Source organism: Lissotriton helveticus, chromosome 5_1 (assembly GCF_964261635.1).
Source record: "Lissotriton helveticus chromosome 5_1, aLisHel1.1, whole genome shotgun sequence".
Classification (NCBI taxonomy): domain Eukaryota; kingdom Metazoa; phylum Chordata; class Amphibia; order Caudata; family Salamandridae; genus Lissotriton; species Lissotriton helveticus.
This window is the reverse complement of record NC_136065.1, coordinates 1,160,343,699-1,160,415,787: the sequence shown is the minus strand read 5'-3', so window position 1 is coordinate 1,160,415,787 and position 72,089 is coordinate 1,160,343,699.

Sequence of the window (72,089 nt, the reverse complement as noted above, 5' to 3'; positions counted from 1 at the left end):
GTGCAACTAACTATAAATGGAATTTCAATGGTTTTGTGTGAGTAAAATAAGGTTTTTTAAATGCTAATTCCTAACTATATATGGTCTATAACCTATGGTTTTTTCAGTGAATATATATATAGATATATATATATTAATATATATTTTGCGTGAAGGGGCCTTACCAGTGAGATTTTGGCCATCTGAATTACAGACTCTACCGTAGAGATGACCGTGCAAGCAAGCGTAAGTTTGGGCATTATTATGTGCTCAAGTCTTTTGGCAGCTGACTGTGAGACGTACTGTGTTGCACAAAGAAGGGGCACTGTAACTTTAAAAGACTGGTGTGTCATAGACATGCTCCAATGAGAGCCAACATCTATACAATTAAAGGACCCCCAAGTGATGAACCCGCTAAGTGAAACCGGCTCTGAGGGAAGCAATTAGCCAAAACGCGTCTACCTAAGCGTTTCATGAACTGCATACAGATATCGCTGTTCTTACATCCTCGGTGGAACAATACATTTCACAGGCTGTGCACCTGGGCTGTGTCAGAGCCCATTCTTGAATTAGAGTGGGGTTTTTGGGAGTAATATATAAATATACATACATACATATATATATGTGTGTGTGTGTGTGTATATATATATATATTCACAAAAAAAACATAGGTTTTAGGCCTTATATAGTTAGGAATTAGCATTTAAAAAAACCATTGAAATTGCTCCTATATAGTTAGTTGTACTAACTATATTTCGCGCACCCGCAATCCACTGCTGATGATGTCACATATTACATCATTCATGACATGGTCAGTGATATCACTGATGACATCTAAAATGACATCAATGATGACATCACTGATGACATCATCCAGTGAATGTGGTTTGCTTCGATATTTAAATATGCTTTATATATATAGCAATTTGCATTGAAGTATGAGTGGATATATAAAAATAAATATTTGGATGGAGGACTTTAACAATTTATAGTGTCTCAATAAATATAGTGGATAGTGACTAAACTGTGTGAATATCTGTATCACTTTGTCAGTTGTTGTGTAAACTGGTTCTCCAGTTGGTTACTAGCTATGTGAAAGTCTATGTTAGTTATTGATTAGTTAACTGAGTATTTGTATGGGAGAGTGAATGTGTGTGTGATTCGGTAGAGGGTGTGTGACTGCCCAAAGATGTGTGAATAGTTGATTCAGTAGATATATGAAGTTAAAACTACATGTTCTAACAGTTGTTCGGGTGAGTGAATATCTTTATGGGTGTGGTGATGAGCAAATATATTTCTCAATGGTACATGTCCAAAAAACTAGAAAAATAAAAGGCAGTGTATGTGTCTGTTGTTGTATATAAATAAGTATACATAAGACTCAATGATTGTGTGAGTGACTGTATGGATAACTGTATACTTGTAATAATGATTTTATAATATATTAAATATGACTTACTATCTAAATGAATAGATGAAGTGTTGTTTGTATAAGTGTGTAGCTAAGTGAGTATGTAAGTATGATCCATTGTTTGCATAAGTGAGTAGGATAACTTCATATGTGAATAGGTTGTGTGCTGGTGTGTAATGTCGGTATAGGTGTATAAGTATTTTTGATAGTGTTCTATTGTTCATTGACAGCATGTATGAGTGAATCTACAGGTAAGTGATTAGATGTGTGTATACATCTAGGAATCAATGAGTGGGTTTTTAAATACTTCTATTCCTGTGTCAATGGATTCAAATATGATACTCTGTATTTTACAAACAGTGATGAAAGATTTTACTAGTGTATGAAAAGGTGTATGTGATTGTCACGTGGATGATGTCATCAGTGATGTCATCATTGATGTCATTTGAGATGTCATCAGTGATGTCACTGACCATGTCATGAATAATGTAATATGTGACATCATCAGCAGTGGATTGCGGGTGCGCGAAATATAGTTAGTACAACTAACTATATAGGAGCAATTTCAATGTTTTTTTAAAATGCTAATTCCTAACTATATAAGGCCTGAAACCTATGTTTTTTTCAGTGAATTTCAAAGGTTTTTTATATGCTAATTCAATCTGTTATCATATTAACGCAGTTAGTGGTTTACCTAGCACTAAGAGAATAGATCACAAAGTCGTGAAGAGAACTGAAGGACTCCTGAATGCATGTGTCGATAAAGATAATGGGAAACTAGTGCATGCTGTGGCAAATACGGAAAAGGTAGCTGTACCAATTATCAAAGGCAATGTTAATCTCCCACAACCAAAGACACTGGCACAACGAAATTTGGTAAGGGTTGTTTTTTGGAACATTTGTGGACTGGAGAATAAGGTTACCAATACAGTTTGGAGGGACTTTATATACAAATTTGATGTCCTGTGTTTCCAGGAAACATGGCTCATAGGGGAAAACATCTGGATGGTTATAAAACATTTCATACCCCGGCCGTACATTCCACTTATGGTAGGCACAAGGGGGGAATATGTGTTTATGTATCCAACTTGTTAAGTGTGCGGAGGATAAAAATGCTGAAGAGTTCCCCCTATTACCAAATGGTCTCTATCCATTTTACATCGGGATTAGTCTTGCTGGTGGTGAACTTTTATAATAACATAAAAGCAGGGTTTGAAGAAGTGTTGAATAATCTGATTGATGACTTAAATCACCTGTACCTTGCAAATGATAATGATACAATTGTTGTATGGGGAGGGGATTTTAATATTAGCATCTGTAACTCGAATGTATGTACCTCTAGAGAAGATGAGTGGGTAGGAAGCTACAGTGCGAACCATTTTAGACATTCAGGGAAAGGGGATAAATTAAATGACATTATGGCTACCCTTGACCTGGAGTTTGCAAATATGATGAGCTCCCCACTGGTGGAATTCAGCCCAACCTTTATATCAAAGGGCCTAGAATCAGTCATTGACTTTATATTAGTACCCAATAAGTACCATAACTGGGTGGAGAAGTTTGAGATACACTCAAATGGCCTCAGTGACCATCTGCCTATTAGCATTCATTTATCCCTACCTGCTTCCTCTAAATCCTCTACAGTATAGGCTCTGGCGTGGGTACAGAATATAACATTGGCTCGACAAAATGGCTTTAGTCTAAAATGGAGTGCGTTAGATTCTGGGGAAACAAATAAGGGGATTGTTACCAAAGCACTGCCATATATCCAGATTTGTCTAGATGAAAAGGCTTCAGATAAAGAGATACTGGATGCCTTTGGAAGCATCACAGCGATAATCCAGGATATCCTTAGAAGAACTGTTAAAAGGCGCCTAAAAGCTATAGGGTGGTTTGATACCCAATGCACTAAAGCATACACTAAATTAAAAGCCACGCTTAGCGCTGTACCCAGAAATGCTGAATTAATAAGAACTTGTAGAAGGGCATACAATCAAGCAAGGTTACAACGGAGAAGGGATTTAAAGGAACAAGCATGGCAAAACCTACTCCAAGCCTCTGAAAGTAGAAACCCAAAGTTGTTCTGGCAGGCAGTCAAAGCGCCCTACTTTACCAAGAAGGACATGGCAACAATTGAGGTGGCCATTGATGAACAGACATGGATTGACTTTTTCTCTAATGTCTATAAAAGGGATGGGGAAAGTCTGTGCCCTATTATGGATAAGGATGAACTAAACTTGGCCCACTCACTAATAGGCCTAGAAATTGACCTCGATGAAGTTTTGAACTTGGTCTGAATCGGTAATAATACCGATACACAAAAAGGGGGATAGAGAGAGCCCATCTAATTATAGGCCAATATCTTTATTGGACTCCCTCATGAAGCTAGCAGGAAGGGTGGTCTTAAACAAACTACATACCTGGACAACTAACAATAATATTTTGAGTCCTGTGCAATATGGCTTTAGAGAGGCAATGGGTACTGTGGAGCAGGTCCTCAATTTCGTAATAATTCAGGGAAAATACACTCGGGCAAAGAAAGAACGCTTATATGCCATCTTCGTTGATCTCACAGCCGCTTTTGACTGTGTGGATCATGCGAAGTTATGGCAGACCCTTGAAGAAATAGGAGTGGAACCAGCCATAGTCTCATTCCTTCGCCAGCTGTACTCTGGGGCAACAGCTAGGGTAAGGCACGGGACTAAGGGAGAATGCACTGGGCCCTTTCCCATAGAGAAGGGTGTCAGACAGGGATGTGTGCTGGCCCCATTCCTATTTTCGATTTATACGAATGCCCTGGAAAAGGAATTGGAGGCAAGCAACATTGATTGCCCGAGATTCGGTAAGAAACAGGTTGTATCACTCCTCTATGCGGATGACGCAGTGCTCATGGCCCGCACAAAGATAGGTGCCAAGAGGGCTTTAGATAAATACAATCAGTTTATGGCGTCAAGAGGGCTAAAAATTAATGCCAAAAAATCGTTCATGATGGTGTGTGGAAAGGGGCGGACCGAAGTAAAGGAATTAAGGGTGGACGGCCTTACAATTGAATGCACAAAAATGTTTCCTTATTTAGGGGTATTGCTTGATGGTTCAGGGCAGTGGGGGGCTGCAATAATGTCCAGGACTTTGCTATTCAAATGCTCTATAGCGGTACTCATGAATTTCTCGAAACAGCTGGGCAAAAGACCCCCGGAAATCCTTTTGAAAATATATAAGGCAAAATGTAGAAGTATCGCCCTATATGGGGCTGGTATCTGGGGAATTCAGAATGCTCCGACCATTCAGTTAGTCGAGAACCACTTTTTAAGATATCTACTGGCGCTGCCACATGGTGTAGCGACATTTAGCTGCCATGAGAAACTAGGTCTAGAGTATATTTCTGACCTTATAAAACTCCAGCCAATGTTACTCTGGCATAAGGTATGGACAGGGGAATCATTGGAGTTAAATCGGGATATTATAAAGGATGCAATGGCCCTTGATAATGTAAAATGTATCCCGTGGTTAACGTATGTTAAAAATATCTTCTCAGATTTGCAAAGATCAGAACTATACAGTAACCCTGAAAACATGACTGTGATATCAAGGAAAGACTTGAAACTATTATGCATGAGCCACTTTGGAATGTTAAGAAGTGCAAGTGAACTTCCAAAACGCACAGTCTTACAGCATCAAATGACCCTGCTATGCCAGTCGATTTAACCATATCTATCTATTTGCAGTGTGGGTTTTGACCGTTTTCTTTTAACGCGGTTCAGATTTGACCTATTCTTTCGGATGGTAACATTTCCGTCAAGAAATGATTGGTCAAGGGATTTGGCACCCTGTACTTGTGATGGTCTGTCAAAGCAATCTACATTCCATCTGATTTTATTTTGTAAATATTATGACAGCGAACGTAGAAGTTGGATTAGAGAGTATCTGAGACAGGGTCATTGGTGACAATGTAGACCAGCGTATTTAAGCCTTCTGCAATTAGGTAGCGAGAAATGTATTATGGTTATGATTTGTTTTTTTAAAGAGTATTTTAAAAAAACGTAAATTAATGATGGTAATTGATTGATTGATGAGTTTTGGCAACAATTAATGTTAAAAGGAACGGCTTTATATCGAAAATTTACTAATTCAATGTCCTTCTTAAAACTGTTTTTTATAGGAGGGTGATTGAGTGTGTAATGAAATATGTATTTTTATTGTGACGCTTTTATGATTTTATACTTTGAAAAATCGAATAAAGCATTTTCTGATTCTGATTGGCGAGTCCACACAAGTAAACAACCAGTCTCAATCTGCTGCTTCACAGGTAGCTTCTTTAATACAGATTTGAACAACGGGGGTTTACAAAAATTCAGACAATAGATCACTAGACGGTTACACATTGGTACACATTATTTATAAAAACATGAGGTCACCTGCGACCCTAGATTTTAAACTAATTTACTACACATCCTTTATTGCACTTCTAACAATGCTTAACAAACTAAGGGCCTATTACCATAGCGGTGAGACCACCACCGACAGCCAATTGGTGGTGGTCTCACCGCCATCCATAGATGCGGGCCAACCACCAGATTATGATCCGGCAGTCAGAGGCATCAGTCGTAGGGACAGACCACTGCTTTTCCGATGGGCTCAAAAAGCTCATTGGAACAGCAGCTGGACAGTAACCCCTACAATAGGGGTGGTGCCTGCTCAGGCACCGCCGTAGGGTGTACGATGTCTGTTTCCCTCGGCCTTTACATGGCGGTCCGGCCGCCATGTACAGGCAGATGGAAAGGGACTTTGGAGACCCCTAGCAGGGCCCCCATCCCCCACTGGCCTCCACTATAGGGCTTGGGGAAACATGTGGGGCCCACCAAACAACCACAGACCCTGTGCCAGGCACCTCACGGTGCCTGACGCACAGTGCATAGATGTTTGAAACATGCCTATTTATATTATGGCTTATGCTGCAGCCCTTATCTGGGCCACTGCACAAGTCACAATAGAAATAGGCATGTTTCCAACCGCCTGCATAGTGGTAGGATCGCAAGTTGCCGGGTGGAACCGACTGACTACATGTCAACTGGTATCCATCCCGGAATTATGGCGGTCGGATCTTCATCCGACCCCCATCTTAGAAAGTCCTTAAGTATTCTTGTTCTTTTGAATGCATGTGTGTGCCCATAAGACCTCTTATCAGATTCTGTGTGTTCTTGGCTAATTCGATCTCCTACTCCCAAAGTCTAATCAGTTTCCGATCTATTTGAAAACATAGAATACATGCTGTTAGGCCTGTATGCTAAAACCATAAGTTCCTTTAGACTTTTTAAACACAAGTTTTCCTTTAAATATGACCTTACTGATGGAAGAACGTACGGTGTAGGGGGAGCTATAGGGGGTCTGGAATGATGGTCACGGTTGCAGAGGTTCCTAATGATGGGCTCGAGGGTCCCCAAAGACTGTCCCCATATAATACAGCAAGTGGCTGAAGCCTGGTAATAGGCAGTCATGCTAGCTCTCCGTAAGGCACCCTACTCTAGTGCACTCCCACTCTCTGGCTACCAGGATTCCAGAGTAGTCAAACAAAATGGCATGAGGGAGGGTGTAAGTTGACAGGGGATCTATACCAGAATGGAACCTTTCTTTCTGTACGGGGCTGGTTTCAGATACCAGTAGGACATTTTCTGCAGTATGCATAAATCTTGCATACAGTCCGTGAAATATATACCACATTCCCGGGGGAACCTCGGGAGTCGCGCACATTGACAACGCTGCTGGATCTAGGCTCTAGCAGAGGCCTCATTTCACACATATATAAAGCACTGAAAGAGGACCGTATGGCAGGTTTATCGGCAGTCAGGAGGAAATGGGACGAGAACTTACCTATCCCATTGATGGATGGGGAATGGAAAAGAGCTTTTGTACAGGTGACTGAGGCAACAAGTAATGCTAGGTTCAAGCTCATCCAATTCCATTATTTGCATCACACATATTTGACTCCACAGCGACGAGCGTGGTTTACCCCGAGGATGTTCCTGTCCTGCTCTTGCTGTGGCACAGACCTTGCCACATTCCTACATATGACTTGGAGTTGCGTGCATCTGCAGGCGTACTGGAATCAGATGATGCAGACTCTTCGCTCCGCAACAGCGGTGCGAATAGAACCCTCCATGAAGCAGTGCCTGTTGGACGTACTACGGACAGCGAATACAACATAAATTTGCAATCTTAGGCTTGGTTCTGGCAGAAAGAAAGATTGCAATCCATTGGATTCTCTCTGCATCCCCTATGCTGGACAAATGGAGAGATGATCTGCGTGAATGGGGTGTGGCAGAAGAGTGTCGCCTCAGGGCTGTAAGAGTTGATGAGAATGCAAAAAAAGATCTGATAGAATGGGGACAAATGTGACAGAAGTGTCCTTGACGGCAGCTCAGAGTAATGCCAAGACTGCACCTACACAATTGCCAACCTGCAACTCACAGATACCTAGCACAGGGGGCGAAACTGGCCCTCTCACACAAACGTTAAACTAGTCATGCCAGACTGCCTGCGAGACTGTACATCAAGTGATATTGCTGCCTGTTGCTACCAGAGGGGGAGGGGGAGGTTTAATTCTTCGTATTCAGTTCTACGGTCATTATACATTTTTTTAATGTGTTGCAGTATATAGTAATCCACTAGGTGAGTGGAGCTGATTATACATTAATATGTGAATAAGAATCAAGAAAAAGTGTTGGATACAATGTAATATGTATATGAAAATGTTATGCTGTGACATGATGCAACGGTACCAATAAAAACAGGTTTTAAAAAAAAACTATGACCTTACAGGTCATTACTCTGTTCTAAAGAAAACTCTCACCTTTTCCTCATCAGCACAAGTTTTTGACCGGCCCTGTTGTTTTACCACGTATGACTGTGTGACACTCTCTACTATGTCTGCTGTTGCGCCATGTTTTCCCATTTCTCATATCATTCCCTCCTCTAGTGGATATTTCACTAAGGTATCTAAATCTTGGTCTACACATGTCACTAAGTGATGTGTACTGCCCTGAAAATCTACTACTTGTGTTGGTGTCCTAACTGGGAACATCTATCCCGCCTATATACCTATCTTTCTACAACATACCAAAATTGACTGGACAGCACAATAAATTAATATTAGGACCACAATAGTTAGCAACAAGACTCCTAACAGTCCAGACATCCAGAATTGCAGTATTGACAACCACCCACTAATCCAATTATCTGGGGCACCTCCTTTATCTACCATTTTCTTCCGTAACTCATATAAAGTCTGTATGGCCTCTGACAAAGCTCCAATAGCGCATGCTTTGTTGGGATAAAAGTATAACAGACAGTTCCAATCCTGGCACATACCCCTCCTTACATGGCCGCCATAAGGTCAAGAAAGTAACACTGCTGCATTATCATCATTCTTATAGCACGCAGCTCTTCCTTTATGGGATTAAATCCATCCTTTGTAGCATTGATGCACTTGACCAAATTCCATCGAGTTATCTACAGCCATTGAGCAGTTGCTTTAGCCTGAACAAGCGGCAGAATGCTTCTTAAGAATAACTGTGCATCATTGAACAATCGTTATTCTTGAGGAATATCATTCCATGTAGTGTTGCCATAATACTCTTCAGTTCTCTTCCTTCGATATGATGTAACAAAGCTGTTGGGTGCTCTTGGGTTGTTCATGTAAACTGGATATGTTAATGGCACAAATTACCACAAATAGGGCTGTGCAAGATGACGATTGAACAGATGCCACCGCAGTTTGGCGATAACTGGGCATACAGTAGTTCTCCACATTGCCAATAGTAGTCCAGGAGGCTGGAGGTGGCCCCAGTATGTTGACATTATCTATTGTAGTCCTACAATTAATGTTCCATCCTACATTGACAGCACCATTTCCCCTGAACCATAAAGAAACAGAAGTTAGTCTCATGACTATCTGAGGACTTGTTGTACTATCTGTCCAAGTGTAACTCTCAATGTTCTTGTCCCAAATATGCACACACTTTCTTTTTTACTGCATCCTGACTAACTTCAATGGCATTCCATAAAGACATAACCTTCATCATTAATGTCCTTTCCTGTCTATCTGTTGTCAAATTTCAGCTGTCATGAAGGAACTGATCCCAAGCAGAGGTGTAGGGCAAAGTTCTTATTCTATATGTCCTGTAAAGTGCAAGCCAATTTCTACTGCTCTGATCTCATTCTATAGTAGCATTGGTTGTTAAACCTTTGTATTACACACTTAAATGTTATTGCCTACGTACATTTTTATACAGAATGTATACTGATTTTTTAATAATAATACCATATACCCTTGTCCAGGTATTCACTTCCAATAAGATGCAACAAGAGTTGGACATATGTTTTGTATCACATTGTAGCACTATTGAAAACAAACATTTTGATATTGAGACACTGCCATAGCACTATTGTTTGATAGTAAATTTGAATAAAGGGACCTAAAGATGGCATTGCTGAAATTTGACAACAGACACTTGACAATAAGAGCCATATGATTGTTAATGCCTCTGCAGTTTTAGATTATAGTTTTGAGAACACATTTGCATCCTTGGAGGTTTGCTGGTCCTAAATCACAAGGATTCTGCCTTCAACTTGTGCTCCCTCCACAGACACGCCACGGAGATCTGGAAACTGCTCGACACCCTCTCGCCAGATGTCGACTCCTTTACGGAAACATGGACCAACGCCCCCTCCACCCCGACATCCCCACCGCCATCCCTGACGGATACAAGATCAAAAGAAAGGACCGCCCCCACTGGCCGTAGGAGGACACACCATCACACACAAGAGCTCCCTCCGATTCTCCACCTCCAGCACGAGCAACCCCCTCTCCAACACAGAGCACCTCCACTTCCAGATCCAACCCAGCCCCAGAACCACGCTGCGCAGGACCCTTGTCTACAGACTCCTGGCCCTCGCGCCTCTTCCGCCACCACCATTGCTGACCTCATCGCACCCCACGCAATCGCCCCCACGGACTACATTCTCATCGGAGACGTGTACTTCCACCTCGACAACCGCAGCAACCCCGACTCCACCACCCTCCTGGACAACCCCAGACTGAAGCCGCTCATCACCACCCCCACCCACAGAGCCGGACACACCTTCAACCCCATCTTCGCAGGAGGGACAAACATCCACTTTGCCACTCCACGCAGCCCCTCTGGACAGACCACCACAGTGTACACTTCACCTTCTCCACCATCGCTGAAAGATCACAGAGGAACACCTCAACACCACCCTCCCCCACGACCCCCTCCGCGATGACCAACACCAACTCCGCAACCAAAGAACTACACCGCTGGACAAGCTCGCACCCCACCACCTCCCCATCAAACAACGCCCCCTGAAGGCCGCCTGGTTCACCACTGACCTCCAAGAAGCCAGGCACTCCTGCAGAAACTCTGGCGGAACAGGAAAACCACCGAAGACCAGAACAACTACAGGAACGTCATGAATGAATACCACCAGCGTATAACAGTCACCAAGTAGACCTTTATCAAGAACAAAATCCATACCAACGGAAGTAACGCAAAAGAACTCTTCAACGTCATACAGCAGTTCACCAAACCCCCCAGCAAAGCCATGGACATCTCACAATCTCAGAACCTCTGCAACAAGCTCAGCTCCTACTTCCACCTGAAAACCAAGGGTCTCTATGACAACTTTAGTGATCAGACTCCAGACACCACCCCCCTCTCCACCACCGACAACCAGCCGACCATCACCACCTGGAAACCTGCCACCACTGAAGACACCACCACGACCATGAAGAACACCCACGCAGGACCCCCCACTGACCACTGCCCACGGTACATCTACCACAGAACCACTGTTGCCATAGCACCCAAACTAGGCCAGACCATCAATGCCTCCCTCGAATCCGGCATCTTCCCCGACGACTGGAAGCAGAAAGAGGTTTAGCCCCTCCTCAAGAAACCCTCGGCCGACCCAACGGAACTGAATAACTATCGGCCCATCTCTCGCAGCCAAAGTCACAGAGAGATTCATCAACGCCCAGATGACCACCTTCATTGAAGAGAATGGCATCCTCGACTCCTATCAGTTCGGATTTCGCAGCAACCACACCACCGAGACCGCCCTCCTCGCCGCTACCGATGACATCCGCATGCTACTCGAACAGGGCCACACTGCGGCCCTCATCCTACTAGACCTCTCCGCAGCCTTCAACACCGTCTCATGCCATACTCTCGCAGCCAGACTCCACAACGCTGGTATACGAGGAACCCCCTTCGACTGGATCCGCTCCTTTCTCTCTGGCAGAACCCAAAGTATCAGACTCCCTCCCTACCTCTCCAAACCTACAGAGATCAACTGTGGAGTATCCCAAGGATCCTTGCTCAGCCCAATGCTCTTCAACATCTACATGGCCCCCCTCGCCACCATCGTCAGACAGCATGAGCTCAGCATAGTAATTTACGCCGACGACACCCAGCTCATTCTCTCCCTCATGAAGAACTCCAAAGACACCAGACTCAGCTTCCAAGAAGGAATGAAAGACGTTGCGGGGTTGAGCGACAGCTGCCTAAAACTGAACTCCGAGAAGACAGAGGTCCTCGTCCTCGGACCCTCCCCCACTGCGTGGGACATCTCCTGGTAGGCCCCTGCCCAGGGCCGGACTGGCTACCGGGCAGTTGTGTGTGCTGCCGAGCAGGGGGATGATTTCGTTGATGGGGACCTGTGTGTGCAAAACGAAATTCGTTTTGCTTTTTTTATTTCAAAGCGCAAGCAGGTCCCCATCAACGAAATAAGCCCCCTGCTCGGCAGCACACACAACTGCCCGGTAGCCAGTCCATGGAGAAATCATTCCCCTGCTCGGCAGCACACACAGCACACACAACTGCCCGGTAGCCAGTCCGGCCCTGCCCCTGCCCTTGGAAACCCACCCACCCCGATGGACCTCGCACGGAACCTCTGCATCATTCTAGACTTCAACTCCCTCCGCATCCTCCGCATGACCTTCAAGTGCCCCCCCCCCATGCAGAAACCCCGTCACCCATGCACTCATACCCAGCAGACTGGACTATGGCAACACCCTCTGCCGGAATCAACAAAACCCTTCTACACAAGCTCCAAACCATCCAGAACACCTCAGCCAGACTCGTCCTCGGAACCCCACGATATGAGCACATGACCCAGCACCTAGGATACCTCCACTGGCTCCCCATCGAGAAGAGAGTAACCTTCAAGCTACTTACCCATGCCTACAAATCCCTCCACAACATCGGACCCAAATACCTCAACGAAAGAGTCTCCTTCCAGTACCCAAAAGGAACTTCCGCTCCACCGACCTCGCTCTGGCAGAGACCCGATGCATCTGCAGAAACAGAGCAGGTGGAAGAGCCGTCTCCTACATTGCAGCAATTACCTGGAACGAGCGCCCAGTCAACATCAGACGCTCCCCCACTCTGCACACCTTCAGGAAGAGCCTCAAGACCTGCGTCTTCGACTGATCCAGAGCTGCCCCTCCCCCAGCGCCTTGAGACCCTCACGGGTGAGTAGCACGCTTTATAAACACCTTATTGATTCAGTCATTCAATCATTATATGTACACTCTATACTGTGGTTTATACTTCACTCCCTTTAATGATGGTATCCAAAGCAAAGGTTGAGGCTGATGCTCCATTTTATTATGAGGTAAGTATGGGTAGCCACCATGTGCACATTTTAGTGAGAATATGTTTGGAAATGATGGTTGAGAGATGAACATCAGCTTTGAGATAAAGCAGATGTGGAGACACAGAGCATACTGCCTAGGATGTGGCTATGTCTCTGATATTTACTTTGGATTAGCAGCATTTCAGTTTGGCTTCTGGTCAGTTCCATGAACAGATTGTTTATGACTAAGGTCTGTGAACAGCCTACATTTCAGGGAATATGTCAGCCCCACCTGACCATGACCTGCCAATAATTGATTTAGTTATATCACAGAGGTGAGCCTTCTCTGTTATATGGATACGAGTGAGGTGCACACTCCAGGAAGAGGGATTAGGATGGTATGGACCCCTAAACTGAACAAATCCAGTGGTGAACTTAAACAATGCTGTTGTATTTCCAAACTGCATGCCAGGGGCTATCTCCCTATAGACTACCCATAATGTACTTAAATAACAACTGCTACATTAACTGGCAAGAGAACAGTAAGCATGTTATTCAAATCTTTTAGAATGCAATAATTGCAACCATTTTCATTACATCAAAAGTACAATTATTTAAGTGGGTAAAAGTGCACCAACGGAAGACAGAATCAAGGATTACCCAACTGATACACCAATATATATATAGAAGTTCTGTTAGCCTATAGTCTTCAAGGGGACACTATATGATCTCAACCACAGCATATAGTATTATTAATTCGAACTAGAAGGCTCAGTCCTTTTATAGGTTTGCGGAGGGTCCCTCTACGTTTTCACCGGGGGTCTGGGTTGAACTGCCTTCTAAAATCATATTGTAACCTGCCTTAAGACAATTTTTACTCTGAACTACAGTTATACTTCACAACCCCAGTACTTCAACATCGACAAGAGCTCCATGATTACTAGAACCACCCCTGGATACTGAGTAAAAGTCGAAGGAGTGACATAACGAACTGGCCATAATCTTGTTGCGTTTATGTTTGACAGAATGCACTCTATATCAACTGGTCTGATGAAGTTCTGATGACAGAACGAAACACATTGGCTGGCCTGATTTTGAAATAAAGTCTACAATTCGATAAATGAGAACAAGAAATGAGAAAGATTTCCCTACTGTATAGAATACTGTTGAGTAGGGACAAATAGATCACAATATGAACACTCATGGAGCTTTCTCCACACATTTGTTGGTTTCCATCAAGGGATGGAAATAATATCAAATCTACTGGCTCTCTCATTGATCATGGGGAAACAAATCATGTGCCATGCATTATTTACTTGTGCTTTGTGGATTTTAAATCTGCTTTTGATCGAGTGCCTAGAAATGTCCTGTGGTAAAAAACTAGCTTGTTAGGAGTACCATTAAACTTGTTCAGGGGCATCCAACTACTGTACACCAATACCTGCTCCATGTTAAATCTGGTGACAGTCATGGGGTTTCTCAGAACGTCTTTACCTCAGCAGGCTTAAAGTAGGGATGAGTGTTTACTATATTATTGTTCAATTTATTTATAGCAGTTTTACTATCAGAATTGGGCAAAATGAATGCCCCCTCTTCCCAAGCTGGGTGTAAGGTTAATAGCAAGTTCATTTTACACAAAGGACTTCCTGCTAGTTAGCAAAGCAAAGTTGGCCTACAGAGGCTGCTTAGCAAATAGAACAACTACACCAAAATTAATAACCTGGAGATTAACCTTAATGAAGAGAGAATAAAATAATATTGAGAAATACAGCGAAGATAGAGACCAGAGGCTCTAGAAAAGGAGAGGTGGAGAGAAAGAAAGTAAAGTAAATAGAAAGAGCAAGAGAGAGCAGGAGAAACAGTAAGCGGAAGATAGACAAATCTAACAGCAAACAGAAAGGGGTAGTGAAGAAAAGGATGAGAGAGCCAGAGGGGACATAGATCAGGAGATGAACAGAGAAGAGAGAAAGTAAAATAAAGCCTCTAGGAGCAAAATGAGAGTTAGATACACACCGAGAAAAGGTGATCAGAGATTTTAAGTGAAATTTAAAGCGTATCATATTCTTGAAAATACAGCTGGCCCCATGCAAATTCAATATACAAATTTGCACTTATTTTCTATCTAAAAGTATCTTATTGTAAAATCCCCAAATCACGTAGCATTGTGGTCTTTGAAGTCCTATTAAGATCTAACCATTGTTACTTGAACCACATTTCTTTTTACAAACGCTTAACAATGGCGTCCCCTTGTTTCTTATTATATGCTCTGAGATGTGCTGGTAAATTCCCTTTCAATGGATAACAGCCATGTCTATATTTACCAGTATAGTGACTGAAAAGTTGAATCTACTTGCTGAGAAGTACAAGTTCTAATATAGAAGTGATTTGACTTTCTAGTGTACATTTAAATAAGGCAGTCTCTTAACTGTTCATAACATGAAGCTTAACCTTTAGCTGCATCTATAGAAATACCGAACAATACCTGTAAGTAATTATTTTTATTTCTAGTACTCATAGCAGGCTTTCATGCTTTCTACAGTCCCCATTTATAAATGTGCATACCTGTCCAAGCAATGTTAGACACAAAGGGGCAGATTTACAAGGACTGGCGCATTCCTGCATATCAGCAGGGATGCACCAGGTAAGATGCGTCAGGCAAGTTTACCCTTGCGCCACCACAGATGTGCCGCATTTACAATGCGGCGCATTGTGGCGCAAGGATAAACAGATGCGTGACGCATCTGATGGTGTAAGGTCGGCGCATTGCTGGAGTCGTGTCGTAAGCGTGACGCAACTCCAGCAATGCTCAGGGGCTGCCCATACCTAACATGCTGCATCACGCCTTGCGCCTGCTTCAAGCAGGCGCAGGGTTTTGACGCCGCGCCGTCGGAAAAGTGACTCAGTGAAATCTTGTAGATTTCACTGCGTCACTTTTCCGAGACTTTTTCCGACGGAACCCCCACCCTGCATACATTAAACCTGACGCAGGTTTAATGTGGCGCAGGGCTTTACCATGTGACGCATCTCCCTAGATGCGTCACGTTGTAAATAAGGCGCAACATGGCGCATGGTTTACGACGCCGCTGCGGCACTGAAATGTATAAATCCAGGACACTTGGTGTCCCAATTTATTTATCTTTGTTATGTATTGTGGGAGAGAAGGGGAAGAGGTCAGTAATTTAGCTCTTGTTAGTGCTGCCTTCACTTTTAAGAAATTGTAGAACACCATGGAGTCTAAATTGAATTTAGACTATAAATATTTGAAAGTAATGGGAGTCTACCAACTGGGATGGGTAGAAAATACTTTTGTCTATCCATGCGGTGTAGTGTAATGTGTCCCCCTATATAGGATCTTATGGTTGTCCCACAATGACTCTAAGTTCGATTGTCTTACGCTGATGTCAAGTTTATCTATTTTCAGTAGGGCACCTTTTGTATTCTTAAAAATAGAATTTGAGCAGGTGACACTCATGAGATTGGAGGTAAGTAGAGCAGCTGGGGTCAGGTTATTGAGAAACGATTTCTCAATATCCAGCCAGACTGGAGTATATGCCATGGGTGGAGCGAGCAAGTACGAGCCCTGTTTAGCTAAGAACGCTGTTTGGTAAAGTTTAAAGTCAGCTAGGTTTACTCCCCCAGGGGACTTGTCCAGTCTGAAATTTTTCAGACCAATCCTGGCCTTCTTCCCATGCCATACAAATTCAGAGATAAGAATATCTAACTTGCGGAGGAACACCTCCGACAATATGAGAGGAAGCATGGTTATTAGGTAGTTCGCTAGCGGCGTAATCATCGTCTTGATGGTTTCAATTTTACCCTACCACGTGATGAATCTTGGAGACCATGCGTTTAGAAGGTCTTTAATTTTCCCCAGAGTGGTGGATTCATTCTTTTGTAGAGACTCAAGGGTATTACTTCCAAATTCTATCCCTGTATATTTAATGAATCCCGGTTGCCAGGTGAGGCCCGAGTCACCCAATATCTCTCTAGTGCAATGGATGTTGAGGGGCTCAACTTCTGATTTGTCCCTGTTCAACTTGTAATCGGAGTGGGGCGAATATATGTATCTATCGTACGCATCAGGGCTGCAATGGACAAGTCCGGATACTCCGTGACTGTGATAATGTCGTCCGCGTAAGCTGCCACTTTCACCTGGAAATCTTTAAAGCTTACTTCTTTTATTTCATGGTTATGTTTAATGTCCTGAATTAATGACTCAAGGGCTAGGAGAAAGATGGAAGGGGAAAAGGCACTTGTCTAGTGCCTTGTTCAAGTTAAAGGCATCCCATAATGTTCCAATAATCGCGATGCATTATTGGAAGTGCTGAGTATATCGCCATAACCATCTTCATGAATGGACAACCTAAGTTAAAAGACAGCATGCAATGTCTCAGAAATTACCATGAAACTCTGTCAAATACCTTTTCTGTGTCGAGAGTGATGGCTATAGAGGAAACAGGTTCTGGCCTTGCTTGCTCAAGTATATGACACAATAAGCGAGTGCTGTCATTAGACATTCGGTTTTTGAGGAATCCAACTTGGGAATTACTGATTAACTTAGGGAGAACCCCATTTAGTCTTAGTGCTAACATTTTTGCATAGATTTTGCAATCCACAATGATCAGTGAAATTGGCCTATAGTTTTTTGGTAATAAGGGGTCCTTTGACAATGAAGTTGGCTTCTTTCATCGACTTCAGCGTGCGTCCCTCCTTGAGCAATGATATTAAAAACTTTTAACAGGGTTGGTTGCAGAGACTCTCTAAATGCTTTATAAAAGGAGGCTTCATTTTACTCTAAATTGTGAATGGGCAGGCTTCACCTCTGTCTTTTCCCTTTAATGAAATTCCTGGAAACTCCCGAGATGATCTTCCTGGCCTCTATGTATCACATTCTCTACCCAAAGTCCACCCTGTCACCAGGCCCAAACCATTGTGTCTGCTCTGAGAGCAAGTTTTCACACCACGTTAAGGTCAGGCACAGGCTTAGCTGTTGCTGTCGTATTACCACAAATTAACCTCCAGGAGCTTCAGCCAGAGAAAAGGTAACTTTCTAAAAAATCTCTCTTTACCACTAGATTGAATTTTCATAAATATTAAAAATTGTGCTTCAATCATTTTACTAGCTGGCCCCAAACGTGAGATAACAGAAATAATATTTTAATCTGTACTCTATTTTTCTTATTGGCCAGAGCCTTCAACAGGGAAAATAGCTTTTGGGGGCTTTTTGCTGCATGGACATGATAACATTTAATTTCTACGCGTCCCACTTTTAAATAGGATACACCCTAGCTTATGAGCCACAAGGCCTAGACGGGGTGACTTCTTGCCATAGTTTTAACAGGTCAGGCTGTAAGTTAAAACTACAGCAATCCGGCTATAATGCTAGGCCTAATGTCATGTTTTCCTTTGTTACAGTTGTGGATGGCACAATAGTACTGCAGTTAACCTGTGTTATTTAACTTTTCATACCACGGGTGTATATCTGCTCTATATTTTACACCCCTATAGGAAAGTTAAATAGTTCAGTTAGGCTTTAACCCTTTCAATTAGACTTTAGGGATCAGAGCACATGCACTGAGGTCTGATTAGCAGTGTCCCAAGGCAGAGTCAAACAACCACCAGAACAAAAGTGGGGCAATCACCAAAAAGGGTACTCACACCACAAGTAAGAAACATATTTGTAGTAATAATATTTTGTTTACCCTGGCCGCCCTTCCCAAACATTCCTGAAAATGATACAGGTTTGCTGCAGTTTGGCCGTTGCTCTCCTCCTTTCTAATCTCACCCTAATAATGAAGTGAAGTATTTACAAGTAATGATGGATCCTCCCATACTTGATCCCACATGTGCACCTTCTCTCTTCCACCCACTCCCAGTCTCCACCTCCCGCCATTCACCACGTCCATCCTCTCAGACATCCCATCCTCTCGTCTCTTTACTTCTAAACCCAATTTATCCTTCCCCAATCTTAATATATTGAACAAAGCCAGAAGAATAAGATTAAAATTCATTACCACATTTAAGATCACCTAATTTTTCCTAGGCCTGAACTACTGAAACATGGCTGGGATAGAGTGCAGCACTCATTGTTAATGATGTAACCCATGTGCTTGCAAGAATGTCCTCCAGAATTATCTGAACAAAGATGTTGGTGGTCTTGGCATCATTCTCTAGCCCTTGCTGTTAGGTCATGCAACTTATTCTTTATATACATATGTTTCCTTATAGCATGCTCTTTCTGAGACTTTGTTGTTTCAATGGTTCCCTTTCTCTCCTTCTTGATCAACCTTGGTGACTTCAATGTCTGTTTTTAACATCATTACCAAAGTGCCACTTAATCAATGGAACCTGAACATATTTACCGTGTTACCTAAGAAGAATTCATGTTATTAATCATGATAGTCAATGTTCTTGAGCTCAATTGCCATATGGAATTTCGATTGCTGTCTTCAAGCAGAATTCAACACCATGGAGCAAGCTCCTGGAACAACTCTTTAACAAAGTTTTACTAAAGGTTCAATCTCTTCATTATGGAATGGTTCTTTATTACAACCCACTTAATAAACTATTGTCTCATACCTCTGTTTGAGGAAGATAGGAAAAGTATGTTGGCAAACTTCTGTTTTAAAACTTTAAAGAATGAGCCAAAGAACACAAAATAACCATTTTCAGGCCAGCATGATCCACACTTAATAAGATAAATGCCTTATGTTTATTAGCCAGGGAGGCCATTGAAAGGAAGGAAAAATTAAGCCCCTGGAGAATACATCTCAGTGCACCACAGAGCCTCATGTGCTGGCTACTGCTCTCTGGTTTGGTGGAAAGAGAGAGACAAGACAGACTTCAGTTCTGGAATTCAGCTGGGTAACTTTGATACAAGGTCAGTGTGGTGTCCTATCTCTTAGACAGTGACCTGGTTCAACCCACAAGTAATATCACATCACCTTCATATGCACAACAGAATTTTGATTTCACCATGATAGAGTTAGAGTACTCTTTTTCTATATCTATTGTTTTTGCCCACCTTCTTTCGAATGAGCCAGATTACTCTATTGCCTTTATAATGACCACCTCATCATCATAACCTGGGGTTGGTTTTCCTTGGTTTCTACTTTAGGTTGACCTATCAGGGGTTAGCTTCATCCTAAGAGGGCCTTACACTAATGCTGTGTCTTCTTGTTTGTAGTGCAATTCTAGGTGAAAACTGGGGACCAAAGTTCTTGGCCAGTCCATTCAAGAAGCTGTTATTTTCAACTTTTGTTACGCTGATTGACTCGTTAGTCCTTAAATTGCCTTAGTCACTCCAAGAAGCTAAGTTCAATTAGAGCACTGTGGAAAAGTAGGCGATTATTTTATAACTGTTATCGCTGTCATTTGTTTTGTGATCGATTTTTTTTTAAATCTTTGTTTATTGAATGAATCACAGTAGTATAGTACATGATTGAATGACATATTGCATGACATTATCAAAACATTTCAGGTCAATATCAATCAATAATCCTCAAGACATATCTCCCATCAACCTCTCTTGTCTGCGCATTTCCATTTTGATTGTGGGTGACACACATATATCTCCTCTGTATTTGTTCCAGTGAGATCACTTCCTATCTCATTTCTTAGCACACCCCCTCGCCTTATATACCTCCGTCTCCGCCAACATACATCGGTCCAATTCTTTGCCCCACAAAGTGACACGGGGCGGGTCTCTGTCCCTCCAACCTCTAGCCACCTCTCTCTTCAACATTGTGTAGCCCAATTCAGTAAACTGTTTTTTCAATGTCCGTTAAGTCCGTGGCCTCCCAAATGTTCAGTAGTCCAAGTTGTGGGGTTAGAGTTATTTCTTTCCTTACTGCAGTAGACATATGTGTTCTGCCTCCCTCCCAGAGGGGGCGGACCTTGGGACAAGCCCACAGAGTGTGGTAAAATGTGGCTTGTTGGCCACAACCCCTTCCACACCTATCATCAGGTTTAGCTCCTATTTTCGCCAAAACTATCCCCGTTATGTGTGAGAGGTTTAGTATCCTAAGTTGGATCAGGTGGAATTTTTGAGTAATGGCCGCCTCACGTGGGGACATCAGTGCTGATTGCCAGTCTTCGTCCTTTATAGGGCCTTTATCATATAGCCATCATTCCCTGAGTTTCGGGAAGGTGTCTGGAAGGTTGTTGCTCAATTTTTTATAGGTTACGGAAATCGCCTTCGATCTGAGAGGACCATCTAGCAAGCGGTCTTCCAGAGGAGAAGATTCTGGTATGTCCGTGAAGGATGGAAAGGCTGCCTGTAACGCGTGTCTAATTTTTAGATATCGGTAGGTCTCCCCCTGAGCCAACTGATATTTGCCTTGGAGCTCACTAAAAGTTAATTTTGCTCCCTTTTTGACCAGATCTCCCACCGTGGACAGCCCAATGAGGTCCCATTTATCAAACCCGGGCTGATACCCCAATCTCCCCAGCTTCTGAGCGGTTTTGTGATTGATTTAATTCTAAATGAATACAATAAAGTATTACCTTCTACATAATTCATGCTACAGGCTCTAGAAGCGCTAATCTTTTACTGACATATCTCTTGACAAACAACAAATACTTCCACCTGGACAAACCCTGGATGCCATTATCTCTAATCTCCAAGCCAAAGGAGTATATCAAACTTGACCCTTAATACGGACAGACTACTTCATCACCCCTTCTCTATCGAAATAACTGCCAGAAAAACCTCATAGACCAAGACTGTTCCTGGGGTCTTGACCCAGCGATAAAACAATGAAAACTACCCCAGCCCAGTGGTCCTCTTGAAGAACACAGTCCTTTCTATGCAATCTATTGGCTCATTGGAGTATGGAGGTTTGGCTTTCAATCACTGAATCACATATACTCAGTGGTGTAACAAAACTTAAGGGGGCCCCCTGTAAAGTACATGCAGGAGGCACCCCCACGCTCAAGACCGAGTCTGGAGCTCTCCAGCCTGGGGCCTTCCAGTATCGGAGTGGCACTCGGAGCTCAGGACCCTGCACAATGGGGGCTACGGGGGCTTTTGTTACTCCCCAGCATATATTCTCAAATCAATGTTACAAGCAAGGGCATTTGCCACCACCATGCAATTTACCAAATAAATGTTTTACAAAAAACATCTCCTTCAGATTCCTATATTAAATATTATTATCCAAGAATGTAAGTGGACAAGAGAATTGTAAAATAGATAATACCAAAATACCACAGGATTAACGAGAAAAAAAATGAAATAGTACTACACAACCTATTTTGCACACTAAAATTACTCCTCAAGCTCTTCATAATTTTGCCCAGATTCAACAAGCAAGTACAGCTGAATATGTGTGCAAAACTCTGGCATATGTAAAAAAAAAAAAAGTTATGGATCTTAACTCGCCCCTCACAAAACATATTTCCACACTAAGAAGGCAAGCACCACTCATGGACTTCTCCTCAATGCTTCCCTTCACCCTAGCCTGTAACTTCATCAGTCTTGCTGACATCAGCCATTAATCAGTTTCAGCACCTGACCCATGCCAACCAGCAGTCTTCATGAACCTCTTGCCACTCCTTGCTATCTCCTTAGCAGCTCGAACCATCACAATCACCTACAACCCCTGATGTCCCATTTCAATTAACTCCTGAAATATACTGTGCTTGATCTCTGCAACCAAGACAACTACAGACCAACTGCCGACTGACCATTCCAGGACAAAGTGATATTGTATAGTATTTTAGGACCCTACTGTAATTTTCACGATTCATGCCCTTATATAGGTATAAATCACCATATCCGTATATAGGCATAGAAATCATAACCATATTTAGACATAGCTCATGCAGTCCAAATACGGCAGGGCTACTTCCACTAGTTACGAAAATCCACAACGATTTCTTGGAAAACTCGGTTTCAGCAGTTAGGGACTTCCCTTTGCTTGAATATTGATTTGTCCAAGAACTCATGGAGTTTTCAAAGAACTGAGACTCTTTGATGACGTTATTATGTCCACCTTTACGTCAAACTCGGCACCTTCAAGGTATAAATATGCCCACACTTGCCATAGCAAACACAGTGGTTTGGAGCAGTTCGACTATCTACTTGTCTGACGCATCTTGCTACAGCAAGTGCCGAAAGAAGCCGACCCTCCTGCAGATGCACTGAGAGAGACGCTGTCTTTTCTCCTTCCGAGAAATCCAGCCCCAGTGTTTCCAAGATACCCTTGCATGTTGTTGGGAAATCGAGTCCTGAGATTGACCTTCTTCATTCTAAACCAAGGTACGGAGCTGATTAGACCCTAAGAGAAATCTTGGATAGATTCTTGGCAAAGAATACTACATTTGTGCTACACCTCACTTACTTCTTCCTGTGGTTCTGAAAATCTGGATTCGTGTAATCGTTCTGGACTCGAGAATTAAAACTTCGTCGAAACATGACGAATTTGGTATCAAAAGACCGAGAATGACGAGCACATCATGTACATATATTTTCAGCATATTCGAGTGACGATTTCACCTCGAAATCGTCATTTGCGTTCTGAACCCTTGGCTTCCATTTATGTGTTGCCCTTTACATAGGCCTTAATCCAGCTGATTCCACAAGGACACATACTCCTTAATTGACTTTTCCATGACCTGTGCAAGTTGGAACCATTGCCCCAGGCCGAACTCGTTAGGTCAGCTCCCCTCCCAGTGGCCGAGCAAGATAGCATCTAGGCTCAACAAGCCATAAAACCATTTCAGCGCGCACACCTGCCGTATCTTGCTCACATCTGTCTCTACTCTTTTGCTTCACTTACTTTATGATGGGGAGGTGCCTGTTTTTATTGGGGGTCCACCGATATCTGATGAAATGTTGGGCCTTGCCAGGTGATTTGTTATGGACAGCACGATGTGAAATATGTACATGTCATCATGACTCTGCTTTTCTTTTGTAAACCAATAACTGTAAATGACAAACTACAAATTCGAAGAATGTTTGCCTGAAGCTGAATATTCTGTATAAAGAGAGAAGCCTGACTTTGTAAATTGGAGCAGTCTCCTGAGAATATACTTCCCCGTGTTGTACTTCTAGGACACTTGTTACCTTGGTTGCAGCCAATAAATCGATCTTTGACTTCACCTAGAAGACTCTGAGTTTCTGTGGTCTGGATCAGGAAGAACCCGAGGTCTCTGGGTGTACCCTGACACCGCTGGGCTACCGGTTCTGTGCCGGTTCTTAAAAACCTAGTACCTCAGCTGGCGCCCAACGTTTGGGGCGATTCCAGTGGTACCAGTCAGCCAGAGGATCGTGAGGAGCTTCGTGTGAAAATTCCAGAGGACGGCCAACCACCTCATCGACCCCTGCATGTCGACGTGGTCCGAAGGTCTTTGCTGCGAGGTTCCCCGCTTCCCGACGGCTACAAGGACTGCTGCCCTGGCTATCGCCCTGATTTGGACCCTTGAAGTTTGGTAGAGCGAAACACTGAGACGAGTCTTCTGGTGACGTCATCGATATTTCAGTTAAGTATAAGTGGAGCGTCTCCCAGTCCTTAGTTGGTCTTAGTCTTGGGTATCCTTTGGGATAATTGTTGGTACTTGCAAGCACCAAAACCGAAGGACTCGTGTATTCACGAGAAATATCGTAATCGATAATCCTTTGAAGTTTGGAACTAGACTAGAGAGCGAAGATGCCTAGTCTTAGACTTGGAAATTTGTTTTGTCTTGGTTTTAATAATAGGGACTCCCGATTGGAGGACTCATGTCCGGTTCCTCCAGTTGGAACTCCAACTTACGAGCTATATGTGAAACATGGGGTAGGTCCCATCACCTACAACGAAGTATGGATTAAATACACCAGAAAAGAAGGTGTTTTAAAATGGCCCCAATATGGTAGTTTTGATTCCGAAATCTTAGACAACCTTGAAGTTAAACTCTTTAAAAAGAAAGCCCGGCCGGCGATGTTTGATTCTTTCCGCTTATGGCGTAAAGAAGCCAAACAAAAAGAAATCAAATTAGCTAAGAAAAATAAGAGAGAAGAGGGACTTTCAGTAATGCAAGCTGCTATACAGTTTAAAGACAATGAAGAAGAGCAGATGAGTGAGCAGTTGCACAGGCAACGTAAAATGGCAGTAGACAAATGCTATCCAGTTTTGCCGTCTCTTCAGCAAGAGGCAGCAAAAGAGCGTGAAAAAGACCCATTAATGTCGCATTTACTAAATTCGCCACCCCCCTATGCGCAAAATGCCACGGCACCCCCGCAACCTTTAGTTGCGCAAACTACGCCTCCTGTTCTCCCACAGCACCCTCCAGCCTTTCTCCAGCTGACTCCTGTCTCTATGGTGCAGCCTGCTCCAGGCCCACCAACCACACTTGCTTCACCTGTATTTCCTACGATTTCGCCTAGTGTACCCTTTGCTTCTCCTAATGCTCCCTCTACGATTTTGCCTAGTGCTCCTTCTATTTCACCTGATACCTCTACTGCTATCTCTGCCCCTGCCTTATCTCACCCCGTTTTTCCACCCGTTCTTCCTTCAGTTTCACCTTCCATTCGGCAGAAAATGGCCAGCACTGTTACTAACCTTCTTTTACCTCTTTTCGGGTCGCCTACTACAACCCCTAAAATGGAACGTAGACAGTTGCGAAGTCGACTGCCTGACTATCAAGAGAGAGATTCACTGAACAGTTTAGCACGGAAATGGGTCATGGACACTGTAAAATATGATGTAGAATCTGTCATGGAAGTCTTCCATCAATGGGAAGCAGCGACACAGAGATATGTTTTCGAACAGATGTGTGTTTTTCTTTGCGAGGATTTAGAAGACAATGATCTGGAATGCATCCCGCAAGAGATGTGTCGTGTACTGTTTAAGTTCGGAGAGGGTATGATTGTAGGTCCAGATGTGGAGAAAGCAGTTGAAATGTTGTTATCATATCGAAGTAAGGGAAGCAATTCAGGGTCACAATCTAGTACATCTAGTAGGAAAAAGGCGAGACAATACCCTATGAGAGAAGTTCCCCCACAATGGAGAGAGGGCGACACAACCGCTAACCCACCTATTATGCCACACTTTCAGCGTGTATGGGTACATGTCCCATGGAAGCGAGCTGAAGTTTTAGCACTCAAACAAACATTACCTGATCCGCGTAAAAATCCTGCAGGGTATTACAAAGAGTTGTCGCAAACTGCTGGGTTATGTATAATGAATTTAGCCGATATCGATAAGTTATTTGGGAATGTTGTTCCACAGCCTTTATGGGGTAAAATTCGTCATATAGATCATGATCAGGAATTAGGTGACTCATGGGCTAATATTACTGCTGCCGATGCCCGACAAGTTGGTGGTGCCAAGCCTGAGCCTTTGATAGCAGAACTCCCTGGTAAAATAGTAGATTACATGAAAACGATAATGCCTGCAATACGTGTAAATTGGGATAAATTGTCTGCATGCAAACGGAAGAAAGAAGAAACAGTCTCAGATTTCTTCACCAGATTTGAAGAAACATTCGTTGACCACAGCGGTCAAGATATGACCACAGAAGGTGGTCAGAGATTGTTTGTCGATAAATTCGTGCACAATCTGCTTCCAGAATTGTGTAAACAATTAAAGGATTCAGAAAGTTCTTGGGCAGTCTCATCTTCAGCCCAGATATTGGCTACTGCACAATATTACGAAAATAGAGACAAAGACGAGAAAGATAGAGTAGAAAAGAAAACCAAGGAATTAAAAACGAAGGTTTTGCTACAGCAAGCATATCCGCCACGTGGTGGTGGTAATCAAAATAATAATGGTCGGAATAACTATCAGAGTAATTTCCAGCAGCCTCAACAGTATCAGAGGAACTCGCAAAGAGTCGAGTACACTCAGCCACGTGTCCCTGTAGGCCCCAACCAGTGTTCATATTGCAGACAAGAGGGTCATTTCAAGTATAATTGTCCTATTCTATTACAACGTGCAAATGGAGTTTCTGGTGTGAAAGGTCGTGGCAGTCAGCAAGCACCTAGAGGTAGAGGGCGTGGAAACGCCCCTCAGAACCCACGTCCCCTTCCACCACAAAACTCTATGAACAGGTTTGATCAGCAAAATAACGTATCTGACAGGACAGCTCAATACTACGTTGATGATTACTATACAGAAGATGAGTATTTGGAGGGTAATCATTGCTAGGACAGCCATAGACAAAGAGAGGGAGTTTCAGTTCCAGTAGATCAGAGTGGACCATACGTTGAGGTGATTACATCAGGTGTGTCAGAACCTTTCCTGTTGGATACTGGTGCTACAAAGAGTTCTATCATGCACTCCAAACTCCCTGGCGCACCTTTGTCTGGCGAAATGAACGTTTCTGTAAGTTTTTCTGGCGCCCCAGTTAGAAATACGATTTCTGACCCTTTGTCTCTTTCTGTTGGAATTCGAAGCACCCCTCATTCTGACAACAGGTTGTGGTGAAAACTTGCTAGGATTGGATTTGTTAAAGAGATTGTATGCAACTTTGTACTGTTCTCCGTCAGGAGTACAACTTACTTTAGGTAACAAAGTAGTTTCTCCCATGTATTTGTCGAGAGATACACTTCCAGCAGAATTGTCGTTTCTCCCGGATATTCTTTGGGCCACTGGTCCTAATGGTGTAGGTCTTTTAGAAATTCCACCATATGTAGTAACATTGAAAGCCAACGTTAAAATGCCACAAATTCCCCAATACAAAATTTCTAGTGAGGGTGAAAAAGCTTTGCTAGCGATCGTTTACGAATTAATTGAAAAGGATGTCATTGAAGAAACACGAGGCAATGTTTGCAATAGTCCTGTTCTGCCTGTTTTAAAACGAACTGACCCTTCTCAGCCACCTGTGTACAGATTCGTGATTGATCTGAGAGAGGTCAATAAAATAGTTGTGCCACAATTCCCAGTTGTCCCCGACATTACCACATTATTGACTATGATTCCAGCCTCTGCCTCTTGGTTTTCGGTGATTGACCTGAAGAATGCTTTCTTCAGTATCCCGATTGCTGAGGAGAGCAGGGATATTTTTTCCTTCAGTTTAGGAGGTCGAAGCTTCCGCTTTAAACGCGCTCCTCAGGGCTACTGTGAAAGTCCATCAATATACAGTCAAGCTCTAAAAACACAGCTTGACACGATTGTTTTGCCTAAAGGTGCTACTCTTGTACAGTATGTGGACGATTTGCTCATTGCTGCAGATACTAAGAAAATTTGTAAAAAGGACACGTTGACATTATTGCGTCATCTGTGTGATCTGCATCACAAGGTGTCACTTTCCAAACTGCAATATTGCCGACAAGAAGTGACCTACCTGGGTCACCTCTTATCGAAGGAGGGAAGGAAACTGACCCCAGAAAGAATTCAGGCAATAGCGAAATTGAGTGTGCCAAGAACTCAGAGAGAAGTACGTGCTTTCTTGGGCATAACATCGTACTGTAGACAGTGGATTCCAAATTTTTCGTTATTGGCCAAACCCTTGGTGGCATTAACGTGTAAAGGTACACCCAATCCCATTCCTTGGTCTGAAGAGTGTCAGAAAAGTTTTCTTGAATTGCGCACAGCATTATGTTCGGCTCCTGTGTTAGGTACCCCCAACTACAGTAAGCCTTTCACATTGTATGTCCACGAGAAGGAGGGCTGTGCATTGTCTGTGTTGACTCAGTTATTTGGAGGTAGGCAGCGCCCATGCGCCTATTTTTCGTCGACCCTGGATCTGGTAGCTAAAGCATTGCCAAGTTGTTTAAGAGCCACAGCAGCAGCAGCTGTTTCTATTCGACAGTCTGCTGGACTAGTAATGAATAATACACTGATCGTGATGGTCCCACATGCAGTAGACACGTTGTTAAATAGAACCAAGACACAGCACTTAACTAGTGCTCGATTGTCCAGTTACGAATTGACACTGCTAGCGAGCCATATGCACATAAAAAGGTGCAGTACCTTAAATCTAGCTACGTTTTTGCCAATTGCAGAGGAGTCAGATGTTTCAGAACAGCACGATTGTTTTCTTAGAACAGAGGAAGAGACGAAAGGGAGAGTTGATTTATTCAACACTCCTCTTGCTGAGTGTGATGGTACACTATGGGTGGATGGTTCATGCTTCAAGCTCCCAAATGGTAACGTGACTGCAGCATATGCTGTCACGACTTTGCACACAGTTGTTGAAACTGCACGAGTGCCACATGGTTCAGCTCAAGCTGCAGAATTAGTTGCACTCACGAGAGCATGTGTATTGTCTAAAGGAATGAAAGTGACTATCTACACTGATAGTCAGTATGCGTTTGGAGTGGCTCACAGTTTTGGACGATTGTGGAGAGAACGTGGGTTCCTGACTTCGCATGGAGCTAGGATTGAGCATGGTCAGTTGATGAATGAGCTTCTTGAATCACTGACCTTGCCCCTGCAAATGGCAATTGTGAAATGCAGTGCTCACAAGAAAGTGACTGATGATGTTGGTCGTGGAAATGCATTCGCTGATGACATCGCGAAAGAGACAGCAAAGAATGTGATGAGCCGAATGTATGTTGCAGGCCCTGAAAGATGGACTGGTGATGTTGGAATATGTGAGGACACGATAGAGAGTGTGAAGTCCATCCAAGCTGAGGCCACAGAGAAAGAGTTGAGTACGTGGAGAGAAAGTACAGGTAGAATGGATGCAAATGGGTGTTGGATTGAATTATCAGAGCATCAGAGATGGTTGTTACCCGATGCATATGTGCTTGCAGTTGTCACAATGGCTCACGGAATGGCTCATATCAGCGTGAAAGGGATTTGCGAGTTGTTGGCCCCAGTGTGGAAGAATGCAGGGATTCCCAAGTGTGCAGAGAATGTTGTCAAGAATTGCATGGTATGTCTGAAGCACAACCCTGGTAGGGGAACCCCAACTCCAGCTGGTCATTTTGTACCTCCTACGTATCCGTTCGAGGTTTTGCAGCTAGATTTCATACACATGGAGAGGTGCAACAACTTAAAATACGTGCTCGTTGTTGTTTGTGCTTTCTCAAGATGGGTAGAAGCATATCCCCTGAAAGACAATACTGCCTTGTCCACAGCGAAAACCCTTGTGAAAGAGTACTTCCCCAGGTTTGGAATGCCTAGAATGGTCTGGTCTGATAACGGAAGTGAATTTATGGGTCGTGTGATGAAGAGAGTGTGTGAAGGGCTAGGTATACGGCAGAAGTTCCACGCTGCAAATCACCCCCAATCAGCTGGATTAGTAGAATGTTACAATGGCACGCTTAAACTTAAATTGGCCAAGATCCAAGCGAGCACAGGTCTTAAATGGCCTGACGCTCTACCCTTAGCACTCCTATCCACCAGAATGACTGTGCATTCGCGAGTGAAACTCAGCCCGTATGAGATTGTCTTTGGCCGGCCAGCCAACATATGGGGAGTGCCTAGGCCCACGAAGTTTAGCGAGCTAGAACACCCAATTTAGCTTGATTACCTGTATGAATTGACGGCTAAATTGCGTGTTTTGCATCAACAGGTACATGACTCCCTGCCTCCGGCCTCTGATACTCCAGGACACCCCATAAACCCTGGATCCTGGGTGTTGATAAAGAATTTCCAAAGGACCAAAAACGACCAGCCCAGGTGGACGGGACCATACCTCGTCCTTCTCTCTACCAGATCGGCAGTTCTAGTGGAAGGGAAAAAGGCCTGGATCCACGGGGTCCACTGTAAAAGGGTACCCTTACCTCTGCCCTATGACCAGTGGGTCCAGGAGGGTGTCGCTGACCCAGAACCTGATGCCGTGCCAAATACCGTCCCTTTTAATGATTTGCATGTAAAAGAAACTGACTCTGAACAAGAAAACAAAAACATTTTGCACAAGGCTGTGCCACCATCCAAGCGAGTGAACATTACAGAGCCTGACCTTTTGTTCCCGGATCAGACAATACCTGGGAAACGACGGTATAATTTGAGACCGAGAAAAACAAACTAATAAAATCCTTTCTTTTGCCATTTGAGACAAAGATCCATGGACAAATAAAAAGATATTTCTTTCTCCCCCAAGTACTATTTTTGAAAGTGCCGCTCTCCCATCTAAGAAACTTGCTCATTTTTGTTTTTCGAACCGCCATCCGGGTTCCGCTGCTAGGGCCGCGGTTGATTAAAGTCTTTGGGGTGCAGCTAACGACGTTAGGTCGGTAGTTCTGGTTGGTCCAAGGGAGTTGCCCTAGACTGACGGAAGCATCCCTTAGCAGAGGCAACCTCCCACCGCGGGCAGCACTTTAGAGAGGATGGAGTTTCCCGATGTGGAGAGACCTGCCAAACAAATGAACTTTAAGCACAGACTGTGTACCACGATGACAAAGAAAAGTTTTATAATATTGTGTATTTTTATGATATTCAGCCTAATGATCTTTTTGATAAGTTATGTTTTATTCTCTTTCCATGTAACATTTGCGCCCACTGCATCACCCATACCTCCCCCTACTGTTTTCTCTCATTCTTTCCACCCTCTGCCTGACCACGAATCAAATAGGAGATTGGAGTTCGTTAATAACTCCTTTGTTCAGTTATTACACCAGCACCAACTTGTAATGAACACGACTAACTGTTGGGTGTGCGGGCTTATGCCTCACACAACGGATAAGGGTATCCCTTATCTGGTCCTGCCATTTAGTCACAATGGTTCTGTATGGGCATATAGGACAATGTTCATATATGCACACGAAATCTACCCCCTACGTTCTGTAACAGACAATCCTAGAAAAAGTGCTCTAGTCAAAGGTATAGTTGACATGATTAAGGAAGGTATTTCTTATGAGACCATCCCTAGAGATGAGACACTATTATACATAGGATGGAACATGACTGGATATGGAGCTACCTTAAGTGAGAAACAGCAAGCTAAGAGGTCGTCCCCGATTTGGATTGTACCCCATCAGGGTTATCTGTGTCTGCAAGGTAATGGCACGAATCCCAGGGCTCAGTTAGGGAAGAGTGTCTGTACTGAAACGTATATGTTTGGATCTCAGACCTCCCCTGCGTTTTTAGCAGTTAAGGGTACTTATTTCATCTGCCACGATAGAGCCTATACATGGTTGCCCCCTGACTTTTCGGGCTCATGTTTTGTTTCCTTCCTGTTGCCTCCCACCTACACAGCAGCGGCAGACTACCACCGGACAAGGATAGTTAGAGGTGTTTTGAGTGAAGAAGACACTGCAGGTCAAGAATTTGGGGACTTTGCAAAGGGTTTTCTGCCGTTCTGGGGATCCATGGCTAACAGCAGAAACATAAGGAAATTGACAAGGGTAGTTGAGTCCACCGTGATAGAAACTACTGGTGCCCTTGGTAACCTGACTGCTGAGCTCCAGTCGGATCGGCTTATGACCCTTCAGAACAGGGTCGCTTTAGATGTCATCCTTGCAGACCGAGGTGGAGTATGCAGATTGATCCAATCTAGTTGCTGTATCTTCATCCCTGATAACGCTCCAACAGTGTACCAGGCCATCTCCAAACTACATAAGATTTCCGAATCTATTCATGTGGATAAAGGAGATTGGTCATTAATGGGATGGGTCTGGGAACTGATATCCGCCTGGGGATGGAAAATTCTAATGGTCATTGGGATGGTCTTAGCCATTCTTTTCCTGTTCTGTCTATGCATACAGTGTGCTCCTGCAATATGTGGCCTCTGTGTTACATCATGTGTAAGGAAGCCTGTGTCAAGAGATGAACTAAGTACTAGAATGATGTTACAGCAACATCTCAATTACTTTAGGAATATAGATCTGGACTCAGACTAACGTGAGGATAGATTGATTGCCTATGTAAGGGCAAAAAGAGGGATTGTGGTTCTCAAAATCTGGATTCGTGTAATCGTTCTGGACTCGAGAATTAAAACTTCGTCGAAACATGACGAATTTGGTATCAAAAGACCGAGAATGACGAGCACATAATGTACATATATTTTCAGCATATTCGAGTGACGATTTCACCTCGAAATCGTCATTTGCGTTCTGAACCCTTGGCTTCCATTTATGTGTTGCCCTTTAAATAGGCCTTAATCCAGCTGAATTCAATTCCACAAGGACACATACTCCTTAATCAACTTTTCCATGACCTGTGCAAGTTGGAACCATTGCCCCAGGCCGAACTCGTTAGGTCAGCTCCCCTCCCAGTGGCCGAGCAAGATAGCATCTAGGCTCAACAAGCCATAAAACCCTTTCAGCGCGCACACCTGCCGTATCTTGCTCACATCTGTCTCTACTCTTTTGCTTCACTTACTTTATGATGGGGAGGTGCCTGTTTTTATTGGGGGTCCACCGATATCTGATGAAATGTTGGGCCTTGCCAGGTGATTTGTAATGGACAGCACGACGTGAAATATGTACATGTCATCATGACTCGGCTTTTCTTTTGTAAACCAATAACTGTAAATGACAAACTACAAATTCGAAGAATGTTTGCCTGAAGCTGAATATTCTGTATAAAGAGAGAAGCCTGACTTTGTAAATTGGAGCAGTCTCCTGAGAATATACTTCCCCGTGTTGTACTTCTAGGACACTTGTTACCTTGGTTGCAGCCAATAAATCGTTCTTTGACTTCACCTAGAAGACTCTGAGTTTCTGTGGTCTGGATCAGGAAGTACCCGAGGTCTCTGGGTGTACCCTGACACCGCTGGGTTACCGGTTCTGTGCCAGTTCTTAAAAACCCAGTACCTCATTCCCTCGTACTAAGCTTAGGTTAGGTACATCGGGGTAGGCGTTTTTTAGAAGCACCAGTTGAGTACTTTTTAGCCTCTGTTATTTATGTATGTATTTATCTATGGTCTAGGAACCATACAATGCTCTTACAGTATTATTTTATTTTACTCTTTTTACTGTATGCACTATATTTTGCAACCAGTATTACGATTGTAGCAGTTCATTTAGCAGTTCATTTCTTATGCTCGAGAAAGAAGACTGTTCAATAAATACCTTTTATTGAAAACGCCCGTCTACCTATGTCTCTGCACCTCTGGTGAAACTAAGCATGCACGAAAGACTGAGTAAAATATCTATCTATTGTTTCCATGACTCTGAAGATCAGTTTTATCTTGGGGAAACAAAGTTGTCATGTTTATGCGGTTGTCAGAAACTAAATCCCTTCTTGTGAACTAGAGAAAGTTTCTAGTGACCTCGGAGCTAGCTGGCACTCACAATTAAGTCTAATATATTCGATAGAGACCTAGTAGACATAAGTCCTACGTCACATCTATAGGATATATTATTCCAATTTGCAGAGCCTTTTGGGAATATAGGAACTACACTACATGGCACCCAACGTTTGGTAAGGCACTAATTTAACGCTAGATACTAGAGTAACTCAGTCGTGCTTTTCACAGAGACCCCTTTTTCCCGTAAAATACTCCAATAGACGTCTGGAGTGGGTTAAAGGATAAAATATCCGCCTTAAACTGACTGAGTAGGACAAAAAATCCTATTTATTCTTTTTTGGTTTTGTTCAACGTCGAAGGATACAGTGTTCCAAAATATTGTGCACCTTATCTTTATTTCCTTGAAACTTGCTCTGCAAGACATTCAACAAAATGTCGAATAGTGACGAAGAAAACAGTACAGATGCAGTAAATGCAAACCAACCAGTTCTTGACGTTACAGGTTTCCGGCAAGACGATGCGGATGCTACAATCATCCCGGAAAATGTAAGGAAAACCATAGCTATAAAGCTTATAGAAAATGGCCAATCAGCAAGAGGTGGTAGGGTAATTTTTGTCATAGAGGCACATGAATATCGGCAGACAGAGGTATTCTATTCATGGATTATCTTTCAACAAGCAAATCCAACAACACATGTGTTCCACTTCTATAAAATAGAGGAACATCCAGCGGAATACGTTCCTTTCGAGGACATTGAAATTCCACTAACTTACCAAGAGCATCAGCTCTGGTTTAAAGGCGCCCTACAATATCAAAATCATATTACCAGGCTCGGTCCACTAGGTAGAACAGGAGCAACATGGCCGGTACTAGCCAGCTATACACCACATCCTGCCATTGGACAAATGATAGGTCCAGAACTATTAGCTCAGCTAAAACAATTAATTAGAATCCATAGACAATTGGTACAATATGTCATGCAGACTCTAACAGTCCAACCTGATATAAGAATTCCACAGCAAACCCTTCATCAAGGGAACACAAACAAAATCACACCACAGACTATTCAATCAGTCATCGGTAAATTACCCACAAAAAGGGAACAAATTCCATTCTGGTTAGCTCAAATAATTACTTAGATTGAGGCAGTATTTTCCGATAGTACACCTCATGAGAAACACAGGATTCTAACAATCTGTTTACCAATAGGGATTGCACCACACCTGGAGGACTGTGACACTTGGGGTACAGTCTTTGCTGCTATCTACACAAAAACGCATGGAGTTCCGTCTATGGCGGTAATACCAGACGTCCTGAAACAGATTCAAAATGAATACGGGGCAGAGCCTGCTTTAAATCTCGGTGTGAAGTTACTGAAAGATTTCAAACAGGTCTCAGCTACAATATTAGCTAATATTAAAGGTGAAGCAGCATCCGTGGCAATCCGCCAAAAACTAAAAGAACTTGATGTAACTGAGCAACCATATGAACTGGCCAGAATAATAGAAAAAACCTATGAAGAACTAGGAAGAGATAGTTTGGGAGGTAAACCAGTAAAGCCCGAACTAACAGAAAATCCTAAAAAAAGTTGTGATTAAAAACACACTCACTACCCCTAAAAAGAAGTGGGAAAATACTAGACAGACACTTCCTAAAGAGAAGCGTTCTCAATTCAGAGGTAGGTCTCCTCAAAAGGAGCCCTCTGAAAAGAGGTATAACCTCAGAAACAGGGATAATTTGAGAAAACCTGATAGATATCAAGATACTGATACACGTTCCTCTCGTACCTTTCAGACTTCCTCGCAGAAATCCGAAAGAAGAGGACGATCAGAACACAAGGAAGAACGCATGAAGTCCAAAGACGATCAACACGTTCCGAAAAATAAGAAAACTCAATTTACCAAAAAGAAGGTAGCAAGTCTAAAAATCAGACATGCCGAGGATCTTGAGTACACAACTCAAGAACGGGGAGCTCAGCTAAAACAATTAATTAAAATCCATAGACAATTGGTACTATATGTCATGCAGACTCTAACAGTCTAACCTGCTATAAGAATTCCACAGCAAACCCTTCATCAAGGGAACACAAACAAAATCACACCACAGACTATTCAATCAGTCATCGGTAAATTACCCACAAAAAGGGAACAAATTCCATTCTGGTTAGCTCAAATAATTACTTAGATTGAGGCAGTATTTTCCGATAGTACACCTCATGAGAAACACAGGATTCTAACAATCTGTTTACCAATAGGGATTGCACCACACCTGGAGGACTGTGACACTTGGGGTACAGTCTTTGCTGCTATCTACACAAAAACGCATGGAGTTCCGTCTATGGCGGTAATACCAGACGTCCTGAAACAGATTCAAAATGAATACGGGGCAGAGCCTGCTTTAAATCTCGGTGTGAAGTTACTGAAAGATTTCAAACAGGTCTCAGCTACAATATTAGCTAATATTAAAGGTGAAGCAGCATCCGTGGCAATCCGCCAAAAACTAAAAGAACTTGATGTAACTGAGCAACCATATGAACTGGCCAGAATAATAGAAAAAACCTATGAAGAACTAGGAAGAGATAGTTTGGGAGGTAAACCAGTAAAGCCCGAACTAACAGAAAATCCTAAAAAAAGTTGTGATTAAAAACACACTCACTACCCCTAAAAAGAAGTGGGAAAATACTAGACAGACACTTCCTAAAGAGAAGCGTTCTCAATTCAGAGGTAGGTCTCCTCAAAAGGAGCCCTCTGAAAAGAGGTATAACCTCAGAAACAGGGATAATTTGAGAAAACCTGATAGATATCAAGATACTGATACACGTTCCTCTCGTACCTTTCAGACTTCCTCGCAGAAATCCGAAAGAAGAGGACGATCAGAACACAAGGAAGAACGCATGAAGTCCAAAGACGATCAACACGTTCCGAAAAATAAGAAAACTCAATTTACCAAAAAGAAGGTAGCAAGTCTAAAAATCAGACATGCCGAGGATCTTGAGTACACAACTCAAGAACGGGGAGCTCAGCTAAAACAATTAATTAAAATCCATAGACAATTGGTACTATATGTCATGCAGACTCTAACAGTCTAACCTGCTATAAGAATTCCACAGCAAACCCTTCATCAAGGGAACACAAACAAAATCACACCACAGACTATTCAATCAGTCATCGGTAAATTACCCACAAAAAGGGAACAAATTCCATTCTGGTTAGCTCAAAAAATTACTTAGATTGAGGCAGTATTTTCCGATAGTACACCTCATGAGAAACACAGGATTCTAACAATCTGTTTACCAATAGGGATTGCACCACACCTGGAGGACTGTGACACTTGGGGTACAGTCTTTGCTGCTATCTACACAAAAACGCATAGAGTTCCGTATATGGCGGTAATACCAGACGTCCTGAAACAGATTCAAAATGAATACGGGGCAGAGCCTGCTTTAAATCTCGGTATGAAGTTACTGAAAGATTTCAAACAGGTCTCAGCTACAATATTAGCTAATATTAAAGGTGAAGCAGCATCCGTGGCAATCCGCCAAAAACTAAAAGAACTTGATGTAACTGAGCAACCATATGAACTGGCCAGAATAATAGAAAAAACCTATGAAGAACTAGGAAGAGATAGTTTGGGAGGTAAACCAGTAAAACCCGAACTAACAGAAAATCCTAAAAAAAAGTTTTTATTAAAAACACACTCACTACCCCTAAAAAGAAGTGGGAAAATACTAGACAGACACTTCCTAAAGAGAAGCGTTCTCAATTCAGAGGTAGGTCTCCTCAAAAGGAGCCCTCTGAAAAGAGGTATAACCTCAGAAACAGGGATAATTTGAGAAAACCTGATAGATATCAAGGTACTGATACACGTTCCTCTCGTACCTTTCAGACTTCCTCGCAGAAATCCGAAAGAAGAGGACGATCAGAACACAAGGAAGAACACATGAAGTCCAAAGACGATCAACATGTTCCGAAAAATAAGAAAACTCAATTTACCAAAAAGAAGGTAGCAAGTCTAAAAATCAGACATGCCGAGGATCTTGAGGACACAACTCAAGAACGGGGAGTGGGCCCAGACAATGCTGGACAGCGCAGTAGAGGTTACCATAGCTCACAAGATCCTGAAGGATCATCTGGAGACAGTGGACCTGAATGAATGCATTCAGGTTGAAACTGCAGATACCAGGGTTAGTGTACCACATAAGTTATATGAAGTCACACTCCGAATAGAGGGGGACATAACTAGGAAAATAAAAGCACTCTTTAGGGAAAAAATATCCAAGGGTAATGACATTCTTCTGGCTGAAAAAGACTGGCCACCTGAATTTGTCAGGGAGAGCCCACATGGCGAAGAGATCATTATGTCAGCCTTCTCAAATCATATTCCTATTCCTAAAAAATACACCTATGCCAGAAAATGGGCTTTGGCCCAGGCACCAGCATTATATAAAAATTATGTGGGATGGGATGAGGACTCTCCTCACCATAAGATCCAGCTAAAAAATCAACCAACTGCTCAGAAGCAGTATCCAGTTAAACAAGAATCTAAAAAGCAGGTCAGGGAGATCCTAGATCAACTTGAATACCAAGGGGGGATTGAAACATGCACCTCGTCCATGAACAATCCTTTGTTTCCGGTCTCCAAACCAGACAATACATATCGTCTAGTTTTGAACTACAGACATTTAAATTCCTGTTGCAAAACGTTTGCCGTACAAAATGCACACAGTGCAGCACTGATAAATAACACCATGCGCAAAAAATATAAAACTACATTAGATATTTCAAACGGTTTCTTCTGTCAAAACATTGCACCTGAAAGCCGGTATTTGACCGCTTTCTCGACAATGGGGACACAACGACACTTTTGCCGTCTCCCTCAGGGATTCAAGAACATTCCTGGGTTATTTTCAGCCAGAGTAACAGAGTTACTACAAACGTACGATGATGAGCATTATCTTATGTCGATGACATCTATCTTACAGATGATGACTTGGACAGGCACTTGAACAGGGTGAACACCATAATACTTCGCTTCGCCTCTGAAGGGTACAAATTCAATTTAAAAAAATCAAGAATTGCCCAACTCAACGTCCTATTTTTGGGATACGAACTCTCAAGTGAAGGCAAAAGCCTGGCAGCAAACTTTTTAGAAAAATGTGCGCTGCTCCAACCTCCAAAAACACTGAAAAACTTGCAGTCAGTTCTAGGATTCCTGAATTTCGGAGGAACTTACATTCTAAATTACGCAGAGAGGGTTAAACCTCTCTACAAACTAATCAAACCTGGTTTCAAACCTACTAATTGGACTCAAAAACACACAGAAATGTTGCTTTCTGTGCAAACAGACACGTTAGCAACAACACATTTACAGACACGCGTAAATGAACGCAACCTTGTAATCCGAATCATCCGAGGGAGATGCGGATTCACATATCTAACCTTTAATGAAGGTGAAAAGGTACCAATAGCTTACAAATCACACTTGTTCACACAAGCTGAAATGAAATTCACTTCAACAGAAAAAATTCTGACAGCGGTTCAAACTGCAGTAGCAAAAGAGAGAGCCCTGGCGCAGGGAAAACGCATAAAAGTGGTTACGCGTGTACCTGCCTTAGAGGCAGTGACAAAGGCAAGCATTCCAAATGCAAAAGCTTTACATCCAAGATGGATACAATGGGTACATTCTCTTGCTGCTACAGACGTTGAATACGTTTTTGACCCCTACTTGAAGACACAAGAATTTCTCCAATACGAACAAGAATGTCCTCTTCCGACTGAAATTTTGGCTCTAGTACATTACGGCTGTATAATATATGCAGATGTATCAGCACAGCCCACAATTGGTGGAAAACAAGCTTATAGTGCTGCGTGCGCGATTGTTAAAGGTCGCTGGCGCGATGGTAAATCCCAACCTATGGTAACAAAAACTCAATCCCTAGGAGACTGTACAGCTCAGTGAACTGAACTACAGGCTTTCAAGATGGTGCTTGAAAATACCGATCGCGAATTCCACACACTCATAGTGTGCGATTCGTATTACTGCACCCAGTCTTATAATGAATATCTGCAGAACTGGGTTCAAAATGGTTTTAAAGACGCAAAAGGTGGCACAATCAAGCATAAAATGCTTTGGGAACAAGTAGTTCTTTTGCAGAAAGAACTACTAAAGACTCACGTGATCCATACACTGAGTCATCAGCGTGATGGCGTTCACGTTGAAGGGAATTCATTGGCTGATGAAGCCGCGAAGGCAGCGGTGCAAACGGCTTCCGTAGCTGCAATCACTCGTTCAAAAACAAAAATAGACAGCGAAATAATGCAAGCTGTCACTGCTTCAATAAAAGATAGTGGCAAAACCTTACCAAAAGGCTTTCCACTCAAGTACTCGTATATAACTGATGCAAATAATGTTCCATTTGCTCGAATCCCTGGAGTGGGGGATATAGTGATCCGAAACATGGAACACAGGTGAGGATTAACCTTAGCAGCACATGAAGGGCACACGCAGGTGTTTCCGCCACAGTGTCATTATTAAAGCAGAGATACTGGTGGTCACGCATGAGGAAACAAACCAGAAACTATGTTTTGGAATGTGAAATCTGCCAGAAAATGAAAGTTTCAACAGTGAAACGCCCGGCGCAGATGCCCTTTCTAATTTCAGATAAACCATTAGCATGTGTTTATCTGGACCACTGTGGTCCGTTGCAGAGGGATGGTAACTATAAATACATCATGGTCGCAGTGGATTCATGTTCAATATTCATTTGGATGTGGCCTCAGCGCTCGGCTGACGCCCAAACTGTTATAAAAGATTTGCGAGTCTTTATCGGTACATACGCAATCGGCACGCTACATTCTGACCAGGGTCCTGCTTTTAGCTCTAAGGCTTACAAGGAGGCCATGGCCAGCTTGGGCGTTGCATTGCGGTACTCAAGTCCATTCCATCCTGAGGAAAATTCGGTTGTGGAAATAAAAAACCGTGACATAAAGTAATCTATAACAGCTAGGGTATTAGACTCGGGTGACGGGTGGGTCAAACATCTAATAAGTGTCCAACGTAGTCTTAATAACCTGCCAAGAAATTCTCTGGTTGGAATGACTCCATATGAAATCCTTTTTCATACTAGAATGATGGTTGAAGACCTCGAGCGTCATACTTCAGTGGTGGAACAAAAACCCTTTGATATCAAAGATCGTTTGGTTGTTTTACAGGACTTAAATGAACCAAGAAGAAGTCTAAGCAACACCATACAAAAGCCAACGACCACTGAAGAAAAACCACCTGTCCCAGTAAGACCTGTCTGGATTCCAAAGATTGGGGATTTGGTCAGAGAGAAAATAGCGGATAAGAAGGAATTTGGGCATTCTTACAGAAAACCAGTACCTGTACTAGCAGTCCACGGATCAAGAACAGTGTTACTACCGCCACTTGCTGGAAGAAAGGAGAACTGGTCAGTATCAATTGACCTGGTAAAACCACACCATGTGGTCAATAATAAGAAGTAGGCCTAGTGGACTCCAAAGATGTAGCAGACGTCCAAATCTTGCTACCATCCAAGAGGTTCAAACTGAAAGACTCATCACCTTTGAAGAATCTGCAGTGAGAAAAGAAGGACTATGCAACAAAGCCAAGGAACTTGTGCCTCTTGAGACCCAAATAACAGTTCGTCAAGAAACTCCCATCTACAATGATGTAGCATCTGACTATACTAATATGTCAAGGGAACAAGCAGCTCCAGCAATTTAAAATAATCTGGATGTGATACCAACTATTGACAGAACTGGCTCTGGCTATTTCATCAACTTCAATACCTTTTCTGAGGATCCCAGTGAGCCTGAAACAACGCCAACAAAGAAAAATTTCAAGGAACAAGTAAAAGAACTTGGTCACCAGCTTGCAACTACATATCTAACTTCACCAAGGGTTGAATTTTGGATTGTGTTAGGTGCACTTTTTCTCCTACTATGGCTCATTCTTGTTTTAAGTTTGGGAAAGCTGATAGATGGGAAATATAGTAAAATGGACAAAGCAAGTAAGAACATCGACTTGCTCCTGAAGCCACACAAATCATCTCATCGGGAACAAAGAGACCTGTCCTCAGTGAACATCACTGCTGTTCCTCTACCTGGTGGAATAGCATGGGATAGAACTGATTATGACATTTATGGCCCTGTCGAGCTGCTGAAGATTCCACACCAATTTAAGGTTTCCTTGAGTGATTTTGTTTCACCAAGTACATTTTCTGATGATTGGGACTTTGAGACTGTTAATAACATGATGGCAGACTTAGAAATGTCGGCAAATTAGCAAAACATGAATACTTAGAAGGTTCATCTAAATATGAAGAAATGTATTGTTTTAATCATTTTGGTCATAATTATTTGCACAAATCTACAAACCCTAGAAATGTTTTAACTTATAATCAATGGGAACATTGTCCAACACCTCCAATAGGGAGCTCTAAAACATTCTATAGAAAATGTCCATACTTTACAGGGTTTAATGTCACAAATCCAGAACACTTTTACTTTAAAAATGTTAATGAGACAGGCATGAAAAGTATATTAACAAATACTAAACATATTTATTCTGCGGCCTTTTATGCTCAATTGTCCAAATTAGGCTTTGACTTTTGGAAAGACAACATTGAGACAAAAACGGTTTGGGGCACAAAAGACTGGCATGTACATGGTTTAGAAGCATTATTCAGATCCTGCATTATCCCAGAACAAATACTGTTCTTAAATGAAACTGTTCAACAGACATCTTGTCTTGGCCTGGCTAAGATAAAAGATTTAAACAAACCGTCCATACCTAAGCCCACACCTGATAGTAATAGAACTACAGATGAGGAGGTAGACGTAAATTATATTTTACAACAAAACAGAACTAATCCTTAATGGAAACAATGGTTAATCTGGCCCACAGACACGAATAACTGTCAAGATAGATTCCTGAACAAGACACAAGGTTTACAGTAACGAGGCCAGATCCAAGATATGTCCAGAGACAACATCCAGGGATAATAACAACTTACAGTGTAGGAAAACTGTGCCTTGAGTGGCTACAAAAATCCACACTCCCAGATATAAAACAACACTTAACTTTACTTAAAGATGGCGTTGACTTGCGAGAATTCTTACTTGGACCTCGCAAACCACGTCATAAACGTTTCATATACGCCAGTATTTACGCTGCTTACAATGAAGTTTGGAAAGTCACGCAAATGGAAACTGAAGAACGAATACGAGAAATTGATCGTATTACTTTAGAGAAAGCTCTCTCTGTAGTTGACAATGGATTAACAACTCTGTCGTCCAGAATTTATTCTTTGGACAGCTTCGTATCCTCTGCCATAGACATAATGGAACAAGACTTGCTAATGTTACAACATACACAAAAGGAATCCTACTCGCAGTGGAAAGGGAAAGGTGTCTACCACAGGTGTGGGGACACACAGTGTTTTGTAAAATACCCCTCACACACCAACAGGCCCCTTGGTGTCATGCTTCATCATCGGGGTCTTCGCACCCCTCTAACGGGATGCGGCGTGCTGCAACCTACGACTACGCGGGAGCACTGAAGGTTGGACTATGTGTGGTGTGTGTGATGCAAGTGGTAGGGGTACTTAAATGTGAGTGGTGGGATATAGTGAAGGTTTAAAAAGTACCTGGCTCGTGGGTGTACAGGAAAAAACTTTATTCACAACCCCGGGCTGGTACTGTTAAAAGAAGTGCAGAGTGAGGTAGTTAACTGTCGTGACTATGGACAGTACCTCTGGTGTGCGTCGACATGTTTCGGAGCATGTGCTCCTTCTTCAGGACGGGGGCACAACTTCCCCACCTTACTCACGTATCTCTATAATTGTGTAAATAACCAAAAGTGCAGGACTATATCACACTGTGACTATGGACAGTACCTCTGGTGTGCGTCGACATGTTTCAGAGCATGTGCTCCTTCTTCAGGACGGGGGCACAACTTCCCCACCTTACTCACGTATCTCTATAATTGTGTAAATAACCAAAAGTGCAGGACTATATCACACTGTATATAGTCCTGCACTTTTGGTTATTTACACAATTATAGAGATACGTGAGTAAGGTGGGGAAGTTGTGCCCCCGTCCTGAAGAAGGAGCACATGCTCTGAAACATGTCGACGCACACCAGAGGTACTGTCCATAGTCACGACAGTTAACTACCTCACTCTGCACTTCTTTTAACAGTACCAGCCCGGGGTTGTGAATAAAGTTTTTTCCTGTACACCCACGAGCCAGGTACTTTTTAAACCTTCACTATATCCCACCACTCACATTTAGGTACCCCTACCACTTGCATCACACACACCACACATAGTCCAACCTTCAGTGCTCCCGCGTAGTCGTAGGTTGTAGCACGCCGCATCCCGTTAGAGGGGTGCGAAGACCCCGATGATGAAGCATGACACCAAGGGGCCTGTTGGTGTGTGAGGGGTATTTTACAAAACACTGTGTGTCCCCACACCTGTGGTAGACACCTTTCCCTTTCAACTGCAAGTAGGATTCCTTTTGTTTATGTAACAGTGCCCGTGGAGTAAGAATGCTACCCCATACTCTACCTCCCTCCCATTGTTTTTTTCGTAATGTTACAACATAGCCAGTCTCAATTACGTTCTATAATGCTGCTAGGCTAAACGTTACAAAACCTTCGTTCGGGCTATGTGCCTTGGCATCTAATCAACACTAGGGGGTCGATTCCGATTCAGGAAAAACCGATCCGAATAGCCGTTCGGAGCGTTTTTCCCGTACGAATCGTACCCTGCAACGTCCCCCGTACGTACGACGAAGTACGACGAAGTACGATTCGTACCAGGAGCCGTACTCCATACGAGTCATACAAGACACCGTACGACTCTAATCTCCGTACGATTCTCCCTCGGAACCCGCTGTATGCGACATCTGTACGGGTCGTGGCTGGTTTTTACGACCCAGCAAGTACGATACGTGTCGGGTACGCACCGTACGACCCTTTTTCTAGGGGAGCTGAAAACAGCCGTAAAAGCAGAGTTCGCGCCGAAACAGGTACGGAACGCCCCCCCCCCGGGTACGGTGCGTACCCCCCATGATCGCAGGGGTACGCACCGTACCCCTGCGATCATGGGGTGTACGAGCCGTACCCCCATTGTACGATCGGTGTACGAGCTGTACCCCCATTGTACGATAGGTGTACAAGCCGTACCCCCATTGTACGATCGGTGTACGAGCCGTACCCCATGTACGATGGGTGTATGGCTCGTACACCCATCGTACATGGGGTACGGCTCGTACACCGATCGTACAATGGGGGTACGGCTCGCACACCCATTGTACATGGGGTACCGCTCGTACACCCATCGGACATGGGATACGGCTCGTACACCAATCATACAATGGGGGTACGGCTCATACACCCATTGTACATGGGGTACGGCTCGTACACTGATCGTACAATGGGGGTACGGCTCGTACACCGATCGTACAATGGGGGTACGGCTCGTACACCGATCGTACAATGGGGTACGGCTCGTACACCCCATGATCGCAGGGGTACGGTGTTTGTGTGCTTTTCCGTACGACTCGCCCTTACCTGACGTGGACCGTACAAATCGCGTCCTCATACCCAGGTCCGGATCGTACTCGTCGGGTCGTACGGCATGTGTACGAGTCGTACGGTATGTGTACGATTCGTACGGTTCACAGTTTCAGTCTTGCAATACGTACGGATTGCGACGATTCGGACGGATTCACGGAATACGCATCGTACTTCGCGACTCGGACGGACGGGTACGATTCGTACGGAGAGGGCTCCGGATACAAATCGTACGGACGGAATCGACCCCTAGGTCATTGTTTACTGTATTTAACCTTACAGATAAACAAATCTCTTTGGCACAGAGGGGAGCAGACTATAGGGTGCTGAGCATAGAAGAACTGGAGATATTACCATTAACCATTTCCGAGAAACCAGCCGTTGAATTCATAATACATGGCACCATCACGATACCAGTGACGATTTTCCAGTTTCAGTATTGCTTGAAACACATTACGTAGAAACAAATGGGTAACCCAATAAACCCTTGTAGGCTTGGGCAGTGAACAGTAGAAGTAAAAGATGGCTACAAGGGATTTGGTTAATATATTGACTTGTGATCAATTAGTGAGTTAGTTAAAAAAAAATCTAACTCTAATGTACTCATGGGATAACAGCGAAACTTTTCTTTGATGAAGACAATTAATGATGAGTGAAGAATAAGGGAAAAAGGAAGAAAAGGAAAAAAGCACACGGAAAAATAATTTTATCTGAAAAATATTGTATTGAATTAATCAACAAATAAATATATATATAAGAGGATATAATGAACAAATCAATAAAAGCAAAAAATTTTATGGACAGATGTATGTACAAATCAACAGGTCAGTTCATAACAGTTCATCAGCTCCTTGAATTAATAAGCAATAACCAGGTCAAACAATGTACGATGGTTAATTCTTGATGCAGGTGAATTGCTTTTGGAGATGATGAAGAGGTCGAAGTTTCGGCCTTGGTTGCAGATGTCTAAAAGACCATCATCACCGGCAATTCCAGCTGAAGGTGTGATACGTGGACCAACAGGCACACAGGTACCATCTACTACGAACATTACTAACGCGGCTGACGCTGACGGCGATGCTTCTCAACTGTGTACGATTGATCTACTTAATGAAGTGGTTCAACTTTCATCTACTATGGTAGACGATTTCTTTGCCAGCCTAGACAACTTAATGTTTTCTCCTGACATCTAGAATAACTTTTGAAGTTAGCACACAGAAATTTGACCTTCACTTTTTTCAAAACAAAAGCTTCTAACTTTGGAACTCTATTTTTCTACGATTTGACTTGACTTTTTTCCAAAACACAATGAACTTTGGCACAAAGCAATCTGCTTAAAGTAGAACTATTTTTAGAGAACAAGAATTCTTTGAATACTTCCTAGAAACAATATTGACCTAATCGAAAAACTTGTATATTCTGCGATGGGTTGGTCTCAATTTTTTTTCTATAACTAAGAGCCATTTCATAAATGTAATTTCATGATTCATTCAGTTAGCATTTCCAATATCATATTACAGGCTTACAATGAAATCATTGTTTTTAAATGCGTTCAGTACAAATGCTCATTTTTTCGTGTGCATTTTATATGTATTTTTGGGTGGGATTGTAAACACATGCTATATGTTTTAGTGCTTGAACTTAGTTGAACATGATAACGTGGAGTGGGTGTTGTATAGTATTTTAGGACCCTACTTTAATTTTCCCGATTCATGCCCTTATATAGGTGTAAATCCAATTCCAATTCCAAAAATTCTTTATTTCGGCCATATAGACCATAAAAGATGCAGTACAAAACAACACATACAATAAAATACACATTTTTTTTAAAAATACATATTATAAAAATCCACTAGCCCAGCGGGGAAATAGAAAAAACACTAAAAAGTTCAAGAGGCTTCAGCAGTTTTTTTCTTTCTAATCAACCATATAGCCATAAGAAATTTGGAAACAGCAAACACAATGTGGCCCAGAGTACTGGTTTTCAGGATCCTGTATGCCTGTGCATACTCTCTGAACCCTAGGTTCTTGCATAGTGGCGCTATCCAACGTTTCCTAGGCCTTTGGTAAACGGGGCACACAAACAAAATGTGAAGATCATCTTCCAAGTGGATGTTACAGCAAGGACAGGTTTTATCGTCCGCATTGGACCACTTGCATGTAAAAGAGTTGATGGGAAGTGTGCCAAGCCTCCATTGGACATACAGTTTCTTTGCCAGGATAGGGAAGATAAAATCCATAAAAGGTTCAAAAGCATATGAATTTTTGGATTCTAAAAATCGCAAGGTAAGGGTGCCGCTGTTTTGAGCGTCCATCAAATGTGCAAGGGACCTGTCCTTAAAAATTTTGACAGGGCTTTGCGCGAGATTGCTTGGCAGCCTCGCGCTGGGTCCTCCCAGAGGTCACGGAGATTCATGGCGATCAGTTCGTTTTTCACAGAGGCAAGCCAGGGGATTTTGCCACTGCAGTTGAAGCTCATGACGTGGGTAAGATCCTCCCTATAATGATGAAGTTCGTTCGTAGACCAGAGCCTGTGCCAGAACTTCACTGGCTTTGACACAAGCTCCTCTGCAATAGGGGGGAGGCCCAAGTCCATTCTCAAGGGCAAAAGTGGCGTTGCACGTGGAAGAGCCAATAGGCGCCTTAGAAAACTATTTTCAACTGTTGATAAGTCCTTCACCGCTTTGTGCCCCCACAGTTCACTGCCATAGGTGGCCGCTGCCTTGGCCTGGGACCTGTAAGTTTCAAGGGCCGGACTTAAAGGCTTGAAGGAAGAAGTATTGGCCACCTTCAAAATTGCACCCGACAGTTGGGACAGTTTAACCCTTGATCGTACTATCTGGCGGTCCCAAGATAAGTTTTCCTGCAATGTTACCCCCAGATATATGAAGGTAGACACCCTCTCAAGGCTGGCAGTCCCCAGGGTGGGATTAGGCCTGGTTTTAGTGGGTGGATTAAAAATCATAAACTTGGTCTTCTCTGTGTTCACCTCCAACCCGTGCTGACAACAGAAAAGACCAAATCCATCCAGGATCCTCTGGATCCCCATGGGAGATTTGGAAAGGAGGAGGGTATCATCGGCAAACATAATTGCCGGTACCCTCCTTCCTGCCAAGCATGGGGCGTCGTTGTTCTTGACATTTTCCAGGTGGGAGATGACATGATTGATGTATAAACAGAACAGGGTTGGTGCCAAGACACAACCCTGCCTCACCCCTCGACGGACGGGGAACCTGGATGATAAATTGCCATCTTTCCCACACCTGACCTGCGCGTAGTTGTTCTCATGCAGCCTTACTAAGATGTTGAGTAGCTGGGAAGGAACTCCTAGCTTTTCCAGCACCTCCCACAGTTTCCTGCGCGGGACTAGGTCAAAGGCTGACCTCAGATCCACGAAGACCATGTACAATCTTCCCCCCTCGATCTTCACCGTCTTCCAGTATAGGAGGACCAGGCGGAAGATCTGGTCCATGGTCGACGTGTTCTTCCTGAAGCCAGCCTGCAAGGGACTCAAGATGTCATTATCCTCTACCCAGTCTAATAGATGGTTCAAAATCAGACGCGCAAAAAGCTTTTGGGGGACATCTATAAGGCTAATTGGCCTATAGTTTGCCGGATTCAGAGGGGACCCTTTCTTGTGGATCGGCACTATTTCGGCCCCTGACCAGGAGGGAGGAACCGCCATACCTCCTAGTATAGCATTAAAAAGAATAAGAAGGTACGGGCCCCAGATGTCGGGATGGTGTCTAAACAGATCACCGGGTAGCTTGTCCAGCCCCGGTGCCTTCCCCAGCGCCAGGCGCTCCAGTGCTGTCTTCACCTCACCTAAGGAAAATTCCAGGGCCGTATCTGGAGGGCAGGGGAACTCCGCCGCCATCCCTTCGGGCCATAGAGCGGTTTCATGGTACAATGCTCCGAAGTGAGCCTCCCAAATAGAGGGGGCGATATTGGATTCTACTGCGGATGTAAGCTCCCCTGTTCCGTTGTTAACCAAGGCCCAGAATTTCCTAGAGTCTTTGCATTTCAGGGCTTCAATCAGTTCATGCCAGTGGTTCCAGTCCCACTCTGCCCTAGCGCTGGCTAATGCTGACTTATACTCCCTCCTAAGGGTTGCAACCCTCTCCTTATCACTACCTTCTTTAATGGCTGAAAGTAGGTCAGATTTGATTTTCCTACAAGCAGAGGTGTACCAAGTCGCAGTACGAGTGACTTTCCTTCTTGAGGGCACCACCGGGTTAAAAACATCTGCAAGGTCCCTGACCAAAGCCTGATGGATGCCAGAGAGTCTCTCATTATAATCAGAGGGTCTGGGTTGGTTGATGAGAGCATCCACCTCCTGAAACATGGGGAGTGCTATACCATATAGCTTGTTGATAGCGTTTTCATTATTAACCAACTTCCCCCATTTTACCCGACGCCTACTTGTAGTGAGGAGTATATCCCCCTGGTCACCTCCGGCGTCAGTAGTTGGTGGCCCTGCTGCGGGGGCTGGGTGATGAATCTCCAACAAGAGGGAATTGTGGTCACTGTCTGTTCTCGGTACCACTTTAAAGTCTTGAACTTTAGACCACAGGGAGATATCAATGAAAATATAATCCAACCTAGACTCATGCCCCTTTCTATTAAATGTACACACCGATGGAGTATCGGAAGGGGTGCGCCCATTGCACGCCCTCAGTGCAAAGTTCAGAGTGAGGGAGGTAAGTTGTATTGCCAACGGAGACCAAGCTTTGGGGTGAGGTGAGGAGGAGGGTGGAACTCCCCAGTGATCATCCTCGGCTGTGAAGGGACCCTCCATTAGACCCTCCAGTGGTTCAAAGTGGCAATTAAAGTCCCCTCCCATCACTATTTTCAGGTCAGCTGGTAGTTGGCCTAGAAAGGATGAGAGTTCGACTAGGGTAGAAGATTCATTGCCCACAGCAACTGGTCGTGAGTAAACATTTACAATGGCCCAGGTCCTTTTACCGGGCCAACTAAGGAGCACACACTGAATGTCCTGAGAGAGAGTGTCCATACTTTCCACCTGACACCCAATGTGGCTCGCCACCCAGATTGCTAGACCGCCCGAAGGTCTCCCCCTACCATTCCACTTTGCCGGGATTTCAGAAATATCATACCCCCTCATAGACTGCGGTTCCCTTGCCCACGTCTCCTGAAGGAGGAGGATATCACTTTTGTTGACCAGGGTTTCCCGCTCCGGAGTGCCCACCTTATTCATGATGCCTGCCACGTTCCACGAAAGAATACTCAACCCTGAGCCTTGGGGTTGCAAATCTACTTCACTTAGTGCGGGCACGATGTTATGTGTATGCATTGCCGGAACACCCAACCCGGCTATGGTGGACGACGGGATGGGTAGTACAACAAGCTCCTCCGATTGCAGTGTAAGAGCAGTGCATGTGTCTGATGGTTCCTCAACTTGCGCTTGGATACCTCCCAAGAAGGTCCCCCCCTCATTGAAAGAAACCTGGATCTTTGTGTCAATTGCGGGATGAGGTATACCCTCCCCCCTGGCTGAGACCCCAAGGGGAGATTTTGCGGAGTGTTTTAGTATGTCTCCCCGTTGTGGTCAATCTACTTGGTCCAGGCAGGAAAATCTGTTCTGATGAACGAAGTTGCCAAGAGCGGGAATTGTGTTGTGCTTGGGTCTGTACCGTGAACCATCAATTGCGAAGCCCACTCTAGTCCAGCTCTGTTCCCTCCCCATAGCTAAGTTAGACACATTTGGATAAAAGTCTGAGAGGGACACTAGATCTATATTGGACTTATCCGGCCTTACCAGCCAGTTGCAGATGTAAGGGGCAACCAGTGGGCTTTTAAAACTGATTATAATACAGTCCCCAGCCCTATTCTTGGGGGTGACTCCAATCCATGGGATCCTTCTGACCATCAGGACATCTCCTTTGATATTAGGGGGGAGGGGCCTATTAATATTGAGCCAGCTAATTACCTTGTTGCGAAGTGAGTCCTGTGGCTCTCTAGTATCACCGGTGAGCTCAGGAACTCCCACCATAATCGCTGTATAGGGCACTGCCTCAGGGGGCAGGTTAACCGCCCTGCGCCTGGTATTGGGACTAATAGAGTGACCAGTATGTTCATTAGTATCACACCCCATACTCCTTGGTTGGGGTGGTGCCGGTGGCTTAGATCTTCTAGGTGCAGGGACGGGGGGCCTGCGGGTTTGTGAAGGGGGGAGTAGGGGGACCTGACTGTCTGTAGTACTATGTTGTGCCCCAGTCTGGGCCTGTGTACATGTTTCAACAGTGGGAGGTCCGTTCCCCACAGGTTCTCGGGGAGCCAGCTGTGCGCTTGGGCCCAACCCCCCACTAGAAGTGTTTCGATTGTGTGCATTTTCTATAGCTATAAGTCTCGCGTCTATAGAGTCCAATTTTACAGATAGCGGTTCCAATAAGTTCTTAAGGATGACCGTAAGTGAACTAATTAGAGCATCTGTGAGGTTAGGTGGGGGTCCGCCAAATATAAATGGCCCTGTGCACCCTGGTACAGCTGTAACATAAGGTGAACCTGATTGACCAGACCCGATGCCCAGGGCAATGCTATCAGGAGATGCCGAAATATCCGTGCTGGCATCCAGTGTTGGAGTGGTTATGTCCACTTTAGCCCTTTTTGCCCCTGTTAGCTCTCTTGACCTTTTCCTTTTCGGCGGGTGAGCCATTCCACTACCTACAGGATCCGTTGGCACTATGACTTGACCCCCCTCCAATGACTCGGTCATTTCCACACAATTCACATAAGGAGTGGTTTCCACTACCCCGGAGGGACGCAGGGACTCACTGTCCCTTGGTAGGGTTGTCGGGGTCCTAAGTTGTTGGAGGACTGACTCAATTGTCTCATCAATGCTGTCCAAGAGTGATAAATGGGTATTATGGAGGGGTATTGGAGTACTGACATCAATTGAAGAAGAATCCGAAAGGCCCAGAGACACATTTCCAATGTTCACCTCAGGCAGAGTGTCTGGCACTGTGTGACCTTTCTTGACCGCAGCACTGGCCTTGGGGAAGAAATTTTCAAGTGTATTAGAGAACTGTTGGGCAGACTTACTCCTGGATACTCTGGAAGCCATAGGGAAGGTGCGATCAGGAAGAGCAGGCTTAAAAAGGCAAGGGCAAAGACTTGGGACAGGCCCGACGTCAGAGGGGGGGCCCGGTCCGGTCTCTCCCGGCCTCTAACGGCCTACAACGGCCCGCTCTTTGCCCGGTCTTCGCCCCGGGGATCGCCCCGCGCGCGTCCCGCGATGCGCGGAACCAAGGGCTCTAATGAATGGCAGGGGGGCGTGGCACTGGGAGGGGGCGCGGCGCGGGCGGGAAGAGGAACCAGCTGGCGGTGTTCAGCAGGAATGCTGGTCCTCGCAGTCCCGCTCGCCGTGCCTCTCACCTCCACTGCGGCCAGCCTCCGGTGTCACTGTCTGTCCGCCCAGGGCTCCACGAAGGTAGGGGCAGAGGGAGCTACTCCAGTAGCGAGCAAGGGCTTCCCCAGTAGAAACTGTCTCGAGCGGCACCCGCGGAGTGGGGGCCGCGAGAGGTGAAATACAATCAGGCGGGGGGCGTGGCACTGGGAGGGGGCGCGGCGCGGGCGGGAAGAGGAACCAGCTGGCGGTGTTCAGCAGGAATGCTGGTCCTCGCAGTCCCGCTCGCCGTGCCTCTCACCTCCACTGCGGCCAGCCTCCGGTGTCACTGTCTGTCCGCCCAGGGCTCCACGAAGGTAGGGGCAGAGGGAGCTACTCCAGTAGCGAGCAAGGGCTTCCCCAGTAGAAACTGTCTCGAGCGGCTCCCGCGGAGCGGGGGCCGCGAGAGGTGAAATACAATCAGGCGGGGGGCGTGGCACTGGGAGGGGGCGCGGCGCGGGCGGGAAGAGGAACCAGCTGGTGGTGTTCAGCAGGAATGCTGGTCCTCGCAGTCCCGCTCGCCGTGCCTCTCACCTCCACTGCGGCCAGCCTCCGGTGTCACTGTCTGTCCGCCCAGGGCTCCACGAAGGTAGGGGCAGAGGGAGCTACTCCAGTAGGGAGCAAGGGCTTCCCCAGTAGAAACTGTCTCGAGCGGCACCCACGGAGCGGGGGCCGCGAGAGGTGAAATACAATCAGGCGGGGGGCGTGGCACTGGGAGGGGGCGCGGCGCGGGCGGGAAGAGGAACCAGCTGGCGGTGTTCAGCAGGAATGCTGGTCCTCGCAGTCCCGCTCGCCGTGCCTCTCACCTCCACTGCGGCCAGCCTCCGGTGTCACTGTCTGTCCGCCCAGGGCTCCACGAAGGTAGGGGCAGAGGGAGCTACTCCAGTAGCGAGCAAGGGCTTCCCCAGTAGAAACTGTCTCAAGCGGCACCCGCGGAGCGGGGGCCGCGAGAGGTGAAATACAATCAGGCGGGGGGCGTGGCACTGGGAGGGGGCGCGGCGCGGGCGGGAAGAGGAACCAGCTGGCGGTGTTCAGCAGGAATGCTGGTCCTCGCAGTCCCGCTCGCCGTGCCTCTCACCTCCACTGCGGCCAGCCTCCGGTGTCACTGTCTGTCCGCCCAGGGCTCCACGAAGGTAGGGGCAGAGGGAGCTACTCCAGTAGCGAGCAAGGGCTTCCCCAGTAGAAACTGTCTCGAGCGGCACCCCTGTAAATCACCATATCCTTATATAGGCATAGAAATCATAACCATATTTAGACATAGCTCATGCAGTCCTAATACGGCAGGGCTACTTCCACTAGTTCCGAAAATCCACAACGATTTCTTGGAAAACTGGGCTTCAGCAGTTAGGGACTGCCCCTTGCTTGACTATTGATTTGTCCAAGAACTCATGGAGTTTTCAAAGAGCTGAGACTCTTTAAGATTACGTTATTATGTCGACCTTTACGTCAAACTCGGCACCTTCAAGGTATAAATATGCCCACACTTGCCATAGCAAACACACAGTGGTTTGGAGCAGTTTGACTATCTACTTGCCCGACGTATCTCGCTACAGCAAGTGCTGAAGGAAGCCAACCCTCCAGCAGAGGCACTGAGAGAGACGCTGTCTTTTCTCCTGCTGAGAAATCCAGCTCCTGGGTTTCCAAGCTACCCTTGAGGGTTGTTGGGAAATCGAGTCCATAGATTGACCTTCTTCATTCTAAACCAAGGTACGGAGCTAATTAGACCCTAAGAGAAATCTTGGATAGATTCTTGGCAAAGAATACTAAATTTATGCTACACCTCACTTACTTCTTCCCTCGTACTAAGCTTAGGTTAGGTACATCGGGTAGGCGTATTTTAGAAGCACCACTTGAGTACTTTTTAGCCTCTGTTATTTATGTATGTATTTATCTATGGTTTAGGAACCATACAATGCTCTTACAGTATTATTTTATTCTACTCTTTTTACTGTAGGCACTATATTTTGCAACCAGTATTACGATTGTAGCAGTTCATTTCTTATGCTTGAGAAAGAAGACTGTTCAATAAATACCTTTTATTGAAAACGCCCATCTATCTATGTCTCTGCACCTCTGGTGAAACGAAGCATGCACGAATAACTGAGTAAAATATCTATCTATTGTTTCCACGATTCTGAAGATCAGTTTTAGCTTGGGGAAACAAAGTTGTCATGTTTATGCGGTTGTCAGAAACTAAATCCCTTCTTGTGAACCCGAGAAAGTTTCTAGTGACCTCTGAGCTAGCTGGCACTCACAATTAAGTCTAATATATTCGATAGAGACCTAGTAGACATAAGTCCTACGTCACATCTATAGGATATATTATTCCAATGCGCAGAGCCTATCGGGAATATAGGAACTACACTTTAGTGATATAGCAACATTCTAGCAACTCAATAATTACTTGGTGGTCCAGGAAATCTTGGCCACCAGGTTGGTTTCCATTCTTGCTGTGGGGAAGAATCCTCCATCATTGCCACGTGAGATGACTTTAAGCCGCTAAAAACTCCAAAAAAGAAAATCGGTAATACGAAATTTACGTAACACGTTTAATTGGCGACCTTGAAGCAATGCAAACGGCGTTTTCTTACCACGGGTCGGCTGCGCAGCTGTTACAGGATCTCGCAGAAGTCCTTGCCTTCTTGCAATCCCGGTGGATTCTTTCTGGCACGGCTGGAGGGCGGAGCAGAGTTCGGAAGCCAGCGAGGTCGAAGAGCTCAGAGGCTGCCTGGAGTCTTAGTCAGGGATTTAGTACGGAGGCTGGCTGGAGGCGACGATTGTTTGGAGAGCAGGTTGGTGGACGAAACAGAACCTGCTGCATGGTCTGGAGGCGGCGCAAGATCCGAAAAGAAATGGCACCTAAAATTAAGGCAAGAAAGAAGCAACAGCCACAACTCAAGGAAGACAGAGCTGAATGTACCGGGGGTCAGACACCGCCAGTGGAGCGTTCCCAGAAAAAGCAAGCGCAGCAGCAGCAGTAGTAGACTAACGCTCGGACCCGCTTAGCAACCACATCGATTGCAGATCTATTCGCTAAAGCCGGTAAGGAGAAGGGGGTGAAGAAATCCTGAAGGGGACAGAATGTTCCGAAGAAAAGGCTGGGTTAGAGGAAGTGGTAACTGTTGAACCTATCCTTGCCAATGACAATGCCCCCTTTTCCTCCACGGCACCAGTTCCAGCAGCCCCAGTAGCCTCAGTAGAAACAGAAGCCACCGCATTACTGGGAATTAATTATCAAACAGGAGAAGACGCAGCTGCGAATGGTGGGGGCCCGGGACTATCAGCCTGTTAGTAAATACAGAGGAGGTGCCCCCGAGTCACAATAACAAACATATTGTCGGGCATGTTGAATATATCTCAGAGCAACCACAAGCAAGCGACTTCCAGGTTTCTGCAAAGGCTGCACTCGAAGTTAGTTTGGGAGCTGCTTTGAAGTCTACTAGTCTGGAAACCTTGGGTGAAGAAGATCTATTGAGTGATGACATGATGGCTATTGGTGCTGGGACTAGTGATGGAAAGGAAAGTGCCCCTAGCGAGGCATTTTTTACGGCCTCCGACAATGTTGAATGGTCTAACGATGAGGATGCTGAACTAGACTCTTCCTATTTAGACTCAGAGAGTAATTCTGAGAGTGGCCCTGAGCTTGAACAACCACCTACTGCCGTAAAAATATCTGGAACAGCGAGCAAGGGTTCACATGCTAACCAGCAAGAGCTAAGCTGGGATCATTCATCAGATATGCCTCTGCAGGGTAGCCCCGGGTTTGAATCTGCTCAGATGTCACTCTTAGAGACTATACATCAAGAAATTATTGCCCACAGAGAAGAAACCCGTAAAGACAATCAAAAAGCCCATGTGGCTATGAAAAAGATGCAGGGCGTCGTTAGGAAATTGTCTAAGGCTTGCTCAAATACTGGTGACAGAGTTGCAAATTTAGAAGACCGGATTGTCTCGACGGAGTCTGAAGTTGCTAAGGCTATATCTAAAGTCAATTTGCAAGGTGCGCAGATGGCTGACATTCATTGGAAGCTCGAGGCAATGGAAAATATGCAACGTAGGAATAATCTTAGACTCCTTGGTATTCCGGAAGGGGCCGAAGGGTCCGACATTAGGGCGTACATCATTAAACTCTTTAGTCAAGCATTTCCGGAGCTGAATGGATGGAATTGGTCAAATGAGGTGCAAAGAGTCCATCGCACCCCCTTTAAATTGAGAAGAAATACCAAGGAGGGGGACAAGCCAAGAGCGGTGTTGATCTTCTTTGGGAATTTCATTTTGAGACAAGCTGTATCAGATCTGGCAAGGCCAAACGCCAAACGGAGTAGTGAAGGGGTCTCATTTTCTGTCAGTCCGGACTACTGCCATATTACTGTGGAGAGGCGCTGGCGGTTAAGAGAAATGATAAAACCCTTCCAGGACAAAAAATTACAGGCATTCCTGATAAACCCAGCCCAACTAAAAGTGATTAACAGCGGAAAAACCTTCTTCTTCTCCTCAGAAATTAAGGCTAAAGAATATCTTGACTCTTTGGGTTGCTAAATTGAATTTACAGGGCAAGTCAGAGGGTTGAGGGAGGGTAGATAAAATTGAGGATTGGCAGGATAGTCCAGGGTCAATGTCTGATCTACACACTTTTTGAGTTTTGTGATGCTTTTTTGTCTTTTTGTTTTTTGGGCTCATCTTTTGAATAGGTTTTCCTTAAGGATAATGTGATCCTCACAGCTGCCACCGCGTTCCATCATACGCACAGACTAGGTCTGAGCGCCTCACAGAGTAGGAAGCAGGGGGTGGGGTTGAGGGGGTTCAAGGGGGGAGGGGTTGTACTGGGTGGAGGGGTGGGAGAGGGAGGCGAGTGGGGTGTGGGACAAAATGGGAAAAAAGGGAGGGGGTACAGTATAGGACAAGGTAACAGTATGATGAAAAAAAATAAGAGAATAAAGATTCAATTTTACGGTATTTTAGCTCAAAACAGTGGCAAACATTAAAATCTGTACTGTTAATGTGGGGGGTCTGAATGACTGGAAGAAAAGGCAGAGATTGGCCTATCTAGTGAAGCATGAGAGGATTGATATCCTATGTATACAGGAGACACATCTTCCATGGGTAAAACGGCACCTACTTCTTTTAAGTGGCTTTGAATTAGTTGCCTGCTCGACCCAGACCTCTACTATTCGTGGAGTCGCAATTCTAATCCGAACATCATTTGGAAAGGCAAAGAAAACCAAAGCAGATAGTAATGGAAGATGGGCAATAGTCGAACTTGAACTGGGCTTTACACTTTGTGTGATCTATGGGTCAAACCAGGATGATCCCGAAATATCTGACGTCCTTGAAGTAGAATTAGTTGGGTGGCCAGTTCCCTTAATAGTAACAGGGGATTTCAATATCTCGGCCGACTGGGGTACTTCAACAGCGTATACTGGGCGGAAACCAAAGGTGTTTCGATCTATACAATCCCTTATGTGTTCTCATGGCTTGCTTGACGTCTGGGGGAGCAAACTACCTCTCAATAATGGCTATACATATTTTTCTAATCCTGCACAGAGATATACTAAATTGGATTATTTCTTTATTTCTTCATCTGCCCTATCAAAGGTTCAAATTATAAAACTCCCCAGATTAGTTTCAGATCACAATCCTCTAATTTTATCTTATGATTCTGGAGGTTTGGAAAGGAAGAGGAATCCTTGGTCCTTTGAGAAGAAATTACTTACTGATAAAAGATTTACGGATCATCTTAAAAAATGGACTACTGATTTCTTTGCAGCAAACAGATACAGCACATCTCGGAATATGGTTTGGGAAACATTTAAGGCGGCCCTGAGGGGAGAGACCATTAGCTGTTCAGCAAGGCTTAGAAGGGAAGATCGTGAACAGGGGGATGCCTTATTGGTGAAACTCGGAACAGTGGAAGAACAGCACATAAGGGATATAGCCATGGGAGGGGAGAGTGATGAAAGTCTAAACAGACTTTTAGCAGTTAAAGCAGCACTCCAAAAGGAGGTAACACACAAAGCTATAGGGGAATTTCAAACAGTTAGGGCAATGAGATATGAAATGGGGGAGCAAGCAGGGAGAGCCCTTGCCCTTCGGCTAAGGCAAGTAAAGGCTAAGAACATAATTACTCGTATTGAAGAAAATGGGATAGACTATACAGAAATCAAAGAAATAACCAGAGTTTTTGAGAGCTTTTATCAAAAGCTATATGATTATGAAATTCCAGGGAATAAAACGGGGGAGGAATGGACCGATGAGGGACCCCGATTGGATGATTTAACTAAAGAAGACCTAGAACAAGATATTTCATTTAAAGAGGTTAAAGAAGCTCTCCGGGAATTAGCCTCGGGTAAGGCCTCAGGCCCAGATGGGATTCCCCTTGAAGTTTATAAGGCTATCGAAGCAGAAATTCTACCACTCTTAGTGGATCTTTTTAATGAGGTTTTATATTCGGGGGTGGTTCCGAACTCATGGAACGAAACTAATATTATAATTTTCCATAAGAAAGGGAAACCGAAAGAAAAACCAGGATCATATCGCCCTATATCTTTAATAAACTCAGATACTAAATTGTACTCAAAAATCTGGGCTAAGAGATTGAGCAGGGTCATTGGCGGACTCGTTTCTCCGTGGCAGCATGGGTTTGTCCCTGGCCGTGGTACCACGGACCATATAAATAGGGCAATAGCATTGTTTGACGCCCAGGCTGCTGCAGGGGGCGGGATCGCCATGATCATGCTCGACGCAGAAAAGGCATTTGACCGCGTCGCCTGGAGCTATCTCTGGGAAGTCTTGGCCGGGAGAGGTTTCGGCCCCAGAATTATTGGAGCTCTTAGGGCAATGTACGTTGACCCTGTAGCAAGGGTAACGGTCATGGGCGAAAAATCTGGGGTAATTAACATCAAGAGAGGGACACGCCAAGGCTGTCCTTGCTCCCCAATTCTTTTCGCCCTTTACATTGACCCCCTCATTCAGAAGATAATAGCCAACACAGGGATAGCTCCGGTGATATGCAATGGCTACTCTAATAAAATTCTGGCCTATGCCGATGATCTTGCTGTGATTACTACCAATCCACAACAGGTTCTACCTATCTTGGGGCAGGTGACTAAAATCTTTGGCACAAAATCGGGTTATTTACTAAATGAAACCAAAACACAGATCATCTGCTCCAAGAATATTGTTAAATCCGATAACCGCTTTGTGGATTCCGCCACGTATTTAGGGGTCAAGATCAATGCCTCGGTGGAGAAAATAGTTGAGGAGAACTACCTCCCTCTTATAAAAGATATAGAAAAAGAACTCAAGAGAATTGATGTGCTGCATCTTTCCTTAATAGGAAGGGTGAACGCCCTAAAAATGTTAATGTTCCCTAAACTGCTGTATCTGTTTCGCTCCATCCCACTCCTAATAGAGGATAAAATTATAAAAAACATAGAATCCACCTTCATAAGATTTGTTTGGCAATATGGCAGGATAAGACGATCTACTAATCTTATGTCCCTTCCTAGGGAAAAAGGAGGGCTGGGCCTCTCGAACTTAAGATTATATCATTGGACTTGTCTTCTGATTCAAATGTCTATTCTGGTTCAGCCGGAATTTGACAACAGGTTCGAGGCTCAAGATGGACAGGACCTGCCACCGATTTTTAGAATGCTACTGGGTGATAAGGCACCCGGCCTTTTGCTTTGTGAGACGGAACATCGATTTTACAAAAAAGCACGTTTAAAGATTTTATCCGCTGCTTGGCTAGTTTGGAAATCGATTTTGAGATTTTTTAATGCCCCTTAAGTAAACCCTTACTTACTTTTGTCTAACTCCAAAATGTTTCCCCAACTGAGAACAGATAGAAACTTCCAGGTTTGGAAAAGTTTGGGAATTAACACCCTGGGAGATATCTTGGAGGACGATAAGATATTGGGGTTTGAGATATTGCAAGAAAGATTTGGTATCTCTAGGAGCCATTGGCTTCTATATGGTCAGATATCTCGTACTATTGCGGCTCTAAGACCTAGAGTGTCGTCAACAATTGACTTCCCCCTGATGCAGATATTAACAAGAGGGTGTAAAAAGATTAAGATTGTTTATGACTGCTTAGTGGAGAGAATTCAGGATGACATTGAGAAAACGGAATCTAATTGGGCTTTAAAATTGGGTGATCCTGATGTTGATTTAGACCTGGCCCTTTTATTGGATAAACAGGTCTTTAGAGCCTCTAATTTGCGGGCACAACACTACAAAACAATATTTAATCTGTACCATACACCGGCCAAGCTTTATGCCTGGGGACTAAGGGAAAATGATAACTGCCCCAGATGCAACGAAGGTCAAGCAGATATTGTGCACATGTTCTCTCATTGCAATCGATTGGATCCTATCAAGAGAGAGATAACCAAATTCTGGGAGGGGCTGCTAGGTCATGTCATCGATCTATCCCCAACCTTGATGTTGCTTGGTACAGATTCTAAGCTAAGTCTGGGGAAAGATGTAGAGGCATTAGTTTTTATATCAGTTGCTGTACTCCGGATCTTGATTTCCGCAGGGTGGAAGGACGTTGTTGCACCCTCCTTTCAGATGTGGCTCTCCAGATTGCTGGGGATCCACAATATTGAATTATGCCTTTATGAATTTAAAGGAATCAGGAAACGTGAGATAGGTGAACGTCTTTTTGGGGCCCCGGTAACAAAATGGAGAATGGCTAGAGTTTAATGTATATGATATGTTGTTTGAATTTATTGTAATATTTCTGACCTCCTAGGGGATGTGATATAATGCTCCTCTTTTTATTCTCCCCCCAGAATCGAACTGTTAGAACTTTTACTCCGGAATATTTATTGCAGATTATTTGTAATTATATGAATCAGTATTGCGAGCTATTAACACTCTGTAATTTTGTATGAATTCTATTATGTCCTTTTACTGTACCTTAATCCCAATAAAAAAAGAAAAAAAGAAAAAAAAAAGATGACTTTAAGCCACAAGTGAATTAGAATGGAGCTGCAGCCTTCGGAAGAGGCGGCCACTTTAGGCACTGTCTTTTAAAGGGCTGACCCAAACTGCCAAGCTCTGTTTGGCATCGAGACATCCCAAGAGAGAAGACTGTGCGCTCCTCATCATACCTACATGCAGAGAATCCAGCCCTGATTCACCTCTAGGAAAACTCCAGATTCCTTGCTGCAATCCCCCAAGCCTGTGTACAAAAGAGAAAAGTAAACTTGGTAAAGAACTTGAATTCTGATCTTTCAGTAAGAATAAATATTGATCAAAGGACGGTGCCTGCAACGAAAGGTTAGTGCACTAACAAAGAAAATTAGCAAGACATTTTGTAGATCTCTGAAGGTTTTTGTGCATGTCAAAGAACAGAAACAATCCTTATTGGTCAAGCATGACCCTCCGAATAGAGTGACTTGATCTTTAAGCTTTGGTTTTTGATAGTGTTATAAGTTGTGTGAATTTGACACACATAGGACATTGGAAAGAGACAAGATGATACTTGGAAAGTAACCCCAAGACTAGAATTCAAGAAATGTCTTATCTTTGAATGTCGTTCTAATACTGAGATTGTCGTTATAGAAGCACGTCCGCACAAGGAGTAAAACAGGGAAAGTGATCAAGAAAACTGACCAAATAATTAGGGAGCTGATAACTGTGTGCACATCTAGAAAGCTCTTGGTTATCTGTTATGATTCCTGATGTTTTTGCTTAATTTCTTGAGGAGTGAACAACCAACCCAAAGGCCACTCCTTCTGAAGATCGCAAAGTAATCGACGTCAGCCACTTTCCATTTCACAGGATAAGAGTTGACCACCTGAGGAGGTGACTCTCTCCCTCTTTTCCAAGCTAGCTTCCCCTAGCAACTATTCTCTTTCCCATGGATAAAGTATACCTGTGTGTTGAGAATCTGCTTCTCTGATGTGGGCGGTAAATCTTCACTTCTGCAGACACCTGGAAGTTCAGGTGAGTGGATTTGATTTGACAGTCGCTCCCCACCTGGAAGTATCATGAATCTTTATGACCACCTAATCTTTCATAAAGCTCTGAAGATGCGGCTTTTCCAGTACTTCTCAACCACCCACTGGTACAAGCCCTGAAAGCATTGCTGTCTGATCTGCTGTCAAAGCAGTGAAGCACCATCCTCAGAAGCAGATGTTGTGGTGAACACTGACCCAAGAGCACAAGGAGGATGAAGTATGCATTCCCTCCCACTTTACTCCACCATTCGGGTCACTTCAGACACAAAGGAGGATGAGAGGGATAGGTGAGTGGCAATGGTACACTACCAATAAACTGCCTTCTCCTTTTAGCTGTAGGCTGGCATAGGGGATTTATATCTGTGCTGACAATGACTCCGTTAGCATAGTGCCTCTTTCTGCTCCTGAGTTTTATTTATAGGTTATTGATGGGTATAGAGATTAGTTATTATATTGTGTTAGACTTGTGGATTTTGCGGGTTTCCCACATCAGGCTTCCAAGTAATATTATAGGCAATTTGAGTTTCACTCTTGCTGTCTATTTAATACAACCTGGAAGGTTTTGGTGGAGAACAAACCGGTTAACGATAACTGCCTATCTGTAATTCTATACATTACAGTGACACCACTACCCAACCTGCAATTTAAAAAAAAAACACTACCTGTCTGTAATAGCTGATTACAGTTGAGTTAGTACATAATAATGCACAACTGTAGGGATGACAAGCTTGCAGGTCCCTTACTTCATTCTTCCTCTGAAATATTGGTACACATATTGCTTTACTTACTTTTACAGCACACATTCCAGAAGTACTGTACACATGTGTAGTCTGTAGATACTGTTCAGCAGAAGGACCAAGATACAAAAGAAATTCTAGTCGCCTGATTCATCAAGCTAAATTGCACTCGCAAAGGGCAAGATTCTCAGAATCTTGCCTTTTGCGAGTGCAATTTTTGCATTTGGGATTCATCATCCCAAATGCAAAATTTGCTATTTAAGAATTCGCACATTTGCGAAGAATTGAATTTAAGGAATCTCTATTTGAGATTCCTTAAATGCAATTCATGAAGCATTTTAAAATTGCAAAAATGCAATTTTGGGCCGCTATTTACCGAGAGGTCAGACCTCTCGGTAAATAGCAAAAACTTAGAAAAATGCATTTAAATGCATTTTTCTAAGTTGCATGTTACACACACACATGTCCTTTGGACATGTGTGTGCGCAACACCAATGTAGATTACATTTCAGGGGTGCTACAGGGTGTCCTTTGGACACCCCTGCACCCTTGAAATCGCATCCTTATTTGCGATTAGCTAATTGCTAATCGCAAATAAGGAATAACTCCCCATGCATTCCTATGGGCCTATAGGCCCATAGGAATGCATGGGGAGTTATTCCTTATTAGCGATTAGCAATTAGCTAATCGCAAATAAGGAACATGTAGGAATCGCAATATTTATTGCAATTCCTACATGAATCCCGTTTTGCAAGTCCTTAATAGCGATTTGTTATGAATCGCTATAAGGGGCTCGCAAAACGGGAGATTGATGAATCAGGCTGTAGATGTTGGGAGTTAGCGAAGGTGTCACCATACATTTTAACAAATAAAATATTGTCCACCATACGTGACAAGATACAGCAAGGCACCTTAGAGTTTCAAAACTTTGTAATGGAACTTGCCTTCAGTCTTTTCTTCAAGGCACAGAACTCATTGGTGACTTGCAATATTTTGATAGTTTATTGGAGAGAGTGTACATAGTTTCATTCATAACTCAGAGAATCATAAAGACACAAAAGCACCCGTCACTGAAACAATTTCACTAGTATTTTACTAAAAATGTGGACCTGTATTTCCAAGTTATCCACATGCACTGACCACCAGCTTCTCAGAAACGGCTAACGAGGCCTCATGATCCGTATTCAAACAGAACAGTCAGACTGCATCAAATTAGAAGGGAAGCCAAGTACTAGCAAATAAGGGCAGACATGGAAGTAATATTATTTTTGACGTGCGAACCAAAAGAATGATTACACATTGATGTCAAATTCATCAATCTAACAAAGACTTATTTTTAATAGATACTGGTGGAGTAAATTAGCAGAAAAATGCTAAAATTAAATTCTAATAGCAAAGGTGCATCACGGTGCTAGAGAGAGGTACAAGGGACTAACAACTCCAACCAAGCAAAAATGATAAAAGAAAAACCAGCGAAGTAGTGCATAAGGCAACTATTAAAAATAATAGGAAAACTGGGAACGATAGGTTGGAGAAAGAGTAAGAGTAAAAAGGTATGAGAATAGGGGTGAGCAAACACTCCTATTACAAGAATGCCCATAATTCCTCTCTTCACCAAATAAAATTATTTAAAAAATATGCAGCAATATTCTTACAATGATCAAAGTACACTCGAAAAAATGTAATAATATGTATGTGTATCATTTGTTTTAGATCTGCATGGGAAATATCCAGCAAAGTGCAATCACCGGAATACATCTGTTGAAACATTAGCAGCAGGTTTGCCTCCAAACATGTGCCTTGAAAGTGATAACAGGCCTATGTTGCTAAAAATCTCAGACACTTGATGTGAGCACCTGATTGACATGTGAAAGAATGCACCTTAGCACACAGGGGCACACAACCAGTCTTCTATTCTTAGAGATGGGATTCCTTAAATGCAATTCATGAAGCATTTTAAAATTGCAAAAATGCAATTTTGGGCCGCTATTTACCGAGAGGTCAGACCTCTCGGTAAATAGCAAAAACTTAGAAAAATGCATTTAAATGCATTTTTCTAAGTTGCATGTTACACACACACATGTCCTTTGGACATGTGTGTGCGCAACACCAATGTAGATTACATTTCAGGGGTGCTACAGGGTGTCCTTTGGACACCCCTGCACCCTTGAAATCGCATCCTTATTTGCGATTAGCTAATTGCTAATCGCAAATAAGGAATAACTCCCCATGCATTCCTATGGGCCTATAGGCCCATAGGAATGCATGGGGAGTTATTCCTTATTAGCGATTAGCAATTAGCTAATCGCAAATAAGGAACATGTAGGAATCGCAATATTTATTGCAATTCCTACATGAATCCCGTTTTGCAAGTCCTTAAGAGCGATTCGTTATGAATCGCTATTAGGGGCTCGCAAAACGGGAGATTGATGAATCAGGCTGTAGATGTTGGGAGTTAGCGAAGGTGTCACCATACATTTTAACAAATAAAATATTGTCCACCATACGTGACAAGATACAGCAAGGCACCTTAGAGTTTCAAAACTTTGTAATGGAACTTGCCTTCAGTCTTTTCTTCAAGGCACAGAACTCATTGGTGACTTGCAATATTTTGATAGTTTATTGGAGAGAGTGTACATAGTTTCATTCATAACTCAGAGAATCATAAAGACACAAAAGCACCCGTCACTGAAACAATTTCACTAGTATTTTACTAAAAATGTGGACCTGTATTTCCAAGTTATCCACATGCACTGACCACCAGCTTCTCAGAAACGGCTAACGAGGCCTCATGATCCGTATTCAAACAGAACAGTCAGACTGCATCAAATTAGAAGGGAAGCCAAGTACTAGCAAATAAGGGCAGACATGGAAGTAATATTATTTTTGACGTGCGAACCAAAAGAATGATTACACATTGATGTCAAATTCATCAATCTAACAAAGACTTATTTTTAATAGATACTGGTGGAGTAAATTAGCAGAAAAATGCTAAAATTAAATTCTAATAGCAAAGGTGCATCACGGTGCTAGAGAGAGGTACAAGGGACTAACAACTCCAACCAAGCAAAAATGATAAAAGAAGAACCAGCGAAGTAGTGCATAAGGCAACTATTAAAAATAATAGGAAAACTGGGAACGATAGGTTGGAGAAAGAGTAAGAGTAAAAAGGTGTGAGAATAGGGGTGAGCAAACACTCCTATTACAAGAATGCCCATAATTCCTCTCTTCACCAAATAAAATTATTTAAAAAATATGCAGCAATATTCTTACAATGATCAAAGTACACTCGAAAAAATGTAATAATATGTATGTGTATCATTTGTTTTAGATCTGCATGGGAAACATCCAGCAAAGTGCAATCACCGGAATACATCTGTTGAAACATTAGCAGCAGGTTTGCCTCCAAACATATGCCTTGAAAGTGATAACAGGCCTATGTTGCTAAAAATCTCAGACACTTGATGTGAGCACCTGATTGACATGTGAAAGAATGCACCTTAGCACACAGGGGCACACAACCAGTCTTCTATTCTTAGAGATGGGATGTTTGGGGGAATCTGAGCTAAAATTACCATGATAACTATTTATCTTTTCCACAAACCTGATTCATTTCCTCAGGTCTAAAATAGTTTTGCTCGACCTTTTGAGAACCAGAATAAAAACCTAGGCCAATTTCTTTCTTAGGAGCCGTCTATGTTGTTCTACAAAGAGAGTATTTCCTAATAGGTAGGCCTAAAGGCTTTTGTTTTGTAGCAGGAGAGAATTGATCTGGACTAGCTGCAATGAAAAGCATGAACTTCTTAAATGATCTTTAACCCGTTCGCTCCTGCGGTGGTACACTACTGTGTTGGAGCTTTTTCTAGCAAATTGGCATTAGGTTGTTTAAGCACGTGTACCTCTCTGGTTTCTTTAGGTAGAAATGCAAGCTGCATGTTTTTAAGCATGTTCAGAGTTATGTATTGGTGCAATCCCCACATCAATATCTCATTACAGCCTGAAAGTATAATGAAAAGGGCAGATATATTCTCATTTCCTTTAAAATACTGCTCAATATTTTGTTTTGTTACATTTCTCAAATGACTGACATTAACTTTGTCAGATTTTCAGCCTTTTTTTTTTCAGAACATGGTAATTCCCTCTAGTCTTCCCTAGGCAGGAACAAATCCTGCCAAGACTGGACTCACAGCTTTGTTCTACTGAGTCTTCTGAGCATGTTCTACTGGACACGTGTGTTTTGTTTATAGGTTCAGGCTGGCAATCAGCAACCAGCTAGATGAAGTGCATTTTGGAAATTTGGAAAGCAGCTGCAAACAAAATGCTGTTTTAACCCCTTCGGCGCTGCGCGAATTCTCCCGCTGTGCAGGAGAATTATTTAGTGGGCGGGATTCAGACGGCCACCGGCCGTCCTTAGCACACATCCACCGTGACGTCGGACAGCTAGGGGGCCGTCCTGAGCACTGGAGAGTTTAATGTACAGATCTTTTGCTCACAGATACCCCTGCTGGGCTGTATGGAAACAAGGTTAAAAAGGAAAGAGAGTACCCTTTTAGTAACACCCACAGGAACAGGGTAATGTAGAAAAAAACACCTAATTCCTTTTTTTCTGTATGGAAACAAGCCACAACCATTTATTTTCCACATTCTAAGTTCTCCTACCTCAGTCTGATTGGCTGGCCGCAAGATTGAACTGAATAAGACATTTGTTAGATTTTCCCATTTTTTCCTAAAACATTATTTATTTATTTATTTAAAAGGTTTTATATAGTGCTGCTAATTCCCTTCAGTCTCCCTCGGGCAGAAACATATCCCTAACAAATCTTGAACCCCACCTCCGTTATTTTTATGTGTTTTGAGTGTGGAGGCACCAAACATGTATGGGTCCTCCTTTGGTTTTGAAAATTATGGAAAGTAGATGCAAGCAAATGCAAATTTATGGTGCCTGTCTTTTGGTCACATTTATCACATTGGGGCAGCACGGAAACAACAAACCAGTCCGGGATTGCTTTTGTTCCCTTCAGGAGGGCAGCTTGCTTGGCAGTTCAGGATGGTTTAAACTATTTGCAAGCATTCCTACCATCCCCTTTTGTGTGTTTATCGTAACGCCCCTTGTGAACAAGAGCATGCCCCAATGTGCGCCCATTGCACGCTGTGCTACAGAATCCGTGCTATACCTCACTGATGAGGCCTAATAAGCCCTAAACCAGCCTGGGTTATCTTGGGCTCTCTTTTGGAAGGGATTTTGCCTATACATTAAGGGTGGGCAGTTCCCAAGAGGATCAGGATCAGTACCGATTTTCATAAGGCAAGCCTTTCTCTCGAGTAGCACGGTAGGTGAAAAGTGGAGGGTTATCACGCTACCCAGAACAATTGTTTGTGGTTTAGACTATTTCCAGCATTCCTCCCATCACCTTTTCTGTTTTTGATGTAATGCTCTAAGTTGCCAACAACATACCCAGATATGGGTCCCTTGCTCGCTGTGCCACAAGATCTCAGCTATAGCTCACTGACAAAGCCTAACTAGGCTAAAACAAGTCTGTGGTTGCTTGTGTTGCCTTCTGGAGGGGAAAAGGCCCAGTAATTTGGGATAGACAGTTCCCATGAGGCGTAGGGTCAGTACTGACTTGCATACGGTGGGCCTCTGTCTAGGGTGGCAAAGTGAGTGAAAGGCAATGGCTTGAAATGCTACCCAGAGCGGTTGTCAGTGGTTTCGACTATTTTCAAGCATTCCTCTTATTGTTGCCTATAGTGTAATGTAATGTAATGTAATGTGTATACTTGTAAAGCGCACTGTTGCCAGCCGGCGTCCTGGCGCTGTATACCGCTGGGGAACCCGTCCTGGCTTTCCCTGTGGGATGGTCCCTGCTGGGAATCCCCAAGGTGGAGCCAGGCATCCCCGGCGTTGATGGGGCCGTTGTGGAGATTAGGCAAGCTAATGCCCAGAGTTGCAGAGTGCGACCCCTGGTTAGAGTAGGCACCGAGGTGAGAATTATCGAGTTCGCTGACCCTGGTCCACGACCCTGCCGCGTCGGGAATCGGACCGGACATTCGGCATACAAAACTAGTGATGCTCTGAATGCAAGTCACCTCATTAAGGACTATTCTAGGTCTTTTGTGTCCCGAAATTATTGGAGTTGGTGGATTTCCCTGGGTGCTAGCTGAACCCAAGCCGCAAAACATGTTATTGTGCCCAACGAGGAGCCTGGCGCTGGTCCAGTCTCCTCTCTGGGGTGCAGACATGGGTGTGTTGTACATCAGTGAGGAGATTGGTTCTGTTAGCATTTTTTTCTGAGGATAGTAAAAAGTCTGCCAAACAGTATCTTGGCTCCTCGGTGGTGCACAGACGTGAGTATCAGCCCCAGAAAGGCTTCAAACATTAATGTGAATTCTTTAGGATAAGTAAAAATCTAAACTGCACCTGAGCCCTTGCTGGAGTACAGAACAGTTGTCGGTGCACCAGAAAGGAGTCAGAGACACTGTTTAGATTTCTTATTAGGCTAAGGAAAATCCAAACAGTGTCTGGCTTCTTAGACAGAGAATCATTGGGAAATATGGGAGTTGTCTGAAACTAAATCAGGAAGTGGCAGCTGGAAGGAGATGAACAAGGGTCGTTTCCCTTCCAAATCCTAGCTTTAATTCAATTCTGTTGGTAGGATGGGACAGGTGGTGGGAGAGAGGGGTGAGAGGATCTAGTCTTCGCATCCCACTGTCTTGCTTATATCCTTCCCTCCCACCAACAGAAAATGGTGGCTCTGCCTGGTGAGCATGGCTAGGGAGTATCTGAGGACAGCAATGGCTTCCCTTGGCCCCTTCTACAGACATGCCCACCAGCTTGATCACTGGGTGGCCATGGGATGGACTATGGAATCCCTTCCAAGCACATGAGAGGGCCAAAGGAATCCATCTCAACCACATCCAATATGTGTGGGATGCCACTACCGCTCATTGCTCACTGGACCTGGAGCAACACATTTCTAGCAGGTCATGTAGAGGCCTGCAAAGATCGGCATCTGAACAAGTAATGTGGTGAAGGCAAGTGCAACGGCAAGACTGCACACCTTTCACAAAGAGATGGGCCACTGCTCATCACTGCATCCCTACATTCTGTTATGCTCGACAAAGGAGGACCCTGCAACATCACTGGACTGGCCAGAAGATAGGCTTCAAATAAATACATAACGGACGCTGGTAGCTTCACTGCATCTAGGTGCCTTGGGGTTGTGGCCCACCTGAAATACAATTCTACTTTGTCATGATTGTTCCCCCCTGAACATGTGTAGCTAACGTTGAATCTTGGTGAAAAGTTGGGTTCAGGTCCCAGCCCTGAACATAAGCTGATCCTCATAGCTTATCCAGTGCTCAACATTTACGCTAGGAGCTCTGCAGCCCGTGCAGAGGAAGATGAAGACCAGGGGCAGAATTCTTGCCTATTTCTGTTTAAGGTGTTTGGACTATAGATTAAGGCTGATGAACATACTCTGCTGTTGTCAGATCCAGGTGGAAGACTCTCCTCAGAGAAGAGGATCTGCTTTTTTTTAGCAGGAGCCCAAGTTTAAGTTCAACGATACAAAACCTTGCTGTGAGGATGCCGGAGAAGCCTAGCCAGGAGCCTGCAAGTATTCCCCAGCCTGGCCTGCATTCTTGCTTTTAAGTGCGCAGACATGTGCGTGGACACACAAGTTTCACCCCTAACGCTTTATTGTGTATTGTGCATCATGTAATTTCCCATTTGTTCATGCTGGCATTTCTAGCCTTTGCAAAAATTTAAAATCCACATGGTGCGAGGGGGTTTAAATACAATATTGGAATTCATATGCACACTAGGAGACTCATGTATTCCCTGTAAATAAGCTACTTAGGAGAACCTCAGAATCCAGGGGGCCCCTCTCTCTTTAAACATATATTGTGAGAACAACTGAGTGCATCTCTTTCTTCAACGACCTGATGTCCATGCCAGCCCAAGCCCTGTTGTTGAATCTTCGTTGCAATCATTTTTCTTCAGCCACCTGATTTCAACGTGAGACCCCTGTACCTGAGGTCACATCAACATCCGTGATACCCACTCTTCAGTGACCCAATGTCTATGTGAAGCCCCAACGCCACACCTCACTATCTGTGACAGTGGAGTCTCCTATCAAGTAGATGCACCAGTACGAAGGCCTATGTGGTTCCCGCACTTTTGCCTGATTCCTACTTTTCCTGAACTGTGACTGCTGAACCCCCACACCGCCACTGTTCAGTGAACAGTGAGTGTGGCCATTCGCTT